Source organism: Ailuropoda melanoleuca, chromosome 8 (assembly GCF_002007445.2).
Source record: "Ailuropoda melanoleuca isolate Jingjing chromosome 8, ASM200744v2, whole genome shotgun sequence".
Classification (NCBI taxonomy): domain Eukaryota; kingdom Metazoa; phylum Chordata; class Mammalia; order Carnivora; family Ursidae; genus Ailuropoda; species Ailuropoda melanoleuca.
This window is the reverse complement of record NC_048225.1, coordinates 96,920,187-96,989,439: the sequence shown is the minus strand read 5'-3', so window position 1 is coordinate 96,989,439 and position 69,253 is coordinate 96,920,187. Positions and strand designations below refer to the sequence as shown.

Here is a 69,253-nt window from a genome sequence, read left to right as displayed (position 1 = left end):
CCCACCTGCCAAAGCTTTAGCTAATGGTAAAAAGGATGGCTAATATTGAGGTCAGAGGGGGCAGCTGGTGAAACGTGACTGAGAATTTCCCTGGGTCCTGAAGGTGACCCAGTACTCACACTGGCAAATGCACTCCTTAAACAACGATTCAGATTTGGGCAGAAAGAGGGAGCTTAGTGAGGTGGCCTGTGGGAGGGGAGAGTGCTGGACTGGGGACAGGACACCTAAGTGTGATCTTAACCTTGAAACCAGGCACAAAACCCTTCCCCCATCAGTTTCCTTGTTTTCACATTGAGGAGGTGGGAAAATGAGCTCTAAAGGTCATGAATGCTTTGACGATAAACTGAGAATTGGAGGATATGGCTGGTTGCAGGGGAAGCTCCAAAGGCAAGAGGCAGCTCAGGGGTGCAGCCCCCACCCCACGCCAACCCCCATGGAATATGGAGGCAAAACCCTGCCCTGAGTCGTTCTTAAACCAAATAGGCTTATTTCCTCCTGACCAAAGGAACCAAACAGGTCCCACATCAGGGCTCTCAGAGCTCCTGGGATTCCATCTGCCTCTGGTCGTTAAGCTTAGTGATTTCTGTGGCTGGAAACTTGTACCCTCACCCCAGGGGCTACCTCAGCTCGGCCCTTCCTGGGTCCTCCCTTGGTTCTTCTGGCTTCTGAGATCTCAGACTGGATAGATTTGGGGGCCAGCATGTATTTGCAGGGTTGGTTTCTGTACTGCCCCTCAAGCTGGACACATCTTTCTTTCTATTCCCAAAGCAAGCCAAGGATAACATCACGAGTGTCCGGCTGCTACGGAAGGAGGTTGTGCAGAACGTCTCGGTAATCAGACTTTGGGGAAGGACTATGCCTCTCTCCGGTGGCTTGGTTTCTACGGGGGGTCTAGGGGAGGCTGATAGAGACCACTTCTACCCAGACTGAGCCTACACAGGAGAGCGCTGGGCAGTGAGCCAGAGAAGTCAACGTCTGGGTCATTACCCCAGTGTCTGGGTGACATGGGTATGTATGTATGGGGGCATGGAGGGTGGCGCGGATTGAGGCTTGTAAGCATCTTTCTCCATTTAGCCAGAGTTTCTAGGATTCAACATCTCCTTAGGTCTCATTTGTTCCCATTCTTCTTTTTCACTCATTACTGTTGTCCCCTCACCCAACTAGGCAGTCGGCAAGCACATGTACTGAGCCCTGATCCCTGCAAGGCACTGAGCTTCACTCTGGCGCTCAACGGGGGCTCAAGTGCAACCCCTGTGTTTCAGGGTGTTAGTTTCTTTTCTCTTTTCTCTTTCCAGTTCTTTCCCTGGACTCTCAACTCTGAACCACCTAGTGTCGGGTGCTTCCCAGGGTCCATCACCCCCCACACACACCCGCACAGCTATTAGAGAGGCCAGGTAGTGTAGACGAAAGAACATTAAACAGGTGGGGAATCAGGACTCCTGGGACCTAGGTCTGTGTCTGCCATTGACTGGCTGTGTGTCTCTGCTCTCCGGGTCTGTGGTTCCTCCAGGAACCCAAAGGTGCCACTCTGCGTGCCCCTGAAGGCTCCTTCAGAGCTAATTTTTATCAACATCTTCTAGAAGATCTCTTTCTCTGTGTTCTTATCTTGCCTCACGTGGCATGTGGGTTGTTCATCTGGAGCCAGGGTGGGCAGAGGGCTTGGCTCTGCAGTAACCCAGGTCCTCCCCAGGGCGCCGAGAGCTGTTACCTCATCCATGCCCTGCTGAAGTTCTACTTGAATACCGTTTTCAAAAACTATCTGGATAAGGCAGCTGACTCCAGGATCCGGAAGTCATTCTCTACTCTGGCCAACAACTTTTTTGTCATCGTGTCAAAACTACAACCCAGTGTGAGTAGAACAACGCTGTGACCAGCGGACCACCGGAAATGACGTATTTTGAGAAGATGTCCTTCCTCCCCTTATCCAGTTCTGGCTTTTATTCCATGACAGGGATTCAGTGCTGTCATGGGAAAGAGCACAGGCTCTGGACACTAGCAGTTCCGGATTCAAGTTTAGCTCTGCTTCTAACCAGAGTGATCACCCTTTGCAAAGCAACCTGAGCTTCATTTTTCTTATCTATAAAATGTAGATAATCACCCCTACGTGGCCAGATTGCTGTGAAAATGAAAGGAGTCAGCCCCCATCACTGGTGGGAGTTCAGCAGCGGCTACCTTGAGAATGTGGGATTCAGAGCTGGCCTGGGGAACCCCTCCGGCATCACTAGGAAGGAGTGGGAGGGGGCTTGCCTCTGCTGCTACCCAACACCTGGCACAATTTTTTTTTCTGTTATCCAGAAGGAAAATGAGATGCTTTCTATCAGTGAGAGTGCACGCAGGCGGTTTCTGCTGTTCCAGAGAGCATTTAAACAGGTAATCAAGGCCAGGATTCAAGAGCTTGCCTATCCACCAGTAGACTAGCCTGAACTGTCACACGAGGGGGCCTCAGACGCCTCATGCAGAACTCTCTGCAGGTGACTCCACCAGGCGTGCCCCAAAGCCACCAAATTTTGCACAAGCACAGGTATATTTGCATCAATTATCATCTACTTTGCACAAGCTCCACAAACTACACATTTTTGTGCCAGTTTTCATATTAAAATGCTTCTCTATTTCCCTACAAGATGATTTCATTATTAAGGACTTTCCCTGTGGAAGTTTTATGAATACTTGAGCTGGGCAGTTGGAGTCTGAGGTGGGCCCCCTACCCCAAACACGCACTATCTATCTGCAGTAATTTTCATAATGCTGAAATGGTCTATTTTATGAGAAAAAAAAAGCATGGGAAAATATATTACTGTCTACCAAGTAAAGACAACAAAGAAAATCCAAATTTCATCCACGTATATATCAAAAATATATGATTTTGATCACTTTTTTGAGGAACAGATACATCAGCCTAAAAATAAATGGTGAAGAGTATACAGAGGAAGGAGGCCAGCTGGACCTCAGTTTCTTCATCTGCATAATAGACTCAGGAGGTGGCAAAATCCACCCCACACAGGGATTCTATAGTTCTTGCTATCAGGAACTCCAGATGTTTTTCCCTTGTTCCTTTACCCACTGCTACTCACTGTCCTTTTGTCCTCACTTCCTCCCCCGCCCCTGTGAAGCAACAAGTGATGGGTGGGTACGCTCATCAGAGGCCATCCCAGAGGTGATACAGCCAGCTCCAGGAGTGGTAGGTGGCAAGGAAACCTATTCTCGCGGCTAATATGGTAGATCTTCAACACTCCTTTCTCTTTAGTTGGACATACAAGCAGCCCAGACCAAAGCCTTTGGAGAAGTGGACATTCTCTTGACCTGGATGGAGAAATTCTACCAGTTCTGAATGCTGAGACCAGGATACCCTCCTTGTTCTCCATGTCATTTCAAATGTTCCATATCCTTTCCTGTGATGTTCTCACCCTTAACAATGGATTTCATTCTTGGCCAGGCTTATCCTCAAAGACTTCATTGTTTAAGTGGCCCCACAGACAGTCATGGAAAGTTCTCTTGGATGCTGTGAATAATCTACAAAGTAGATTTCTAAATTTATTACAACTCTATTTAATTCCTGTCAGTGTTTTAACTGATGCCATATTTATTTGTCAGACTGTCAGTTCTGTGTAGGCAGCAGGGACAGTGCCCCATGCTTCTTTTTTATCCTCCACAATGCTTGACACCATGTGAGGCAGTGGATGAGTGCTCAGTAAATGCTTAATAAACTGGATTTTTTTTGTCTGTCTTTGAATTATTGAGGAACAATGAGGGGTGCTGGGATATGAAGTTGCACTTCAGAGCATAGAAACCATATTGCCATGAGATCTGCAGGAACACAGCACTGGGTGCAGGCAAGGGGCATGAGTTTGGAATGTAAATGATGGAAGATACAATGCAAGATAAGTGCCCAGCACAAAGCAGGCTCACTGAACATTTCATTTCTCCCCACCCCATTCTTATCATCCCTTCTGCTTGGGGGCCCTCCTTTCTTATACTACTCATTCTTATCTGCGGCTCGAGAGGAGCCATTGTCAAGCTGACATTTCTAATGGTGTCATCATACTACTGTCCAATCTTGATGATACTCCCTGCTGATAAGAAGCAGGGAACTCAGTCTGGCAGCCTCTTCTTCCTAAGTGTGGGGAAGTGCCCAGTAAGGCTGAGTTAATGCATCCAGGAAAGGTCTTCTTTTTAATAGCAAGACTGGATGTTCTCCATTCTCAAGCTCTGGCTGGACTTTGTAGTTGACTTCAGTCCAAAGATGTAATGTCTGCCTATGCCCTTGCCCAGAAAACTTAAGAGAAGGTATATGTAGGGGGCGGGGGGTATCTCTCCTTCCATGACATAAGTGCTATTGCAGATCACCTGGCCCTCCCAGAAGCCACTTTCCTCCCCTACCTTGCCAGAAGTTACCTGGCAAAGAGATGAAGGGGCATTTCTGAACGCAGAGAGATGTAACGGTTTGGGATGGCCAGTACAGACCAACATTAAGTGCACAAATATCACTGCTAAGCCATGGAAGGAGACGAAGAGATGACGCAAACTATCCTATTTTTTAAAAAGGGGAGACACTGGGGTCAAGGGACTTATGTACATCAAGGGAGGGAGACAGTAAGGAGGATTTAGAAATATATATATATATATATATAATCACTAACACTAATAAGCATGGTTCTGAAAATTTACAACGTTTCGTCATATCAAAAAAAAAAATGTCCTTACCATAGGACTCAAGATGAATAGAAGCTCACTAGTAAGAGCCAGCCTCAAGATCAGGGCAAAGAAGTTGCCAGGGGCATTTCATTCCTGGTTCCTTCCTAACTCACAGGACTGAGGCATGCCTTCACTATGAGGTCCAGGGGCTTTCTATCGGTGTGACGCCCAAGCCTGAGGGAGTCTCCCAAAGCAACACTATACCTACGCCCTAGCCTGATGCCGTGAGTCTAGAGCCAGGGCAGCGGAGACCCTATGATCAAAGACACTCTGCAAATCCCATGGCTTGGGAAGAAGCAGGCAGCACTGGGACAAATGCTCTGCACGCCCAGAGCCCACTTGAAAACCACAGGGGGCTGCAGAGGTGTGCAAGAAGAGCTGGGAGGGGTTACTGAGCTATTCTCAAGAGAGACAGGAATAAGACTTGAGGTTGGCGTGGGAGGTAATGAGGGCTCTGAAAACAGAGCAAGTATTGGAAACCAGCAGCTAGACAGGATTCATTGGCACCAAGGTCTGGGCCCAGGGGGACAGCTGGATAGGTGAGTCAGGCAGGGAATATTGACATAATCATCTGAATCAGTGTCCTCCGCTTTGGCAGCAGGCTTGTAGTAGAGGCTCACATATTCACAGCTGGTCTTCAGAGATGGGGCATGGAGACAGAGAGCTTCAGACACCTGGGAACAACCAAAGAAGCATCACTGGATCTGGGTAGGGTGATTTTAGTATCTCTCCAGATAAATTTCCACAGTGGGCAATGGCGGGTATGTGCATGGTTGCCGGTTTCTAGAAGGCAAAGACACAGAAGTGGCTCAGCCTCGGGCAGTTTCAGGATGGCGTCTCACCCCAGATAACTGGAAACCACTTAGATCTAACGTGGGCAGGAAATGCCTGAAAGGAGGCTCAGGCTTAAGTCATGTGGCTAAGCATGGGTCTAAAGGAGACTCAGCTGCCAGAGGAGTTTCCCCTCTGGGATTAGATGGTATGACTTGTGGAATAAATATGCATGTTCTTAGGGAGTTATTCAGAAGCAGCGTGAGTCAACCCCTGCACCTCTGTAAGGACTAAGAGAGGCTGTGATGTGGCATAACAGTACATTCCAGGAAGGTGCTGGGTAGGGAAGAGGAGGAAGGTGGTAGGCCACTTGGGCACAGTGGTGTTCCTCTTCCCCGGAAAGTAACCTCAGGATCATCCACCTTCAGAATGGGTCATTTCTTGGGAGGACAGGACTGTGCCATGATTCCAACACTGCACAATTATCATAACATCCACCCAAGAAAGCTTCTGTAGGGAGAGTCACCTATTGAAATACAAGTGCTGAGAGCTACAAGTCCAGCCGCACAAGCACAGTAGGCACTCAGGAAGTGCTCAGTCATGGAAAGGAACTATTACTTTGTGAACTTTAGCAGAGAGGGAATGAGCTGCAATTCGCTGCAAAAATATATCTCCTACTGCTTGTTACAGTTCATCATTTAAGATTAATTTATTCTGCTTGAAAAATCAAGAGGCTCCCTATGAAAGCTAGAATATTGAGCCATTAACAATACACCCCTTGTGGTGGACTGGTTCGGTCAAGATTTTTGTCTCTAATGGTGGGAATAAGAATTTCAAGCAGGGACGAAGAGTAAGATTTGAGCAAGGTACAGGCTCAGGTGAGGGTGTGAGTGGCAGCAGCGAAGTTCAAGAGGAAAGGGCTGCTGTAAAGGTAGATGGTGCCGCTGGACCGTACCTACACAACTATGAACCTTCTCTAACAGACGCGGGTAACAGCAAGGTCAAGAAGCTGGAGGTGACTGTGGCAGAGCTGTCACTTGTTACTGGGTATCACCATCCCTGTTTAGCAAGGCACACAATTATCCAGTTAGGGGCTCCATTTCTCAGTCTCCCTTGAAGACAGGTGTGGTTACATGACTAAGTTATGGCCAGTGGGATGTGACTGGGAGGTATGTGTGAAACCCCAGGGTCATGGTCTTAAAGAAGCACCTTTCACTTTCTCTTATGGGCTGGAATGGAGACATGGTGCTGGTGATCGAGCATTGGCGGTGGACCAGGCGAGACTCCAGAGACTCCAAAACAGGTGTCTGAGTCCCTGGATGACCAGATGGCTTTGGCCACCGCTTCCTGGCCCCCTGCCTTAACTTGGGAGGAAAACAGGCTTCCATCTTGTGAGCCCTATGGTTTGGGGTCTGTTGCGTTAGCTTTGTCTATACCCTAATTAAAACAAGAGCATTCACCACACTTAGTTTTTTCCTGGTTCCTGAGGCAATAGTAGTAGTAGTTTTTAACTACTGTGGGCTACTTTAGAGAATAAAATAGTTTCTCTTCTTAATTTGGATAAACAAAAATGAATGGACAGTTTAAATACTTTTAACCCATCTGCCAATGGCCATCCATAGACACAGGAGCTCCCTATGTCCATTCATAGATTTCCAGGGGAATCCTCCTCACCCAAGCGTTGAATCCTATCTACATCTTGACATCTGTCTGCCAAGTCATCCTCTAGGCCAGGCTTACTACCTCCAGCGATGGGCAAGTACCTCCTCTCATCCTACAGAGTTTACTAGAAAGTTCTTCCTCATATTAAGGTGAAGCCGGGTAGCTTCCAATCCCTTAACACCTCCTGGAAATCGCCTTTCTTTCACAAGAAAGTCCTTCTCTGTTTGTAGAGTTGCCATCCATCGCCTCTGCTGAGCGCCTATTTATCCCACGGTAATGCTTGGCTAGAAGCCAGGTAACGAAGTCTACCACAATTGTTGGGCACTCAGTCTACCGACACCCTCAAAGGAGGAAACTGACACAACCTCTTCCCAGACTCGGGGCCCAGGAGCTGCTGGGAAAGCCTTGCCCTCCGGCTAATGGGCAGCTCCAGGAACCGCCCCCGGGCCCAGCCCAGGTCTAGGGCCGCCCTTCAGGCCGCGGCTGCCAATCAGGGACGGGGCGGAGCTTACCTGGGGAGCGGCAGGGGGTGCCGACGCTCTGAGGCCTGGGAGAGGTACCTCCGCCTGACCTAAGGGGACAGGGAGACGGAGGTGAGGGCGTGGCCGCGGCCTGGCCCGCCCCCGGCCCGCCCCTGGGCCCTCCCCCGGCCCGCCGGAAGCCTTGGGGAGGCGGAGCGGGAGCCGAGGCGCGGGGCGTTCCTGGAGGCGCGGAGCTTGGGTGCAGCCTCGGCGTCCGCGCAGTTTCTGCGGCTGCTTCGCGCTCACGGGCCCCGCCCCCTCCGGCCCGGCCCGCAGTCCCTGGCTCGCCCAGCCTCCGGCTCACCCTCAGCGTCCGCCGCCCGTGCCCGCCGCGGGCAGGCGCTGTAGACGTTCTGGATGCGCGGCGGCTGCGACGCGCGGGGCCGATGCAGCGGAGGCCGCTGGGATGCCTCCAGGGCGCGCATCCTCACGGCCACTCTGCGGACCCGCCTGGAGAGGGCTGCCCGGCAAAGCCGCGGGGAAAGAGGAGAAAGGCGTCGGGGGCCCGTGGCCACCGTCGCTGCCCTCGGGTCCCAGGAAACTACAGGCTGTCTCCCTCCCCGGGCCTTGGCCGGGTCTGCAGTGGAGATGCTCTGAATGTATGAGGCACAGCCTCGCCCTCCACCGAAGACCAAAGGGTTCAGGCCGCCCTCCTCGTCCCCATTTCCAGACGGTTGACCCCCTCCCACGTTTCTAGTGCCCCAGTCTGCTCATCTGGAGCTCCTGAGTTTCCCTTGGGAGGGTTGACGGGGTAGGGGTAGGAGGGAGGTTCCAGTGGAGTCTGAATGTTCTTGGCCCTTCTCACAGCTCACCTCACCCTGAGCCCACAGCCGCTCACCTTTCCTCCTTTGAATGACCCTTTTCATCAACAGCCCCAGCAGCGCCAGCAGGATGAGGGCCAGGGTGGTGGGGACCAGGATGTGAAATCCTTGGTCTTCCAACCCAGGCACGGGGTCCTGGTGGAAGGCTCTGAGGAAGGAAGGAGAGGGAGAGGGAAGGAAGAGATCTGTGAGGAAGGGAGGGGGAGGTTTAAGGTAGCACTCCCAGGAGCCAACTTTTTTGGAGATGGCTCAGAGGTTTGTCCATTTGTTAACAAAATCCTCCCCCACCACCCCCGCCCCCAAGGAGCCTTGTCTATGGAGTCCTGAAAACTGGATCCGAATTCAGGTTCAGCTTTCTACTGGCTGTGTGATCTTGAATCAGTCTCCAAACCTTGCTATGCCTCATTTCTGGGGAAATGGGTTTAGTAATGCCTATTTCACAGAACTGTTCAAGAATGAAACAAAATTGTAGGTATAAAGAAGTGAAAGTACCTGGTCCAAGCAGCAATCAGTAAAGGTCAGTTCCCCTTCTGTTTGCAGCTCATTTCTTTACAAGATTAGTGCAAATACTAAACAAGTTAAGTTTCTTATAACTGTGGGAAAGATGTTTCTCTCATGGGGTTGCCCTCTGCTTAGAAGGTCTTCCCTCCATTTTCTCTACAGATGAAATTTTACTTTCCTTAAAGGGTCAATACATCAGTTCTCTTTTCTTCTGCAATCACGGCAAACTAGAATCAATTTTTTCTCACTGTCGTCAGTTCTTGTGTTTATACAGGTTACAACCCTTATCACAGTCAGACTTGCATTAGTAAAATAAGACCCGAATATTGCATGTTTTCATCTTTCTTACATTTTCAGGACAGAGCACAATGCCTGGCAGATAGTAGAAACTAAGAAAATGTTGGTCGAGGGACACCTGGGTGGCGCAGTCGGTTAAGCTTCTGACTCTTGGTTTTGGCTCAGGTCATGATCTCAGGGACGTGAGAGTGAGCCCCCAGATGGCTCAGTGCTAAGCACAGAGTCTGCTTGCAATTTTCTCTCCCTCTCTCTTTGCTGCTCCCATTTGTGCTCTCTCTCTCTCTCTCTCAAATAAATAAATATTTTAAAAGAAAAAGAAAATGTTGGTTGAATTGACCTGAATTCTTCTCCACTGGGAGGCTGGTGTAGTCTATTGAGCGAGGAATCGGGAGTCCTGGTTCTATTTGAAAGCACATAGTTTTCATGACCCAGTTCCTCATCTATAAACCCAAATGATGTTGGAGGTCCTTTTCCTCACTAACATGCTTCCTTTGCTTAGGTAAAAATAATTCCAATTCTTGCAGGTTTTCTTTAGAGACTGCTCTAATGCTGCCCCCTAGTGGTCTATTGCACCACTTTCCTGGGTGTGCCCCAGCCTCTAGGCCAGCGCGGTCTAGTAGAAATGCAATGTCACAGTAATTTTAAATTTCCTAGTGGCCACATTGAAAAAGTAAGAAAAAACAGATGAAACTAATTTTAATAGTTAATAGTTTCATAGTTATTTTATTCTTATTTAGTTCCCCATCAAAGCAGATCTGAATGAATGCTGAGTGACTTAAAGATTTGGGTCTCATTTCTACAGGATCTCCTGCTGTGACATGGACAAGTGCATTCTTGTCATTGGACTAACGAGCTAATGTGCTACACTCACAGGTAGTATAGTCCACAGCGGCCTAGAGACAAGAAGGGTCTCCGTTGGCAGATATTGCTGGAAGAGTTCAGCGGATCTCCTAACTCTAGACTACTTTGCCTGACCTCTAGCCCATCCTGGATGGTGGAGACCTCTTACCTCTGCCTGTGAAGCCTGGTGTGATAGTTGTAGCTGGCTGTCTGGGGCCTAAGCAGCCCCTCCGGAGCTGAGGTCTTTGAGGCTGTGGTGGATGGCAGCAAGGTTGGGGACTTGGCAGCTGCTACTGAAGACGCTCTGGAAACTCGAAGGTGGTGAGGGGCTGGGGTGGTGGGGGAGGAGTGGATTTCTGGAGGGGCCTTAGTCCTTTCAGCTGGCGTGGTAACTGCAGGAGATAGCAGAAAAAAGTGACCTTCCCTATGCATACTGTAGTCTCCAGCAGGAATGGATCACCCTCTCTTTCCTGAACACACTCTTTCCCTTTATCTAGACTCTGCATTTGCAGTCCTCATGGCCTGAAATGCCTTCTTAGCATGTCCTCTACACCTAGAAAATTCGATGTATATTTGCTTCAAAATGCCATTTCCTCCAGGAAGCCTTCTCTGACTTCCCAGGCACAAGAGCTTGCCCTCTTCTGAGCATGGAGAAAACCCTGTTCATAATTCCATCCCCACTCTGCTTTATGCTTGCCTGTTCTCCTGCACCCCACATCCATCAGTCACAACCTTGAGCATATGGTACACTGAGTTACACTATCCCTCTTGGCACCCAGCAAAGTCCTCTAGTGTAACAATTGTTCGATTAATGTATCTACCTCACAAGATAGATGTGAGGATGTGATGGAAATATTGCACGTCAAAATGCATTTAAAACAGGAAAAAGATATAGGAATGTAAAGGTACCATTAGTATAATCATCAGTCTTTTCATTGCAAAATAGAATTGTTAAAATCGCTGTATTCCAGCAAACGTAGACAGCCCTATCGGGAACAGGAGGCCTGAGGACCTCTGACTGGAAAAGGTCTGCCCAGTCTTGGTTTCCACAAGTCATTCATAAAAGAGCTAAGATTTTGTGAATGGAGCACAAACTCCATTACTTGTGGTGCCACCTGGTGGTGATGTGTAAGTCCCGCAACTAGTTCCAAGCGACAAGACTTCAGGATGGGCTTGAAGGACATAGGACGCTAATCTCAGGGAGGTACCCTCTCCCAAGACAGGGAAATACCCATCTGAGACTCAGCTGTGTTTCGCCAACCATTCGATGAACTGAACACATCCCCCCTCCTCCACTGTCACAATGCCACATCATCTCTCCCACTTTCTCTCCTACCCTAGCTTTGGTGAACTGACCTTTAGGTATGAATTCAAAAGAACTGTCATGCACAGGCATCTGGAGCCAAGGGGGCACCGGCATGTGCAGAAATTTATGAAGCCAACGTGGAGGCTCAGGCATTGGCTCCTCTTCCCAGAATAGCTCATACTCTATGGAGGCAAGGGGAATACATTAGTGGGCTCTGAGAGCAGCCTGAGAATGGGGGAAGGGATGCTGGTAGGAGTTGAAGCTGACCCAAGTAGGGTGGATATGGCAATGAGGGGATGAGGGCAGAGTCTACCAGGAAGAGCAGAAAAAGAAATGGGCTGGAGACTTCCCTGAAAGAAATGCATTTTCACCTTCACTCAACCAGCCTTTGCACTAACCACCACTGGGATTCTAGGCTGTGGAATTAGTGCTGCATTTGAGTTAGGAAGTCAGTGGAGGCATGGAGAAAGGTGGGATTCGGGAGAAGACATACAGAAAGGATTAGATTATAAAGTACCAAGTTTGGCCTACAAATGTGGCTTGAAAAATGACTGTCTTTCCTTTATAGTTATCCCTGATATTTCTCATGGGACAACTATGTAGGACAATAATGTCCTTTTGCTTCTAATTTCCACCTGTCTCAGAGCCTCTCCTCAATGTTAAACCCCCACTCCCCTCAGGCCTTGGGTAGGATGGATACAGTACAACACAAGAAGGGTGCTTATCTTGTTCCTTTCATACGGTTTGGACAGGAAATTTGGGGGACTGTGAGATTTCAACTATACAAATCCCAATTATCTTTGGACTGGCTAACATCGTAATAGCACGAGAGTCTGGTGGACTGCTATAGTTCGATGGTTGTCCCAGCCTTCCTGGGTGGAGACATTTGCTAGGTGCACTGAGCTGGGGGCACCTACCGCTGTAGACAGTCAGGGTGACTAGTTGGGTCTTGCCTCGGTCTGTCTTCATGCCTGTCCCACAAGCATAGACTCCACTGTCACTCTTGGTCAGCTCTGTCACCTCTACTAGGAACAGATTCTTATCTGGACAAGGCTTCAGGGTGACTCGGTGCTTGTATTCTTCCTTGACAAAGTTCTTGTTGGACACCACGGTGGCACATCCTCCAGACTCGGCCATTTCCCGGCACAGATAGAGCCTCACATGCATTTGAGGAAGCGGACACTCAATGGTAATGGATCCACCCAGCATTCCCTCCAACTTTACTTCTGGGAGGATCCTCAGAGCCCCAGCCACTGCAGGGAGAGGGAGTTAATGTAGAGGAAGCCTCATTCCCAAGCACATCCCCAACTCCAGCCCTATTTCCAACCCAGGCCCCAGCCCAGCCTCACAATCATCCCTAGCTCCAGCCCCATTTCCATCATCAGACCAAGCCTCAGCCAGCACTTAGCCTTGACCCTCTCCTGATCTCTATTGCCTTGGCCTCATCCTCCACCTCCTCTCATCCCTAACCCTATGTATGTCCTCAGCCCAGCTCTACGCCCTGGTGCCTTTGGCCCAAGCCTGGCCCCCACCCAGACCTCTCCCAGCCTAAGCCTTAACATAACCCTCAACCTCATTCAAACCCAAACCCATAAGATCCCAGACACCAACCCCCTAAGAATATAGTCAAACTACCGCCCCACACCAAGGAAAGATGCTATGCCATGGTGACCTCAAACAGCACATAGTGCCTAAATGACTTTAGTGTGGTGTTGGGAGGCACAGTGTGATTTTGCTGCCAGAGGTTTTCTGTCTAGTTTTGTTTTGCTCAGATCCATTCAGCCAAAACGACTGTTCACCCTTGGTTTCATTTGTTAAATCATTAAAAAACACACACACAAAAACCCAAGCATTTATCAAATGCCTTTCATGTGGCAGGAAGGTAGCTGGCATCCCTCCACGCACAGAATGACTCATTTAGTGGGTGATACAAATGGCCAGTCACTATGGCCCCAGCACAGTGTAATCAATCCCATGGCGGAGATTCACAGCATTCCTCAGAGGCAATGAGCTGAGACACCAGACCCAGGTTGTTGTAGAGGGATGGTGTTGTTGGAGGAAGGGCTTCTAGAAGAAGTGATGTCTCAGTTGTGACCTGAGAGGCTGGGTGTAGAGGGCAGCTTAGAGAATGATGATCATCTTCCCTGAAGTAGGGAACACAAATGGAACCCAAGGGTGTGTGTGTGCGTGCATCTGTGCACAGGTGTACGCACATTGTATGTGTGGAGGGGAGGGTGTGAAGCAGGGAGGAATACATGGTTCATGAGTCCCTGAAATCAAAAAGCTTATGCTTTGGCTGAGAGAAGACAGGTCTAATGCATTTGAGTCAGCTGGAGAAGAGGGTAAGTCCAAGTACGATTAAGTATCAACTAAGTGGGTCCCAATAAGTGTCCACATGTTTCTGGGAAGAGGGGCATAGGGTGAAATGTGTGTGTTGGAGTGGGGCCAGGGGACTGGGTGGAGGAGGAAAGACTCTTCCAGGCAGTGTGTACGACCCTCAAAGAGGCTGGGATAGGAGAGAGAACATGACATGTTCGTGGGGCAGAGAGGAGTTGACAAATTTCTTGAAATTCATCCACTGACCATACATTAAGAAGAGCTCCAACGAGTTTAGTAACATGAGGAGAGTCAAGGAAAGAAGCAGGGCTTGAGGTTTCTGGATGAGCAGAGAATGCTGAGGAGGACGTTCTGGAGAGAGGAGAGAGTGTGGATAACAGTGAAGAGGTAGAAACAACCATGGGAGTGTGAGGTGTGGAAGAGGGGCTGGGAGGGGAGCATTTACAGGAGCACGTTCAAATGTAGGAACATAGCTGGTGCTAATGTGGTGAGGAGAAGCAGGGGCCTAGCCAGACCCATAATAGCTGCCATGGGAACACTCACACAGTAATCCAATGCTGCTTCCAATCTGCTGGAAACTGAGGTGTGTGAGGCAGTCTCATGACTGGAACATGGCAATGGAAGGGTGACCCATTCAAAAGACAAAGACCCAATCACGGGGGTGGGGGAATTACCCAGTGTGACTAGACAGCCCGCACCTGTGTGTGAGGCCCAGCACCTGCCAGTGAACAAGTATTTTTGGACCAACCCAGCCAGAAAGGAGAGTGAATGCTGCTTTCCCAAGAGCAAGATGCTACAATGTGGGCAGAGGCAAGATAGAGCAAAGGGGGGCCATCACCTATGCAGACACCTCCAGTGACCTCACTCTGCTCAGGGATGAGCTTCTGGTAAAGGCTTGGCTTACCCAGATCCTCTGTTATGGGCTGCATGTTTGTGTCCTGCTAGAATTCATGGTTTGAAGCCTTAACCTTCAATGTGATGGTAGTAGGAGGTGGGGTCTTTGGGAAGTAATCAGCGTTAGATGATGTTAGTGGAGCCCTCATAATGGGATTAGTGTCCTCATTCCCTCCATGGACACAAGAGGAAGCCATCTGAACACCCAGGGAGACAGTGGCTGTCTGTAAGGCAGGAAGAGGGCTCCCACCAAGGGCAATATTTGCCAGCACTTTGATCTTGGGCTTCTAGTTTCCAGGACTGTGAGAAATGAGTATCTATTGTTTAAGTCACATTGTCTGTGGTATTTTTTTGAGGCAACCAGAACAGACTAAGGCATCCTTACTGTGCAAACTCTGAACGATGAAACACAAGAAAAGCTTCTGGGTACATCAAACTCTGGTCCCGAGGGAGCACGAGTTGGTGAAATGTGAAATGACCAGACCCCAGCTCTCCTTGGAGTTCATAGTAGCTTCTAACCTGCACTCAAGGCTTAGAAAAGCAGATTTCCCAAAGAGAGAAAAGACCGATATAACCTCCTGGTTTAGAACTTATGCACAAGGGCACCTGGGTGGCTCAGCCGGTTAAGCGTTTGCCTTTAGCTTGGGTCATCATCTTAGGGTCCTGGGATTGAGTCCCGCATCGAGCTCCCTGCTCAGTGGGGAGTCTGCTTCTCCCTCTGCCTCTACCCACCCCCTGCTCGTTCTCTCTCTCTCTAATAAATAAATAAAATCTTTTAAAAAAATCGGGGCACCTGGGTGGCACAGCGGTTGAGCGTCTGCCTTCGGCTCAGGGCGTGATCCTGGTGTTATGGGATCGAGCCCCACATCAGGCTCTTCCTCTATGAGCCTGCTTCTTCCTCTCCCACTCCCCCTGCTTGTGTTCCCTCTCTCGCTGGCTGTCTCTATCTCTGTCAAATAAATCAATAAAATCTTTAAAAAAAAATAGAACTTACGCACAGTGTGTGTAAGATTCATGTTGGAGGAACTTACTAGGTTGATGATGATCTGATCTTCCCTTTTGGCATGGTGGTTACATCTATTGGGGGTGGGGGAGCTGTGGACCTCCATTTTAAAATAAGCATCCTAAGTGCCCTTGACTTTTTGCAATTCTGAACTATATAGCTATATTTCCAAATGATTCTGGGGACTAAAGGGAGGGGTGGAAGAGGTGCCTAAAGGACCCACCCTGCTTAATATCAGTATATTATAGAGGCTGAGATTTTTATGTTTGTCAGATGGAGTGTGAATTTTTTCGTTTCAATGAGAAACGTCCAACTCAACTTCCCATCTCCACATATGCCAACATGTGTGTCCGGGCTGGACATCATCTGCTCTTTGTCCTGTCACAAGGAATGGAGTGTCCGCTCTCCTCCCAAAAGCCAGTCCCTCATCCTGTGTCCTGACTTTGTCCTTCTCACCTTCTTTAGAACATCTCTGGTGCAGCTGTCCCTTTCTCCTCCCTGGACCATTGGTCTCTTTGCTGCCATTGTCATGGCTTACACACTTGTTCTGATATTGCCCGTGTTGAAAAAGCCCTCCATTTACTTTTTGCCTCCCCTTAAGGGGCCATCCCTCTTCTGTTCTCTTTCTCAAACGAGAAGTCATGGAATCCACTTCCACGCCTCCCACTTCCTCTTCCACCTACACCTGTCAGAATTTTGTCTCCAACTTTCCACTAGAACATCTGGTCGAGGTCAGCAAAAATTTTCTTTTTTCCCAAATTTCCTTTTTTCTCCAAATTTTCCTTACATTTGGTGTCTTTGTCTTCAATTACTTGCCTCTTGGGAGCATTTGAGGGAACTGAGCCTTCCCACCTTAAAATGCTTATGTCCTGTGGCTTCTCTGACACCACTCTCTCAATGATGGCTCCTTTTCAATTCCCTTACTTTCTTCTCCTTCTCTATCCACCTCTCAATGCTGGACTGCCCCAGAACCTGGAACTTGGGCTGGTTTTCTTCTCGGTCTTTTCTTACTATCCCCACTCTAGCTCATTTACTCCCATGGCTCATAATGCCAACTTGATGTAGATTTCAGCAGAACAGTTATCTCCAGGCTTGTCCATACCTCTGAGCACTAGAATCGCCTTTCTGATAGCTCCACTTGGACTCTACTTGAATATCTAAGATGTATTTCAAACTTACAATGGCAAAACAAATAGACAAACAACAACAAAAAGAGAATTCTTGATTTCTCTTCCAAAACTTATTCCTTCTAAGCTCTTCCTGTTTCAGAAGATGGCACCAACATCCATCCAACCACTGAAGTCCAAAACTCATTCCCATATTATGTTAAAAAATCAAGGATAAATTTTAGGAGTGCATGTGTGCATGTGTGTGTGTGTGCATTGGGTCACGACATCAAGTGTATGTATTATTATTTTGGGGGTCAAGGTAAAAAAAGATTTGAAAGCTTACACCATGTAATACTGCCTTACTTTATTATGGAACTTCATCTAGGGCTCCAGGCAATGTGGCCTATGGCTTGGGCCCCATGCACTGGTTCCTGGGAACCAGGACCACCCCAACATTTGTACAACCTGGGGTGGAAATAAAGGTCCAAATATTTCATATGTCTAGGTATTTTAAATTTATAAATCAAGCTAATGAACTGTTGAATAAAGTGTGTTCTATACCCCATCTTGGCAAATTCACATACTCTTTAGATGTCCACTCCAAATCATTTCAATGTGAGAAGAATGTTCCCCACATTCCTAGCCTCTGCCCCATCTCCCTTCTTTTCTCATCCCTGGCTCCTGCCCATACCATAAGTGTCCTGGTATGTACATGACAGATAACCCAGCTTATAAGTATTAGCTCCACCCATGTCATTCTGAACTGTCACCTGTGGCTACTCTTTTATAGAATTAGAGCACTAGGATAGAAGACCCAGGATAGAGGCTCACACAGTCATTAAAAGTGGGACCCAAGTTATTTGGACTGGGAACTTGAGGTCTAAAAGAGGGGACATGGGTGGGGGCTTGAGGTGGCCAATCTCCTTGGTTCTGTGAACTCCTCACATAGTGGGGAAGGGCACAAATGGAGAAGGACCAGACCCAGAGCAAGGATCCCTCTGGCCCAGGCTAGAATGGTGGTATTGCTCAGGACAGACTACAGTGGTACAATTTAAGTAACCTTCACTCCTAGAGATCTTCTATCCTGACCCAACCCCTCTCTCCTCTCAGGCCTAAGTCTAGTTAACCATCCACTGGGTTCACACAAACCCGACTACCTCTCACGGAGTCTGACATTTCATTAAGTTGCATTTCCTTAGACTTCTAGGGCTTTTTAATCTTCAACTCAATAAATATTTGACTTTCTTCCATATTCAAGCTATTAGGAAGAAAGCAAATATGAATAAAAAAATAATTTTGACCCTCAAGAGCTTATCATTTAATAAACAAAATGAAGTGAGTATATGCCAAGTCACAATATAAAGCAGAATGAGGTCAGTTATGGGGATTCAGAAGATGGGCTCTGGAAAGTGTTGTATGAAGGGGGTGGGGGCTGCGGTGGACTTTGATGGATAAAAGGTAGAGATGAGAGGAAGGATGTTCCTAGAAGAAGAAATGGCATGAGCAAGAACATGGTGGCAAGAATGTCTAGCACATGTTCAAGGAGGAGTACTCTTTGGCTGGAGGTTAGGGAAGCGCAGGGGAGTGTGGTAAGCTCAGAGGGTAAAAGGGGAGCCCAGGGGATGAGTTTGTAGGTAGTGGGAGTGTTGAAGGTTGCTGGGAAGGGCGATCCTATGATTAGAGTCAAGCATTAGAAATAGTAATCTGGAGCTGCAGGAGGGTCAAGTTGGAGGAAGTGGGAAAGATAGTTATGTGATGACTGTGCATTCTTTTCCTTTCCATTCCCTCTGTTACCTCTCTAGTAGAGACTGCCACTGCTGCTCATTCTGGTAATACTAGTCCAGAAACTATATGAATTGGCCATTGATTGGGTCAAAGTCTGAGTGGGGATAAATGGGAAGAGGTGGTTGAAAAACCATTTGCATTTTGAAGCTAATATCAGAGAAAGTTAGATGGATAGAGTAGCTACCTGGTTTGATGGGGACCAATGAGGAACCTGAAGTAAGGTATTAGGCATGTTTAATTTCAGATCTTCATGGGATATTGAAACAGGAGTTCCCAGAAGCAGCTGTAAATTGAGATGTGGAACTTGGGGAATGGATTAGGGTTACTGAATGGATGAGGGAGTCATCATTTAAAGCTGAAGTTGAAAATTAGCAGTGAAAGAGACCCAAAGAAAGAGAATGCAGAGGTAGGAAGAAAGGAATTTGGAGGCACTTGTTTTAAGATCCCGCATTATCAGGCTAAAATGTCTAGGAGAGGTGACACCTTCAGCCCTCATGAGTCAACACCTGAGCCCCACAAGAGATGTATCTGGAGTGGAGAGACGGGCACAAGCAGAGTGTGGGGAGGGTTTCCCAATCTTCACATGGTTTCCATCCTTATCCTGCCCTAGGCACTGGTCTGCATCTAAATCCATCCAGAAACAGCAGAGCTAGAGATGGCCCGCAACTCCCCTACCTGTGGCCAGTTCAAACCTCATAATATGTGCGGGGTGCTTTCCCGTGGCACTTACCTGGCAGGAAGCAAAGTGACCAAAGCCAGAGGTCCATGGCTCCTTCTAGAGCAAGGTCCCATCCAAGAGGCCCTGGAGACTGGAGCAGGGACCCACTGCTCACCAGGAAACCTTTACAGTCTGGAGCTTGAAAGAGATTTCTGGCCCCACGAGGAGCAAGGCTTTAAAATGAGGAAATGGCAACTCATCTTGTTTGCTAACTAGTTTTAGACTAAAAAAGAAAATACCAGCAAACCACAGCGGAAGTTAGGAATTAAGAAAACATGTTATGTTGAGTGCGAATGGGTCACCAGGGTTCAAAGGGCTTTTAGGCAGCACCTAAAAACTATTAGAAACAGGCATGATATTTCTCTGCCTTAGGCACTTTTTCTTGAAGGGTCCTCCATGCTTTATGTATATTCTTTCTGAGTCAGAGGCACTTGCTTTATCCCTGTCTTCAGGACAAAAGAGACTTATCACCAATTTTCTCTATCTGGAGAAGACCGTGTGGTTAGAAGCTTAGGCCTGAAGTCAGAAGATGCTGGTTTTAGCCCTTGAATTTATTTGATAAGTATTTTGAGCACTACTATATGGGACTGCTAACCATAGGTTTTGAGGAATTCACTCCCTTTCTCTAAACCTAGATCTCTTTATCTAGAAAATGAAGGTGGAACTAGATGAGCCTGGCACCTCCCCCCACCAGCAGGTCATTGTTTCTGGAGTCTTAATTAGCCCCACTTGATATGAGCACCTCATATCAACCACCCCTCATCTCTCCCAGCTATGCCCCTAAAGGTGTTGCCTTCTGGCAGGGGCCCAGGTCACCTCTCAGTGACCACAGGTGCAAGCCAGAAGACGATGTCACGCAGCCTGGCAGAGCTAGCCATCAAGCCCCTGAAGGACCATGGGGGGAGGTCCAGTGACTGATGGAGAAGAAAGAAATGCTGAGGCCCTCAGTCATAAGGTATCACAGAAAAAGCTTTGGGCTCCAGTCAGAAGATGTGGGTTTTGGTCCCGGCTTGGTGCTTGCTAGCTTTGGGCCTCAGTTTTCTCATTAACAAATAAGGATAGTTCCTGCTCTGTGTACATCACAGGGCTTTCATGAGACCCAGGAGAAGCCATGGTCATAGAGATGGTTGAAGAGCCTTTTATTGTGGAGATGTATGGAGCTGTTCCTTAGGAGGGGATCCCCAGGGCTTCATTCCTGAGGGTTACATGGAGGACTGAGGCCATTTCTACCCCCTTCCTGGGAAGGCTTCTCAGTGGTCCTATGCACACTGCTCCCCACTGGCCCCCACACACCAGATTTTTCACATGCTCTCCAAAACGCAAAACGACAACATCCGCAGTAGAAGTCGCATGTGAGGCTCAGAGCAGGTGCAGAGGAAATGGGTGTGGGGGCGGGCAGCCTGCTGCTATTCTGATTTCCTCCAACCACGAACTGGGCCAAGGTGCCAGAGGGCAGGCCTGAGGCCTCTGGTTAGAGTGAGCGACCACCAGAGATCTTGGTTCTGGTCAGCCTCCACCCTTCCCTACTTGGAGGGCTCTTCCCAATTCCCCACAGCTGTCCCACGGCTGGGGCTCTGCCATTTGGTGGGCTCGGGGTGTGGGACTGCCTTGGAGAGACAGAGAATAAGTGAGTGAATGTGACATGCGTGTGACGGTGGGTGTCAGAGTGTGTGTGTGTGAATGTGTAGTGTGCGAGTATGTGTTGTGTGGTTGTCAGTGTGGAAATATGGGTGTGCAGTGTGTGTGATGAGCAATATATGACCATGATATGTGACTGTGTGTGAAATACGCACCATGTGGGACAGTGTGAGGAATGGCATGGGAACATGTCATGTGTGACATGTTAGTGTGTGATGTGTGGCATAACAATGTGTGTGTGACATGTGAGGTGTGGTTATGTGATGTGTGGCTGATGGGTGAATGTGTGAGTTGTGATGTGTGAATGTGTGGCAACACATGTTCACACATGCAGCATGTTCACAACCACACACCACACACCCTGCACACATTTGCACACTCACAACCATAAGCCCACATGCCACGCACACACCATACANGAGTTGTGATGTGTGAATGTGTGGCAACACATGTTCACACATGCAGCATGTTCACAACCACACACCACACACTCACACACCCTGCACACATTTGCACACTCACAACCATAAGCCCACATGCCACGCACACACCATACACATTCACACACTCACAGCCATATGCCATACAGTCAGCTCTTCTCTGCTCTTCTCTTCTCTGTCCTGCTATATACTGTTCTTAGGAGACATGTTCTGTCCCGACTCTTGGGAAAGTCTTCGATAAATAAGATAGATNCCATATGCCATACAGTCAGCTCTTCTCTGCTCTTCTCTTCTCTGTCCTGCTATATACTGTTCTTAGGAGACATGTTCTGTCCTGACTCTTGGGAAAGTCTTCGATAAATAAGATAGATTATCTATCTATCTATCATCTATCTATCTATCTATCTATCTATCTATCTATCTATCTATCATCTATCTATCTATCATCTATCATCTATTTATCTTTACACACCAAAATGAACTGCTATAAGCAGATTCTCAGCCACAACTGGGCCTTAGTAATATGTAATCATTATTACAGAATAGATTTTTTAAAAATAAAAAAATCAAGATAATTCAAGGACTTGAGGAAGANATCTATCTATCATCTATCATCTATTTATCTTTACACACCAAAATGAACTGCTATAAGCAGATTCTCAGCCACTACTGGGCCTTAGTAATATGTAATCATTATTACAGAACAGATTTTTTAAAAATAAAAAAATCAAGATAATTCAAGGACTTGAGGAAGATTTTTTTGTCATCAGAAATATTGAAGTAGTTCTCTGAGTGATTGCTGGACACTGGTCATTGCCATTTGGTCTATCATTAACCCCACTGTTGATTGTTACTCCCTAGTACTGGGCTGAATGGTGTCCTTCCAAAATTCATGTCCTCCTGGAACTTCAGAATATGACCTTATTTAGAAACGGGCACTTTGCTGATGTAATTCAATAAGATGAGGCCAAACTGGGTCAGGGCGGGCCCTAAATCCAATGACAAGTGTCCTTGTAGGAAAGCTATGTGAAGACACAGAGCGACACAGCGGGAGAAGATCAAGGGAAGATGGGGCATAGGTTAGAGCAGTGCGGTGCGAGCCAAGGATCCCTGAAGATTGCTGGCAGCCCCTGACAGTGAGGAGAGAGGCCCAACGCCCTCACAGATTCCCCCTTAAAACCCTCGAAGGAACCACCCTTGTGGATACCTTGATTCCAGACTTCAAGCCTCCAAAACGGTGAGAGACTAAATTATGGTTATTTTAAACCACCCAGTTTATGGTACTTTGTTACAACAGCCCTAGGAAATTAATATACTCTCCCAAACTGGTGAGTTTTTAACTTATTAGATATCCCCTTTCGCCTACAGAGCAACTTCCTTATTCATGAAAGATTTAAGGTGGACTTGGGTAGTACATTATTTTGNTATTTTAAACCACCCAGTTTATGGTACTTTGTTACAACAGCCCTAGGAAATTAATATACTCTCCCAAACTGGTGAGTTTTTAACTTATTAGATATCCCCTTTCGCCTACAGAGCAACTTCCTTATTCATGAAAGATTTAAGGTGGACTTTGGGTAGTACATTATTTTTTTTTAAAGATTTTATTTATTTATTTGACAGAGACAGAGACAGCCAGCGAGAGAGGGAACACAAGCAGGGGGAGTGGGAGAGGAAGAAGCAGGCTCATAGTGGAGGAGCCTGATGTGGGGCTCGATCCCATAACACCAGGATCACGCCCTGAGCCGAAGGCAGATGCTTAACTGCTGTGCCACCCAGGTGCCCCTGGGTAGTACATTATTATACCTGCTATCACTTATCTATAATATCGATTAAGAATAATGTAAGACTGTCTACAACTTTAGTGGCATTTCTTGGCCTTTGATTCTAGGGACCAGGATAGGCTGTTTGAGATCAGGATTGGCTTGTGGGTTATTGGCATTAATATAGAAGCTGCATTTTAATCCTTCTCACCTAGGAATGATGCTTTGGAGGGCAGAGAGCAGTTGCAGGGGGAAAACAGTGATAGGTTCTGATGGACCTTGTAGTTTTTGTTCTTCTGGAATGACGGTCCATCATTCCAGAAGAAGCTAGATATTCATCCCCATTATAGAGGACAGAGAAATAAACATTCCTGATGACCACCTCTCCGGACCAGGGTGAAGCCCAAGGCTCTGACCTAGGTCATGGTCAGGAAATCAAGCCTGGGCACTGCAATTGGTAGAGCAAGAGAGGAGACCAAGGAGGACTGAAATCTGAGTCTTGTTAAGGGCAGGCTTAGAAGCTTGAAGTATCAGAAATAGTATGTTCAAGGTGCATGTGGAAGCAAAGGTTCTGCCCCACATTAGACAGGATAGAACTTTCTCCCAGAGAAAACTCTCATACACAGAGTCCCTGAGGATGAGTCTGGCATAGACTGGGGGCTTATAGGACATGACAAGGTTTAGTGCCAAAACCTAGGAATGGCCTTGGCAGACAAGGGGGTCCTTTATCTAATTACCATACCCCAAGACACTTTGGGTCAACTGTTCTAAAAGCTAAGTTATCATTTAACTAGCTTCTGGTTGATATTTCTATGGAGAGAGTTTACTCATTTGGTTACTTGATTTTTGATTAATAGCCTCTCCATCTGGGAGGATACACCAGGAAGGTATGAGATTCAGGGTCAAGTATTCCATGGATGCTTAATCAAGATTTTTTTTTAATGCCAAAGAGGAGTGCAGTTATACTTGCTTTCAGTTTATTCCATTATAAATAGTNATAGCCTCTCCATCTGGGAGGATACACCAGGAAGGTATGAGATTCAGGGTCAAGTATTCCATGGATGCTTAACCAAGATTTTTTTTAATGCCAAAGAGGAGTGCAGTTATACTTGCTTTCAGTTTATTCCATTATAAATAGTCTTAATTACATTCAGTAACACAGAGCTTTGGGGACCATTGGTGTAGACCCTAAACTATTCTTTTGCTGAAGATCATCTTGGTCCCACTTGCAGGCAGTCTCCTAGCCCCCTCTCAGCCCAGCATTGGAGGTGGGGGGAACCTTGGCTTGGGCCCACAGCCTGGAGTGCCTGAAAGTGGGACTAAAGCAAAACATTCTGAAAGGGCTGGCTGGGAAATAGAAGGTATGGGGACAAACGCAGTCTGAGCCTCCTTGGTGGCAATCATGGTCTTTAATTATTAATGAAGTCACATTTTTGATTTGTAAGCAAGTGTCAGCTGGTAGGTACTGGTTGAAGTACAGAGCTCAGAGGGAAAAAGACCTTAAATCTTAGCTCTTTGGAGATTGGCTCCTCCCTNTTGATTTGTAAGCAAGTGTCAGCTGGTAGGTACTGGTTGAAGTACAGAGCTCAGAGGGAAAAAGACCTTAAACCTTAGCTCTTTGGAGATTGGCTCCTCCCTGGCATCATCAAACACCTTCTTCCCATCCCTTTAGTTGGGAACTCTTCACGTAAGTGGCTTATGAGAGTTTGACCACTCTTTTATCCCCTTGGGTCCATCTGAGCGACAGAAAGGGAAGGAGTCCTCTTCCCCTTAGGTGGGGCTTGTGAAAGACGAGTCTCCATTATGTTTTTCTCTTCCTCCACCTCCTCCTTATTCTAGAACTGTGCTTCCATCAGGAGTGCAGGGGCTCTTGTAGAGAGATTCCTGGCCAAGAGGAGAGGAGATGCCACCCCTGGTCTTGACACTAGTTTATGCTATGTGGTACCCTTGAGCAAACTTCTTCACCTCTCAGGACCTCAATTTTCTCTCCTGTGAAATGGTTAGCATGTGTGTTTATGATTTCTTGTATGTATGCCCATGTTACATGATCCCTCAGGCCTTAGGACTCCAGACAGTTTATGATTTCTCCCACTATGGATGGAAGTGAGTGTCCCTGATGAGGATTTCAGGTCTTGGTGAATATAACTATACTGAGAGGAGCTGCAGCTTCCAAGGATTCGGGGATGTTTACCAAAAGGCTGCTGGCTGGGTCTGCGGCCTCTCTGTCCCAGTGTCTAGAAGAGCACCTTGATTCCAGTGAGTACCCAAATATGTATTTTCAAAGAAGGAAAAGAAGAGGAGAAGATGGAAGGGAGGGGATATGCAGAGAAGGAAGGGTGGAGTGGAGAGGAGAATCCCATTGAGGATCCTATTAGAAGAGTAGGGAAATGCCTTCAGTCTGAAATTATCTTCCCACCCATGTGATCTCTCTTCTTTCTGAGAGGTGCCTCTAAGATCTTAATTCTCCTTCCACATCTTGGGTTCTCTCATTAAAATAAGCGGCAGAGGGAACACCTCCTGGCCCCTCAACCCCACCAGGAACAGTAAGGCCAGGCTTGGATACCACTGAGGAGGGACCAGCAAACCCTCTGAGCACAGATAAGAAAGTAGGGTGTGAGTGCATGCAGTGAAGCCCCCTGGAGCCGAGGTCCCCTGAGGATCAACATGATTCTGAAGGTGATTGTCATGAGTGGTGGGAGAGGAGAGAGCAGCTGGTGCCTAGGCTTCCGCAGGGCCCTCCTGGGCTTCGGCAGCCATGTTGTTGGTCTGGAGCAAGAAGGCGGTGTAGGCCATGTCAGCTTCCTCCTTGGAGGACTAAGGGGACAACAGGACAGGAGTTAGTGTTTGGGGCACTGGTTCAGCGGTGGGGGTTGGAAGGGGGTTAGGCACTAAATATCTTGAATTCATAATCTTGGCCTAAGCAACCCAGGCCTGTGTTGACCTGCTGCTCTTATTCTAGCCCCCCAAGCTCACTAAGGACTAATTTTGAGAAGCGGAAAGTTGCAGTTTCTAAAAATATCTCCCTCTGTCTCACTACCGCCTTTCGACATGTGGAGTGGAACCACCTCTGTTGCTTGGGCCTGTCCCCAGAAGCTCTGCCCACACAGTCCTCAGGCAAGGTGGTCTCAACTGGTGTCAGCCACAGTGGTTCACCTTTTTCTTTCACTACCTGCTCAGAGATGGAGCTCAGCAACAACACAGAGCTAGAGGGGAAGGCCGTCTCCACGACAAGCTTACTCCCCTACTTGTTCCAGATTCGGGGGTTCTGCTGTTTCCAGGGAAAGTAGATAAGATAGCAAGCATTAAAACCCTGGATTAAGGAAGCACAGGGGATGGGAGGAGGGTAATATGTGACCCAGAGTTAGGAGTCACCTGTGGTAAGATTTTAAGTAATATGGCACTTGGTTGGGGTTGGGAAGGACTTCTGGTGACTACCAAATTGCCCACTGTCGGCAAATGTCTTTCCGACCCAAGCAGAAGGCTGGTCCTAAGCAAACTCTCAAGGGAGCTTGGGTGGCCTGAAGTCCACAGGTTCCACAGTCCAGGAAGAGGATCACTGGCATTTGACATTTGACCTTCCCCACCCTGCAGCTTCTGTGCACTTCCTTCTTATCCCTCGGTTTCCCTCCCTCCGGCATGCTCACAGCCTGTCAGCTTACCTCCTGCCTCTGCCTCAGCCACATCAACACCACAACCAGTAAAACATGTCTTGCCTTCAAAAAGTTCTACTATTTTCACTACCTTCCCTATTCTGACATCAGCCCCCTCACTGCGGTGCTTTCTCCTGAGGTCTAACTGCAGTCCCTCTTGCTACACTTCCTTGTCACACAAGTGAGGCCTCCCTCTCCCTCCTCACTCTTACCCGTTTTGCCTTCTTGGGTTCTTCGGTCTCCACGGTATTCTCGGTGGTGGTGCTGCACTCTGTGTGAGGAGCAAGGTGGGGGGATCAGCCTTCCCTGGCCTTATAGTCCCGCCCCAGAGCCAGAGTCAGGTCTAATTCTTGCTCTCCCCGGGGGGTCGGGGATTCCCTTGAGTGAGGGACATACCATCTTTTCCTCCGAGAGTTGTCTCCTGAGTGACTGGTGAGGCTCCCATGTTGTCATTGGCACCAAAATCCCTGGAGTTCTCAAAGTCTGACATGCTAATGTCTGTCCTGTAGCTTCTAATTGAAACCCGGTCTGTCCAGGAGAAAGAGGAGTTGGTGTAGGGACAGAGGACATAGGTGAGCAGGACGTGCTGCCTCTGAGGGAGCCCCACAAGGTAGCTGGAGGGGGCAGCGTGACACGTCCCTCATCTCTGACTCTGACCCAGAGCAGAATGGAAATGATCAGAGTCTCCTACCCCATCCCTTCTCATGGAGAAGCAAGACTCAATGACCCCGATCTTTCTTTCTTTCTTTTTTAAGATTTACTTATTTATTTGAGAGAGAGCAGGGGAAGAGACACAGGGAGAGGGAGAGAGAGGGAGAGAAGCATATTCACCCCTGAGAGCGGAACCTGAGGCGGGGCTCAATCTCACAACCCTGAGATCATGACCTGAGCCAAAACCAAGAGTCAGATGCTCAACCAACTGGGCCAGCCAGGCACTCCAACAACCTCTGACCTTTCAAGGCACAGTGCCTCATCCTGTCCTCACATCAGCCCTGTGAGGCATTTATTATTATCCCCGCCTTGAGCCCTGAGGAAACTGAGGCATGAAATGGAATCACCCAAAATCACACAGCCAGCCAGTTCTCAAAGCAGGCTGGGAGTGTAACTCTCCCTGCATACTGAGGTCCTCGTCCTGGCAGTCCTCCCTCTGAAATTGGACCCTGAGCCATTAGAGGTGGCCTTTAAGAGATAGCAGTACTTAATGTGAGTTTTGAGTATGAGGCTATCTTTCCCCACCCTGCTTTCCCAGAACCCGTTCTCAGAGCCTGTGAAAGAGAAGGGAACACAGCAGCCCCACACTAGGGGCAGCTAAGCCCACCACTGACGTCCAAGGGCTCAGGGTTGGAGATGGGGGGCAGGGGCATTCCTGGGACTCACCAACGTTCTTCCTGTGCCGCGCTCTGAGCACTGCCACAACCACGGCCCCCACTGCCAGCACCAGGCCCAGGGGCACCAGGGTAGAGACAAGCACTTTGGAGCTCCCGCTTTGTCCCACAGGGCTGGAAGAAGGACTGAGTTAGTCACCAGAAGGGAAGCCTGGGGTCCCAGCATGGGCCAGCATGTTGGGTCCCACTAGCTCTTTCTTTTCCTCCTCTTGATACATCCCCCTGGCTCTACTCTTCTAAGGAGACTTCCCAGACATGGCAGAGGCAAGGACTGGGACTTCTCTGCATCCCAGGACTGGGAAATTGAACTGAAGGGTGGACACCACCCCAGCCGCAGGAGAAGGCCAAAGAGCTCCACTGGCCCCTCCCAAACACAAGCCAAGGCAATGAGGGCTGCCCCGCTAGTGAGAGGAGAATAGGCTCTCCTCTGTGCTCCCCCACGGTCCAAGCTCAGGTCCTCATCCTCTAGGATATTCTCCCTCACCTGCTGGTGTCTGCGGATGCTCTGCTCCCATCTGCAGCGTCTCCAGTATCCTTCACTGTTTTGTCACCCACGTCCACAAAAAGCCTGGGATTCTGATTGACTTTGCTCTCAACCTCCTTGACGCTTGACTCTACCACCTCTTCACCAGCAGCAGCCACTTGGCTGACATCTTGGGACCCTGGAGAAAGACAGGTGGAGCTGGATTATTGTTCTTCCTCTGTTTTCACTCCTGGAGATTAGGGAATCCGAGAAGCGGGACTTCATTGGCAATCACAGGGTCAGGGTGAGATCTGAAGGCTGTTAGAGTCGAGTCCAGGATAACACTAGACATAGATGATCTCTGTCCCGTTCAGACCGAGTTCATTTCCATCTACAAGGCTCCATGGCATAGATCCAGCTCTGCATAGGGGCTGACCCATCAGTTGGAGACGGAGATGTTTCGCAGTTTTTGAAATCCTACCCCAGGTCTCCTGACATAAGGTCTGGGTGCAGTCGTGCTGCCCCCTGGTGGTACCTTGGCAATAGGTCCCTCAGTGAACCAGACCATTGGTACCCAGGCATAGTAAGATTTCTAGAGGGACTAATACCCTCATTAGGAATAAAACTTTTCATGTGATATTTTCCAAAGAGTCCTAAAATGCAAGCATTCTAGAAGAATTTGCTTTAATTTTCTTTATCGGATCTTATACATGAAGATATCTGGCCCTCTTTTGATAGCGGACTTTGGTAGAGTGTACTGCAGGTGATAGTGACTTTGAAATTTCACTATGTAGAAGATTTATAGAAAGGGCTTCAAAAGAGCCTGAAGGGGCAACTATAGGACTTGTCTTGAAGCTGCGGTTAAATGGCAAATCCACTTTTTTTTTTCGATTTGTATGTTTATTTCAGATGCTCCTTGTAGAGGGTTAAATGAGACCGGATAGAGGCTAAATCTCCTGCCTCCAGTCTCTTATAGCCAAACCGGGGGGCCACCTCTGATGGAGGAGCTGGTAGGCAGGAACCTTCTCTGGTGTCCCCAGGGGACATAGACCTTGTCCTCAGAGACTTACCTTTTACCCTCTCCTCGACTGCCACATAGACAGCCACGGTCTCTCCGTATCGGAGGCCATCCTTCACCCCACACCAGTACCAGCCTTCGTCGGCCTTGGAGACTGGGTTCAGGGTCACAGAAATGATTTGGCTCTTCTGGTCGCAGTCCACAAGGGCCTGGCTGTGCCCTTCATCTTGGCTGGGCAGAGTTTTGCAACCTTTGTTACTCCACTTGCACCAGTATTTCTCATAGGAGTAATATTTGCATGGGAAGTGGCAGGAGAGCTTGAAGTTCTCTCCCACCTGAACAGTGGCAGTCTTGGGTGCCTTGAGGCCTGGTTCTCCTGGAACAGGGAAGGAGGGAGAGATAGGCACACAAGTTGGCATTGGTGACACTGCAGGGAAGTGACTGTGGTGGGAACATTTGTCCACGGCACATTTCCTCTCTGGATAGCATTATAAATAAATACATTATACTGAATACATAAAGAAAGTAATTATGAACCTATGTAATAATTATTATTGATGACCTTCATGCATTAATCTAGTCTATCATTAAACATAGACTCTTACATATTGACCTCAATTTGCTTTCCTTGATCTTCTCTTCTAGACTCAATACAAAGAGCTGCAGTCTACTTCAGCTGATGGCATATGTACTGTAAAAGAGGCCAATGTTCTTGATAAGAAAAGGTGCTACATGTAGTAGTTTGGAGAGTGTGGGGTATCCACAGGAAAGGGTGCTTGTTACAGTTATGAAAATATGATGTCTTGATAGGTGGGCTCTCTCCTGAGGTCTGTCCCAGCAGCGTGGGATAAGATAAGAGGAAGAGTGGTTGAGAGGGATGTCACTGCTGACTGATGGATCCTGGGGCTGCTTCCCCTCCCTCTAGTCCCAGTTCAGCTCTTACCATCGACAATCTTGAGCTCCACTGTGGACCTCCAGCGATTATCGCCATTGGTTAGACACCAGTAGAAGCCAGCATCTTCGGTGGTGAGCTGGTTGAGTATGACCGTGTAGGTGCCATTGCCTGGCTCTTCGTGCAGTGTGAGCCTGCCCTCGTACTGCTCCTTAACCAGCCCATCACTCTCCACCAGCGGTTGGCAGCGGCCATTTTGAGTGTCTTCCCAGAGACACCAGTACTTCAGGCTGTTTGCTTCCTTACGGTTGTAGGGGCACAACACCGCCACAGAGCCTCCAACCACACCTTTCACCACAGAGGACCTCTGGGGAATTACGGTCTCTAGAAGTGCAGAGAAGGAATGGAACATCAGCGAATGATCTGGGCAGCCTCTTCCCCATGGTGTCAGCTAGGGCAGAGAGTGAGGTTTGGACTATTTACCTCATTCTCCTTAGAAAATGAGAAAGACTCTCCTAATGTCACAGAGCCTGTAGCTGGAGATGTCCAGTCAGGCTCCAGGGACCTTCACCACTAGTCTGGACATCTGGTTTCCTTTCCCCCACCTTATTCTGGGCAGAGAATGGAAGGAGTTTAAGGAGAGACTATCAGTTCTTCTCCTTGGGCTTCTTATAAAGTCTCTCTCTATATAAGTTTTGTCTGTTTATTAGCTCATCCCCTAAAAATGGCTAGATTGTTTTTCTCCAAATTAAGAAAACATATTTAGGATGGTATGATTTAAAATATAAACTATATAGCACAGAAGGTTTGCTTTTTGGCGACCCTGAAGGCTATCTCAGAAAAAACAAAAGATGGCCATTCTCCAAAAACTAAAGCTGACATCCAGTGGCAACACTGGATGACTGAAGATGCTGAGGAATGTGGTGAGGACTGAGCTGGATATAAAAGTGATGCCCAGGGAATGTCAGCCCCTTAAGGAAAAGTCCATGTGACACTGAACTGCAAGTACTGGCTTGCTGTTTCTCATGAGGGCAACTCTCTTCAGGGTGCTTCCAGGTGAGGGGGAGCAGGAATTTAATGATTTCACCACCTTGCGGGCATGCCAAACTAGAGCTGAGTAGGCCAGCTGCTGGATTAACAAATACCCCTATGAGACGTTGAGAGGGAAATTTAGAGGCTGGGGAATTGTTTTCCTGGGAGAGCACCGAGACCAAGATAAGCCAAAACCTCTCCCATTCCAGTGTGGGGGATGAGGTGCCATCCTGCTCAAAAGACAGGGAGTAGGGACAGGTGGCCCTGCAAGCCCTGCCATGGCACTGGGATTCCATGCTAAGTCCTCTGTGGCTCTCTGAGACCCAAACAATCTGCGGGTCTTGCCTCAGTGAGGAGCTTCGCTCTCCTTGTTAATCAGGGACAGTCATTAAAAGGCCTTTGACAGAGAAGAATTAGTAGATAAGGCAAGGTTGAGGCTGTGTTTTCTAGCTCTTCTATCCAGGGGCCCACATAGCATGCAGTTCAGGGCTCAATGGGGAGCAGACGATGTTGACTGACTGATGGATATTGGATGGACTCACAGGGTATGAGCCAAGGGCCCACCTGCTGGGCTGACACACCACTTCCCCTCCCCATCTCAGGTCTCACCTTCATTGACAAAGAGTTGCCAGGCCTGGACGGGCGAGTCTTTGTGAGGCTGGCCGTCTGAGTGGGCTCCACACAGGTAGTTCCCTGCATCCTCTTTCCTCAGGCTGGTGATATGCACACTGAAGAAGCCCTTAGTCTTGGGAGTAAGCAGGACCCTGCCCTCAAAAGCCTGAGACTTGTTCCCCAGGGTGTTGATGACCACGTCGCAGTCTTCCCCATTGCTTATCCGGCACAGAAATTTTGCCGTGTCTTCCACCTTGGGGCCCAGGGCACACTCGAAGGTCACGGAGCCCCTCAGATCTCCATAAAGTAGTTCAGACTCAGGCTTCAGCACTTGGAGGTCAACATTGCTCTTCTCCCCACTGTCATCATGCCCGGTCTGGCAGACGTACAACCCAGCATCGTTGAGCTGGAGTCGCTTGATAATGAAACTGAACTTTAATTGGTTGGTACCATCAATAACGAGCTCTACTCTGTCTTTATAGTTGGGGTTCACGTACTTATTAGAGTCAGTGACTAGAACACAGGACTGTCCTGTCTTCTTGCACACGGACTTCCTCTTCTCAGAATTCTCAAGTGTGAAAGGGCAGTCGATGGTCACTGTTCCACCCAAGTCCGCTACGTAGACTTCAGTGTCATTTAGGAGACCAGGACCTGCAGGATGAGGGGCGGGTGGCAAGTTGTGATTTCACTTTCTTGCAACATAGGGCTGCTCAGTATTCCCAGTGAGGGTCTGGGTGTGACTATCACCTTCATTGCCCTCCTTCCAAGAAGGACACCATCAGAATATGTCTTCCAAGACCCAGCCTTACTGCTGTCTCCTCCATGAAGCCCTCCTAAAGCTGGCACTAATCTCTTCCTCCTCTGCTCTCTTGACACTTACATCTGTATCTCTTATTACATCTGGTCTTGCCTATAGTTAGTTATGTTCCCCACAGCCCAGAAGGCCTTTGAGAGCAAAGACATGCTTTACACATGTTTGACTCCCCTGCAGTGCTTAGCGTGGTGCCTATACACAGTGGGCGCCCAAATTAACATGTGTGGAAATAAACAAAATAAATATAAATATAGGGTGATGGATTTCAGTGTGTTGTGATAGAAGTTTCTAAAAGTTACAATAGTCCAAATATGGAATGATCTGCTTTGTAAAGTAATGAATTTCTGCCATTTAAAGTGTTTAATCAGAGGCTATACACTCATCGTCTCCAGTGTTCTTTCAGACATCCTGTATAGGGTCAACTACAAGTTCTCCTGGGCTTTTAAAATTCTTCCATTTTATGACTCTCCATGACCACCTGAATGAACTCTTTATTCAGTCCATAAATAACACCCAGGCACATCCCAGGGGAATGTCTTTGAGACATATCTTTAAGAATCCCTCTAATTTTCCTCCCTTAAGACCTTTTTCTTTCTTAATTTCCCTTGATTATCTAAAATGCCCTTTGTTGTTGAAACTTTGTCAGAAAGAGCTTTCCTATTTTTTCTCTTCTCTTAACTAGAACAGCCTTATTCAGTGGCCCACTCCTCCAGGGCCCTGGTCTTTGGGCAAGAACTGATCATTTCATTTATGCTGAGGGCGTTGATGGAATAATGGATCCCAGGTCAAAAATGCATTTTGAAAGAAGCCTTCTGGTGACCTTAAGGTCTTGATCTGAAGGGTGCACTAGTGGCAGGAATGTAAGGATCCCAATAAATCTCTCCCTGCCTTTTCTGTGTCCCTCAACTCAAAGACCTCTTGCCCCACCTGCAACAAACACAGTCAGAGAACTTGCTCTCCTGATGCCCTTCTAAGCTACAGCCTTAGTAAAACCCTCAAATGTTATAGGCCCTGAAGACCTAGAAAGTGTACCCACCACCCCCAAGAGGGTCCCATCAGTCTCATTTCCATGTTCTATTATGAAAAGTCCTTGCCTCCGGAAAGAAAAGTCAGAGCCTTCCCTACCCCATGCCAGACACTCTTCCCTCTCAGGAAATTCTTCTTCAAGCCAAGCCCTCCAATTGCAACTGAGATGAGTCCCTCCCACTTTTCCAAAGGAGCCCAAGGAGGCTGGGTGCTTACCCGGGCTGACCTCCAGGCTCACATCAAAGGACAGGCCTCGGCTACTAATGCCCAGACCACACTTGTAGCGCCCAGAGTCACCCCGGGTGAGATGGCCAATGTTCACCACAAACGTGTTGCTCTCTGGGAAGTTGGTGAGGTTGGCTCTGCCCTCATAGTCCTTGGCGACATAGCCCTCCGAAGAGATGAGGGTTGTGCAGCGGCCCTTGGCTCCCTGCCGGCACCAGTACTTCCGGGTATGCCGGTTGACGGAGGAGTCTGGGTAGTAGCATGTGATGGATACTGAGCCACCTTCCACACTGCTCACTTCCTGGGGACCGAATATGGGACTCTTCATGGAGGCCACTGTGGGGACAAAAGACAGAGGTTTTCTGAGGCCTTGGCAGGTAAAGCCTGCTCAAAGAATCCCAATAGCCTCTCCCGAGGAGATGACATTTCCCCCCTGACACATGTGCCTTCTGTGGATTATTCGCTGCGTACTACAGCGGGACAATTGCTGCTGGAGAATGCTACAGGATTTGCTGCGATTGGGTAAAATGATTGATTAATCATTATTACATTCTAACTGTGACTCATTGAAGATCATCATTTTAAGGACAATGGAATGACAAACTTATGTCATGAAATCCTTGTCCATTCAAAAAAAAAAGCCATTTTGTGGGGTGCTACACCATTGCATTTGCTATCTATTATTTTCTTATATTTCTTTTTATTTTCTTATATTTTTAAAAGCACTTTGAAGATTCTCTTCTTTTTTTTTTCCAGATAAAAATATTGAGAGCCAAGAAGGATAAGTCATTTCCCCAAAACCACCCCTTAGCAACTCATAGGGATGTCTGGCTTGAGGTCAAGTTCTTTTTTTGTTGTTGTTGTTGTTCTCCTGGTAAAGACCTTTAACCAAACTCCTGGCCTTGAAATGAGGAATTGCCATTCCTGTTCCTGACCCCTAACACTTGGTCACTGTGTTGTTGTTTTCAGACATGACCTTTCAGCATCATCTGTGTGACTCCTCCTTGAGGCAGTGCAGGTTTTGAGAGGGGCATCCCTGGGGATAGGCCTGATTTTCAGTGTTCCCAGGGCACTGGGTCCTGGAGGGGGAGGACTGGAGCCTGTCAGACATACCTGGGAAGACAGCCAGCAGGCAGGCAAGGAAGAGGAGCCCCATTGCTAGTGGCTCTCGAGGGCTGTGCCACCCAGGCCAACTTCTTTGTGGGAGGCTGAAAGACAATAGCAGAAAGGATGAAGCTCTTGTTTTCCAAGGCTAGTTGGCTTAGAGTTCCTGTAACACCTGTTTGGTTTTGTAGCTCCAGTAACTGACATAAAGCCTGTTGAAAGAATGAATGGTTCCGCCTTTCCCATTACAGTTCAAAGTCCCATTATTCTGCAGTGCTTTTTATTCCTTAATAGTTATAAGTAGATATTTATCTTCTCAACTAAGCTGCATGTTCCTTTGGACATGGGTGCCATTTTTCCTGTGTTCCCGTCTGGGAGACATGGTCCCAGGCAAGATCTGTAAGATCTCAGGAACAGCTCACTGGATGATGGGTTATACCAACAAGTGACCCCATCTCTCTGTTTCAGCAGCCCTTCCTATATCCCTGATATACTTTATGGTGTGTTCCTATAAGCAACCTGAGACCCATAAAGAAGGCCTGATAAGGATTCAAGTTGTAAATGTCACTATGATAGTCTCTCACCATGATCTCCTTCCAGGCACTGTGTTAAATAATGTACATGTGTTATCACATTTAAACTTAATATCATCCTCTGAACTGGTTGTTCTTACCCACATTTTACACAGAAAGAAATGAAAGCTTAAAGCTAAGTGCTTTCCTCAAGGTCATACAGCAATTAAGTGTGTGGGTGGGCAGGGTGAGGGTGGGAGAGATGGGCAAGATTTGAACCCAAACTTGTCTGACTCCACAGTCCAAGCTCTTCGCCTTCTCCCAGTGCCCTGGGTGCACAGGCTTACCCCTATGCTCATTCTTGTCACTTGTAGAGCCCTCATTGCTTATCAAAGCATTGTCATTTATGCTTTACTGGAGCTTTATAACTTCCCTTTAACTAAGACAGAATGGATATAATTACAACCACTTCATGGATAAGAAAATCAAGGTCTTGAGATGCTGAATGATAGGCCGAAGATTTTCCAGGGACTTGGTTATGGGGTCAGGGTTTAAAATGTAGGTATTGTGGCTTATTATCCTGCCTTGTGATTCAGGGCAGAGGGAGCTGGACAATCCAAAATAGGGCCCCTTGGAGGGTCTGGTGCAGGAAAACTTTGTCACGTCTGTGCATATAGCCTTGGGGTGGGGCTGGGTGGGGCAGGGGGTGCAGTTTGAGGGTCCCAGGGCTCAGCCTTACCACCACTGTCCTTACGACCCAACCTGCAGCCCAGAGGAGGAAAGAGGTGGACAGAGGAGCCCTACTTTCCCACGAGCTTCGGCAGGCTTTAACCTTTGGAGTGGATTTGACAATGGGAACATTTAGGGAGAAAGCCATGTCAATAAGCACAGGGCAGTAATGAGCACCTATAAAGATAAGGAAGCTTTAAGCACTAGGGAGCCCAGGGAGTGATCTCCCAGGCTCCCCTTACCACCTTGGCCCCTGTTTCCGCTCCCAGAGACTCCCTTCATTAGCTTGAGCCAAAGGCAATAGAGCTGTTTATCTTGGTTATTTCTTTTCCGGGGGGAATTCCCCAGCAAGGAACCTTTTTATTTCCTTGTACAGATAAAGGTATTCTGTTTCTCCAGTTCTTTGGAAGAGTAAGGGGAGTGGGTTAGGGAAGGAGGGGACAGATATGGGTGTCAGGTGGCAGCCTGAGGTTCTTTTGATTCCAGTTAATTTCCCCAGACCTTTCACACCAGGCCAATGATTAACTTCCGGGGTAGGTTCTTAGCCAAATGCCAGTGTCAGCCCCAAACTGGATGCACTCAGGATATGCTGGCTACAGGAACCATCTGAGTGGTCACTACAAGTCACCATGAGAGAGACTTCCAGGTGGGACCAGGTGTCAGAAGGCTGGGAAGTCTGTCTTCTCTGGAAGACTGGGGATGGGCTGGCTGCAGAGTCCCAAAGAAATTACCTTGGGTAAATTGGGCCTTGGGTGCAGTGACAAAATGCCACATGCTTTTAAGAGCCATGCCAGCAGTATTTTCCTTGATTCTGGTTCCTATTCTTACCTTTAGATACGCAAGCTCCCTAATATTTCTGTGACACAGGAATGGGTACCTCCTCTGGACTGATAGAAGTAATTTGCTCTGGGTTACAGAGAGGCAGATGCCTGACTTTCCCTAGGGGGGTCCTAACTTCTGGCCCGGGCTTCCTCTCATTTGTGACAGCATACATGGCCGCGAATGTCCACCTAGGGAGAGGATGTGCACATGGACCCATTAGCCTCTGCACAGCCTCGGGCCAGGGATGAGAGCATCAGGCATGCTCAGCTGGAAAGGCAAACCTGGCAGAGAGTGACCTTGGTGAGGACCACACAGTCTACCTACAGGGGAGAGGACAGGAGGGCAAGGACACCCCCACTCTTGGAAGCAGGAAATCTTCTTTGTCCAAAGCTAAATTTGAAGCATAATTTCTTTGCTAGCGGCTGAAAGGATCCTGGGCTTTGAAAATCACTAGTGATCCCTTCCTTGCAAAACCAAACTTTTCTCCCAAATTCAGGTCTCACGGAGGTCGCAGTCCATGGTGGCTGGAGCTGGTTACATGATTCACTTAAGGAAAGACCATAATAGTTATTGGGCAGCTACTAGGGCACCAGCTGATTTGCTAACTGCTTTTCTTTCTTTTTTTTTTTTTTAAGATTTTATTTATTTATTTGACAGAGATAGAGACAGCCAGCGAGAGAGGGAACACACGCAGGGGGAGAGGGAGAGGAAGAAGCAGGCTTGTAGCGGAGGAGTCTGATGTGGGGCCCGATTCCGTAACGCGGGGATCACGCCCTGAGCCGAAGGCAGATGCTTAACCGCTGTGCCACCCAGGCGCCCCTGCTAACTGCTTTTCTTATATGACTTCATCCATCCTCACAGCAACCCGAGACGTAGATATAATTATCTTCATGTTGTAAATGAGAGAGCTAAAGGTTAGAGAGATTCTTGGCCCAAAGACCCACAGCAGAATTAGATCACCACTCTATTTTCACACCTTAGATGAGCAGAAGGACCTGTCCTTTTAGAATCTACGTAGGCTGGGATATCATGCATGAAGGCACCTTTTCTTGTCCTTAAAACAGGAGTTGTTCTTTTTCCCAGCTAGGCTGGGATATTCTAAATCACTCTCATGTTACCAGGGCTATTTCTGACACATTTATAATATGTCTACACAATTGTGGATTGGGGCAGTGTTGTAGGTTTTGTGCTGGAGAATAGAGTGTATTACCTTATAAAAGTAATCTACCCTTCGGTTAGAGTGACTGAACTTCAGCTCTACTAGGTTGGGATCCAAACCCTTGTCCATCGGATCTCTAGTTTCCTTTTTAATTCAGAGGGAGAGGGATCTCCTGAACCAGGTCCTAGCATGACTGCTGTTGAACCATATGGGCTTCAGCCACTCTGAGCTCTTTATCTGTTTGGTACACAGCAGAGGGTCAGTTAGGGCTCTCACAGCCCCAAGGGCTTCAAAAAGGACAGAGTATGCACTACAGGGACGTGAAGACAAGTTGGCAGTTTCTGACATCTTCCTGTGAGTGCGAACTCGGAAGAGCAAGAAACTTGGAGCTCAGAGGAGTGGGACATGGCTGGCCTGGCTGGGGTTGGGTCTTTCCTTGGTTTGGACTGAGCGGCGCCTTCCCCTACTTCTAGGAGAGGCACCACCTGAGTCCATTTGGGACTATCCCTTCTATCTCCCTCGGGTGCAGGAGCAGAGCACATACTAGAGTGATCCCGGAAACTGCATTATCACTAAGGCAGGGAGAGCAGTCTGTGTGGTTTGGAAGGGCCTCAGACTTGAAATGACGGGTGGGAGCTTAGGAGAGTTTATGTAGTTTATGTAAGTCCTAGAGTGTGGGAGTGTCTCCAAGTAAAGGCAATGCTGGGGGAAGGGAGTAAGAATTCTAGAGGGCAAGAAGATGGAGAGAGAATGGTCAAGGGGTCTGAAGAATGTATGACCTAGAAAGATCCAAGACTTTCTAATCCTATCCCTGTCAAAAGTGGACTGCATTAATGCAAAATTTAAGCAGAAATTAAGCATTTGAAATAACCAGCTCCATGAAGCTCTGGGAATAAGCTTCGTGGATTTCCAGATGACCTTTCTGCAAAAACTTAGAACCTTGTTATTGATTTTATCCCATTCTACCTTGATCTGTAGATACTTATCTCATCCACTCAACCAAATGGATAGCTCCTAGAAGGCAGGGGCCAACTGAGATCGGTTTCTACAACCCAGAGGGGCTTACATGAGAGCATCTGGCAAGGACCAGCTACTCACCGAAGTCAAATGGGATTGGAAACGGTTGCATTTCCTTTCCCTCTCTGGGAAGGACAGTCAGAGCTGATTTCTTTTCACTTTACCAAATGCCTTCTCAGTTTTGGGCATTCAAGGGGCAATTGCATGAAGAGAAGCCCAGAAGATAGAAGAGAACCCAGAGGTCCCGAGTCCTTCTCTGTCACAGGCTAAAGGAAGAGCTCTATCACTTGGGCAAAATATGCTGGCTCAACTCCTTCATCTGTAAAATGATAATCATAGATCCTTGAGTCCTCTAGAGAGAAGGGCTTCTGTGGATGGGAAAATATGGAGGGGATAATGGAATATGCATATGGAAGTACTTTAAATAGTATATAGTGCCTTTCCAATGTAGGAGGCTACAATCCCTCTTAAGCACAAGGGAGTGGGGGTCTGTGCACTTGACTTTCATGGTTGTTGTGCACTTGGAGAATGGCACAGAGTATGGGCTCTGCTGCTTGGTTATCAGCTCTCTCACCTGGGAGCTGTGTGATTTGGGGGCCGGATTTGTAAACTCTTTGAGCCTCAAGTCCTCATTTGTAAACTGGAGACAATTGTACCTACTTTGGAGAATCACTATAAGGATTAAATGAAACACCATATGTAAAGTCCTTAGTATGGTGTCGTCTTAAAAAATATTAGTTCCTTTCCCATCTCCTCTCTAAAATCAGCACAGTCTTCTCTTTTTCCTGTCCTAGAGTGAGAAGAGAATAGAAATCTGTTTACTGGGCATCCTTTGAAGACTGGGGGTGAGCTACTCAGATTGGACCAGCCTGACCTGAAAGAGGAGAGTAGATTAGAAGTGGGAGATATAATTATAGTTAGCACATATGGAGTTATTTTCAAGTGCTTTATGTGTATTTACCTCACTTAATCTTCACAGCCACCCTAGGAGGGAGAATAAAATGGGCAAACCCATTTCACTGATAGGACAATTGAGGCACAGAGGAGTAAGAAATCCGCCCAGGGTTACAAAGCTGATCGGTGACTGCCATGGGATTCAAACTCAGGTATTCTGAACCAAGAGCAGAGGATAAGCTGTACTAGGCGGGTCTTGAAATCGAAAGGAAGTGGTCAGGAAAGGAGGGAGCAGGAAAGCCACTCTTAGAGAAGATAGTCCAGTTTTCTCCTCTTCACTTTTCACAGGAAAGATAGTTCCTGTAAAGAGACACCTGAACCCAGAGGTAGGTGCCAACAGAGAAATTTCTTCCTGAAAAATAATAATAGCTGCTCTTTATGTAGCCCCTACCACGTGGAAGGCATGTTATGTATGTTTCCTGTAACTGGACACAATGCTTCCAAAGCTTCTCTCTACATGGTCAATGCCAGGGACTTTGGGATCCCAGCCCCAGCCCACCCAGAGAGAGGGCAAGACTTAGTTGAGGAGGGTCTCTGCCGAGCACAGGCATGGATAATATTACTTTTTTTTTAAGTTGGGTATTTTGTTTTTTAGGTGATGTCAAAAGGTCCCCGTGACCCTGTCAAAATGGCTGTACCAAAAATGTCATCGTCCATACTTGCTGAGTGACCTTACACCACTCACAGGAACCCATGGAGGATTAGCTTCCTCACCCACAGATGGGATTGTGACACCTACCTTGCCTACCTCCTAGATTCAGTTCAGGCGGGAATGAGATGATGCTGTGAAAGCCTGGGGTAAGTGAGTTCACAACATGGAATTTGCTGTCTTCACACTATTGATAAAATAAAGCCACAGAGGTCTAGAGACTCTAAGAGACAGGCAATGACTACAGAGATAGTGGCTCTCCTGATTCCTGCTTCATTGTTCTTCCTGCTACATCACCACATCCAGGGCCAAGGAGAAGGACGAATGGATGAAGAATTCCAGAGCTGGCTCTGGGTGGGCAGATAGCTGCCTTCTACCCTAACCCATGAGCGGGCGCATCCCCTCTCCAGATGTTCAAGAACCTGTAATTCCCCTCATGAAGGGGGAGAGCAATAGTGGAGGCTTTGGTCCAAAACCACCAGCAGCTCAGTTGGCCCCAGGCCTGGGACAGTTGCACAAGCGAGGGAGCCCTGGGAATGGAGCTTGTGCAGCCGCTGCACTTTTGGGCGAGGGTCCTGTGGCTGGATGGGGATACTGTCAGGATGGGCAAGGGGAGAGCATGGAGGGAAGGGGGCCTCCTGGCTGCAGAGGCAGGGGGAGCATCAGGACTCAGAATGTTGTCTGTGCCTGGGAGGGGGCTCTACCCACCTGACTCATCCCCGGGAGGATCTCATGTTTCCCTCCTTAGCGAGGGCAGGTGGTATGATGGTACCTCTCTATGCCTCTCTATGGCAGGAATCAACTGGATCAAAACTAGGTTCAAACAGGAAAGGATCCCAGAGCCTCCCTGAAGCCCTTAAAAGGGGCTGCGGGTGCCCTCCCCAGAAAGCTGGAGGTGGAAAGCTTCCAAGACTAGAGGACTTGGTGTGCATTATCTTATCCAGGTCTATCTGATGCTCAGTTAAGTCCTTGAGTAACTGAACTAGATTGAAAAACACCAAACAATTGTTATTTTGCTCTGGAGGTTGCAAAGCAACTTCACACATATTTTCTCATTTGAACCCCACATACCTGAGTGATAGGTATTATTTGGATCCTCATCTTACAGATCAAGAAACAGAGGCTCAGAGAGCAATGAGGTGACTCGCCCATGATCACACAGTTAAACTATGGGGGAGTTAGTTGAGAATTCAGGGGGCGAACTTAGAGAAAAACTACACATGCTGACCACAGACATTCCTTCTTCCCACCGGCTGATATTTCACAGAAAAGGAGTGGGGGCTTCCACACACACGTGCGCCCTTGCTCATCTCTCTGGGCCATGGACCTCTGCTCCCCAACTACATTCTCAGCCACGCAGGTTGAGGCCCTTGTCCTCCTCACCCCACTGTCTGCAGGCTGGGAGCTGCGAATGTGGAAGGTTGCCTGAGCCACCATCCCAGGTCCTTCCCAGACGGCATCCCGTTGCAGATCCCAAAGCAGCCACACTTACTTTAAGCCACTTTCTTCTCTCCCAGCAACTCAGATTCGGGGGCACAGCCTGCTGGCCGGTCCACAGCCTGGGGCTTTCCAAAAGTTGCCAGCAGGACACTGGATGGTGCTGCCAAAACTGAAACTGTGTGCAGTGCTTGACCCACACCTGGGCTCTTAAAGGGACACTCTCCCGTAGGCCTGGCAGCTGGCCAGGGGCACGTGACTCTCACAGATCCCTTGCTTTCCTTTCCTTTTCTTTCCTTTCAGCTTTTCTGACTGGTTCCATTCGCTCCCCTTGACCTTGGAGAGACTGTTACCAGGGAACTCTCCATCATTGCAGCTGCAGGATGAGAGAAGGGTATGAAGCATGAAGAGCCTATTCTGCCTTTTTCTAGCTGCAAGATCCTAGGCAAGTCATCTTTATATTTCTTTTCATCTGACGAGTAGGGATAGTAATCCCAAACCTACAGGCTGAGGGAATAACTGGTTATTAGATGTAAAACCCCGGTCCAGGTATGGTATGAAGTTTGTAGGCATTTGATGGAACACAGGTGGCAGGAACGGCTTGCAGTCCTTGGCCTCATCTCCCCACTCACTTGGGAATCCCCCACTTTCTAGGATACTTAGCCTGGATGAAGTCTGCCCTTTACATGTCTTCTGAAGAACCCCCTTTTACCAGCCCCAGTGCTTCCAGGAACTTGGGGGACCGTGGCTTGTCCCATTTCACTCCCTACAGGGATTAAAAACGGGCTGCTTCTGGGCTCCGCTGAAAATGGCGGACCTCGGAGCCATGTTGGGACCCAGGCTCTGCGCCATAGCAAAGCCGGCACTTATCTGTCGAGCTGGGTGGGGAACCTCCTTCCCTGCCTCAGTTAGTCCTTGGTGGTCTCCCGGAGATGATCCAGTTAGGACTCCCAGAGGTGCCCCAAATGACCTTACCAGTCCCGTGTCACACAAGTGAAGCCCATTCCCCCCACACACTCATATGTCCCCCCACCCCACACCCCACACCTGCTCCCACAGAATCCTGTCCCATCCTACCGTGCAGGACCGACCCAGGCTCTCCCTACAACGTCCTGCAGGCCAAGCCCAGAAGGGGAAGGAGGAAAGGAGAAATAGAGTCCCAGAAAACACAAGGCGGTCAGAGCCCCAAGTCTTATTTGGCTCACCACTCACTCAGGAGTGGATATCAACCTGCAACTATTGGTGTGGATGGCAAGAAAAGAAAATGCATTTTCTCACGTGGTACTTAATTTCAGACCCTAAATGCACAATCTGACTAATGTTAGAAAATAAAATTACCTAGTCACTTCCGGGCAAGCTCGGTGCAATTCAACTAGCTCTCCGTCACTTCACTCCCGATTTAAAACTCAGTCTCATTCAGGACTTACTTTCTTGTTTGTCTCCTTTCTCTCCTCCGGTTTTATGTTAAGTCTGGGGGAAGTGGAGCACGGACAAGGGGGTGGCTTATGTCAACGTTACTGTCGAGGCAGTAAGAAGGAATGTCCTATTATTTTGACCTTGCTTTGTTGTGGCTCTGTGTTGGCTTCAGCCTAGGGCAGGAAATGGCCTTGTCTTCTGAGATGTGACTTGTCCTGCTGGTCAGTGGCCCTTGTCTCTGCTCATCCTGAGACTATCTATGGTCCACTCTATGCTCTCCTTGTCCTTACCTCTGGGCTCCTCCGGGTAGGACTTTTGCAATCTCTCAGCCTTTCGTTGCCTTTCTTATGGATACAGGGTCAGTCGGGCTCATCAGCATCTTCCTAACACCTTTGGGAGATCCTCTGCAGCCGAGCCTCATTCTCCCCCAAAGCCCCTTGTAGCCTTCTGGGCCCCATTGTTCCCGTGTAACTGGAGCTGCGGTGAATGTCGACAAGCCTGTAGACCACTGAAGTGCTATACAGGACAAGCAAGGTGCAGTTCCCCTGGGTCTGGCACCTCCAAACCGTTCTGGATAGTTCCACCATTGTCCGTCTCCTCGCCCCAGCTGCAACCCTGGAATAAGCCCCCCGAGGGGAGCGGGAGGTCACACAGGAGCATCCAGAGCTAAGCAGTCTTTCTCCTGCCTGGATTCAGGGTGGCTCTCAGTGGGAGGATGGGATGGGAGATGGAGATGGTGTGGGGGTGGGGGTAGGACAAGCCCGGTTCTGCCAGGTTACAGCTCCTTTCAAAGGTTTTCCTTCTTACACTTCCCTCCTTTCAAAAGAAATCGTCAGATATCTGTAGGTTTTGTTCTCTTGTTTCGTGTTAACTCATTTTCCCCACGGCAGGGGTTAACCTGTGTCTAGTTGTCTGGGCTGGGGTAGGGTTTAAGGGAGGCCCACTGAGTACTAGGACAGAAACTTAATAAATGTTTGCAGGGAGGGAGGGAAGCACCCCCATGAAATGGTTGCTTCTCAGGCTGCCTCCGGGGCCCGAGATCTCCCACTCCATTTCCTTCTTCTGCACTGAGAATTTCCTAGATTCCATCCTGGTGTGGGCTCCCAGGAGTCCCCAAAACTATCTTAGCAGACACGCACATGTGCACAGCCCACCGGGCCTACGACCCAGCTTAGGGGCAAGGGAAAACAAGAAGTAGAGCGTAGGGAGGAGTCGGGAAGTCAAAACCCTGCATCTTATTTTGGGCTCAGCCACACGCTAGTGGTGTGATTGGAGACACCCAACTTCCCCTCTCTCACTGTGGCTTCCCCATCGGGAACTCAGTGGCCCTAAAGCATAGACCCTGCCTTCCAGTCCCGAGAGGGGAGGGACTGGTCAAGAAGATCCAGCTGCCCAACTCAGCAATAATGATGATGAGAGCAGTAATCATACCTTCTGAAACTTATGTCACATCATGTACTTTAAACTCCCTCCCCTTGAAATAATAATATGAGAAGAATATACTAATAATAAGAACTAGGGCTTCTCATTTGACTTTCATGACCCTGGGACTCAACATGGGCTCGGAACACGTGTCCTGGTCCTGGCTCTGCCTCTAACTTGCTGAGTGACCTTTGCCAAATCGATTCCTTCTTTAGGGCTGCGGTTGTTTCTTCTGTTAAATGGGAGGACTGGGCCACGAGGTCGCCAAGGCTTTTCTGGTGTTAGGGTTCCGTGTTTTTGAGTGAGCGTTATGCTTGATCCCTATGCTGCTGTAATGCATTACTGTAATTTTGCTGGCTTGAAACAAGAGAAATGGGTTCTCAGTTCTGGAGGCCCAGAGTCTGAATCAGGAGTGGACATAGCTGTGCTCCTGCTGGAGGCTCTGGGGGGGGGGGGGCTCTGTTCCNCAGTTTCCAGCAGCTGCTGGATCCCTGGGCATTCTTTGGCTTGTGGTTGCATCACTCCTATCTTGTCCCTGTGCTCTTATTGCCTTCCGTGTGTGCCTCAAATGTTTCTCTGCTCTCTCTTACAAATTCGCTTATGATGGCATTTGGGGTCCATTTGGATAATCCAGGATGATCACTTCCTCTCAAGTGCCTGGACTGAATCACATCCGCTATAACCCTTTTCCCAAATAAGGTAACATTTACAGATTCCAGGGATCAGGAGGTGAACATGTCTTTGGGGGGCCACTTCGTAGCCCACCGCAAGCATCCACTATGCCCATGATCAGTTTGAGTGAGGTCCCAGGAGATTCCAGATCAGCAGTGTGCTTCCCTGTTTCCCAAGGGCATATGGTCCAATTGAAGAGCCATCACCCCACACACCACTGCCAAGGAACAGCAGCAGCTGGGCAGTAGTCAGCGTGGTGAGGCAGTGCAGTCTTGGGAAAAGCTCACAGACTCCAGACCCAGAATGCCCAGGTTCACATCCAAGCCCGGCCCCCTGCTGGCCCAGGGGACCCTTGATAAGTTTCTTAGGGTCTCTGGACCTTAGCTTTCTCATTTATAAAATGGGGCTAATTGTACTTACCTTGTGTGTTTGTTACAAATATTAAGTATAATATGTGCAGTGGCTGGCATCTTACAGGTGCTTATGATTCAGTTTCAAATGAATGGGACAGCATAGACTTTCAGAACAAAGAGTGATTCCCACTGATCGATGAGGAGCCAAGGGCGGAGAAGTGGAATGACTTGTTCTAGTTCACATGATGAGGTTAATGACAGAGATGGGTCAAGAACCAAGGTCTTCCAGCATTAGGAAGTTTCTTCCACTTCCCAGAGACTTTACTCTCCAAATGAATTTTTTAAATTGTGTTTCCATGGGCAGCAATGGACTTCAATTTGTATCTTCAATTGATTCAGGGAAGATTGGAGAGGACCAAGCATTCAGGCCTACTCAGGTCCGACCCTACAGGCTGGCATCATCAGCTGGGTGCTCCAAGACCCTGGGTTGGCCCAGCCACCCACAGAGAAGGGAAGGCCTGAGATATAGGGTCCTTCCCCGGCCCTTCCCTGCCCTTCTGGCATTCTGGCAGCCCTCCCTGCAGATGGCGCTTATGAATGCGGCTTTTGCCAGCTGAGTGAGATAAGAGCGGACAGATGAAACAGCCTATTACTGCTGTTGACCGCCAGGTCTCTGCTCCCATGTGCAGATCTCTGGCTGAGTCAATGTTTAACCCCATCCAGAGTCAATGTTTAATCCCAGGCCAGCCAGCCCCGGAATTCAGCATTCCTCAGCAAACCAATCATACAGTCATGTCAGTGTCAATCCCTGGAAAATAGAAGAGTGACCGGGAATCTACCAAAGCTAAATATCAAGCCCCCCTCTCCCCTTTTTAAAGATATTGACTCTGTGGGATTATCATGTCCAAGCAGCCCTTCCCTTGCCATCAGCGGCTAATAGTCTAGTAATTCCTGCCCCTAGCTGTCTTCCACTGGCAGGAACACAGCGTGTACTCTTCTTGTCCTGGGCTGGAGAGAGCCACGGGATGGGGACTGTTGCCGTGGGTGCTCAGCTGAGTGCTGGGGCTGGGAAGGTGGTCCCTCAGGTGGCCACTGCCTGGAATCCCACCGTGAAAGTGGGCACTACAACCGTCTAGTTGGCTGAGCTCGGGTAGGCTTTTGGGGAGTTCCTGAGCCCAGACGTATGATCAGAGGCCTGAGCCTTTTCCCAGGTGAGCCTTCCTGTTACAGAGTAGGAGGGGGGAGAATTAGCTATAAATACTCTGTATTTGCCTGGCTATTGAGTGATTTCGTAGAGGCTCCCCAGGCCCTTCTTAAGGAGCTGGGAGCCTGACACCTGGGACTGGGACTGGCAGTATCACGTTGATGTCAAGAACAACCTGAACGAGGGAGAAGCCGGGGGATGACCAGCTGGGTGGTGGATGCGTGGAGGGTGGGGAAGAAGGTGGTTCTGGTCACTGGAGAGTGTCGGGGAGGGCAGCTTACCAGAGCCTGAGGGCTCTTCTTCCTTCCACATGAACTCACCAAGCCACCTCCTTCTCCTTGATGACCTGTGTCTTTGCCCACACGTCCCACCCCCCACCTGTTTTCCTAGTTCTGCTCACTCCCAATCAGGGAGTGAAAACAACACTTCCTCGGGGGCTACTGGGGTGGGGGGGTTCGTTTGTCATTTGGGAGGCGAAGCAGTGATGGCAGAGACTTCGGGGGGAGCCCCCCAAGACTGGCGGTGTCTAGCCCCAAGGAGCTTTTGTGAAGAGCAAGGAGTAGTGAAGCTGGACTGGAAAATTGGCCTTGGTCCAAAGGTTCTCTCAATTGCCCCAGGGCCAATCCCAGAGCCCCAGAGACTTTTAGAGGCAGGAACAAACGAACTAGCCTTTTCTGAGGTTACCAAACTGCTCTCTTGCCCTCTCCTACCTCCATACCTGGCCAGGGAGGAGCGGAAGGAGGAAGATTTTTAGAGTGGACATCCAAAGTCAATAGGCAGGGTGTCAGGTAACAGGGCCCAGCCCCTCTCATAAGCCACTGGGGTCCTTCTGCAGACGTGCCGTTTCCTTGTTCCTGGTCTGGGCCTGGACTTCAGCCCACGGTTTGTCTGTCAGATGGCCACTGGAACAATATCCTCTGTGATCCAATGCAGCCCATGCCGCTCTGAGCCTCAACATTCCCATCTGTGCAATGGTGTACAATCTGCTTTTTTTCGGGTGATGTAAACTGTCATTAATTTTTAGTTGTCTGCACAACACAGGTGGAGTTGTGCGCTGGCAAAATGAAAGAGTTAGGCCAGTTATATTCATTAACCGGTCTGCCCTTTACCATCCCAGGCTCTATGGAAGCAGAACTCCCTGATGCCCTTTTCCTGAACTTGTCCCAAGTGCAACATCGGCACTTGCGGGGCAACGTGGAAAACGCCTTTGGTCGTGGTAGTCCTGGCTCTCCTCCTCTTAGCTAAGATCCTCAGGGGAGTCAGGAATTTGTAACGTTAGGGAAAGAAGTGGCCCTTCTTTGACCTTCTACGCTCAGAGCAGAACTGGTAGATCTAGACCAAGTCAGCAAATAAGCAAAGGCTGGGAACTCGGCCAGAGGTTGGAAAAGGCAGAACAGAGAAGACTCCGGATGCTAACGAGGGAATGTGCGTCTTCAACAGAATGGGATCAAGGGACAAATAGTGGCTTATTGGCCTAGTGCCCCAGTGTGGATGATTTCTACGTGCCTCCGGAAGTGTGGCATAGTGTCCTCCCTTGCCTCCCTGCTGCCCTTCTGGGTTTCCGCTGACCCCTTGGGGAGCAGGCCGGGGGGTGACAATTCGTCCTTCTGCTGAGAGTGAAGGGAGCAGGCTGGCCCAGGGGTGGGGGTGGGGGCAGTGCCCGCGAGCCAAGTGGCGTCCCTTCACGGGAAGTGGAGAGCTTGGCGGTGCTGGACCCTGCCAGAGGGTCCGTTGGCTTTTGTGTAGACTGTCCATCTCCACTCAACATTCGTCAAGCTCTTAGCCCTGGAGTATCTGTACCCGTGGGAAATAACCACACAATTCCTGTCTCCTGGCTTAAGAGCATGACAGATCGTTCCGTGGAAACACCTTCCCTTTTGTCTGACTGAAGCTGTGTTGAAGCTGATTCCATATTTCCCAGACTGCACTGGCTGCTGGAGGAGAGGAGCAGAACCCCCAGCTCTTAGTGGAGAACAATCACAAGTTGCCGGGGGTGGGGGTGTCAAGCATTTGCCCTGGGTTACCTGAGATGGACAGAATAAAAGATCTGAGCTCGCTAATGCCAGTAGGGACCTGGGGGTGAGACTTAAATTTTTAGCTCTCCGTGAACCTTTTCTACTTCACTTAGCCAGGTTAGGAATCAGCCCACTAGGTGACCAAAGAAAACAAATTACTGGAAATGATTATAAAAGCTTCTGCGCATGGGCCTAACAGAGGAAAACAAAGAAGGACCTGATCGGACGCCAGGGCATAAGCCCAAGTGCGGAGGAAGGCAGCGTGGGGCACTGGTAAGGGTTTAACCACGGAGGTACACGGCTTCATGTTCAAGTCTCTGCTTGCCCTTTCCCTAGGAGTCTACTGCGTTTCTCGGACCTCGGCTTCTGTGTCTGGGAAGCGAGAATTCTCCGGTCTGCCTTACAGAACGGTTGCATCCAATGCAGTGTGAAGACCGCGGGCAGCGCCTGCTGCGTAGAGATACTGCAGCGAGGAGCAGCCGTATCAAGAGCTGCGCCCTCACGGGGAGGACCTGCTCGGTCATGGGAAAGCCAGGGCTCCCTGCATCTTGGATTCACAGTCTCCACGGAGACTTCCCCGATTCCAGCCTAGCGATGGTTGTTTCCCCTGCCCCTCGTCTCAGGAATGTGACTACCATGCTAGCTGGGGATGGAAGACAAAAAAACCAATCCCTGATCATCCCAAGTGATGGAGTTGGCCTACTTTGTCTGTTTGACTCCCGCCCTACTCTGGGCATCGGTTAGCCCATAAAGGAGGGAGCTGTAAAGACTTGGGGCTGCCCCATTTCCTTCCAGACCTTCCCTCAGATCTTATCTCTGCCCAACTCCAAATTATAGGCCCCGAGACTCTAATCTTGACTCTGCTCTGACCCTTTGAACTTGTACTGGCCCCTCCCCCTGGCAGACGTCAGCTTCCCCTAACGCACCCTGATGTGGCAGCCGGCTCTACTTCCGATGTCACCCCTGACTCCAGCCACTTGGCCAACACCCTTGCCAGGCTGGTCCCTTTTTTCCCCAAGATGGGGTCATCAGGCTGGGCATCCTTCCTGCTGAACCCCAAGCAGAAAGTGTTACAGGAGTTCCGAGGAAGGAGAGGTCCCTGAGAGGGGTAGTTGGGGGAGGCAGGGGGAGGCAGGGAAGTTTATGAGGAAGAGTGGGGTCCAATCCTTGACATCAGAGTGGGAACAGGACAGTCTTGTATGCTTTCATGGCTTAGCTCAGGGATTGGCAAATCACAGCTCTAGAGCCAGATCCAGCTAACGCCTGCTTCTGTAAATAAAATTGTGTTGGCTCACAGCCAGCATCATTCGTTTACGTATTGTCCTTGGTCGCTTTGGTGCTACAACGGCAGGGCTGTATAGTTGTGACAGAGGCTACGTGTCCTACAAAGTCTAAAACATTTACTGTCAGGCCTTTGACAGAACAGGTTTGCAGCCCCCTGCTGTAGTGGTACCAGCTTTCCCAGACAAAGAGCCACCCAGTCCAGTGAGATTGCTTCACCAAGACGCCACAGTCCAAAATGCTGGGGAAACACTCATAGAGTCCCCACACCCCAGAGCTAGTCACAGGGAACCTTCGTGTATTAAAGGTTCCAAAATATCGTACGCTTAAGAACCCGTTTATTGTTTAACCAGCATTTCCCAAACTTGTTTGATCTACCGAAATTTTTTCTTCCCCTTAGAACACCTCTTAACAATCTTGAGAAGCTCGCATTCTGTGGACACCCCCGGTAAACACTACGTGGGTGGAATGATCCTGTACTGACAGTCCTCGGCCTGACCCTGCTCTTATGGGCCAAGTGACCTTGGTGGTGTGACATCCACCCCCGGGCCCGCTTCCTCATTGGTTGAGGGGGTAATGTGGTTGTCCTAGCTCCTCTATCTCTCTTACAGGCTTTTCAGGCCAGTCACTGAGGTGATGTTCACGAAAATGGTCTGGAGCAAGATGGCTGCGGTGTCGTTGATTTTTTTTATTAGTTTTGATTTGATACATTGTTCAGCAATGGCGGAGTGGAGAAAGCACTAGATCAAGGTTAAGAGTTCCCTTTTCTGATCCTTACTCTATTAATAACTGGGCTTAACCAAATTACTTCTCCCCACAGGGCCTCAGTTACTTCACCCTAGACTCTAAGGATCTATTAGCTCTGAAAGTCTATGATTCCATTTGGCTAGATACATTCAACTTCACTACGTATCCAAAACAATGGGGTCTCCCTCACCAACTTTGAAGACTAAATCTCCGTGATTTTCTGGGAACACTGTCTGTGCCCTAGCACCAGCTGGAGGGTTTCTAGTGTTTCTGACAACAGAGGACCCAAGGCTGATCCTTCTGGAAATGTCGACCCGATAATTCTCAACTTGATATCGAAGTCTTTCCTTTCTTTCTCTCCCATTGCTCAAATGCTGCTTTGCCCAAACATGAAGTTCAGACAGCTGGTGAATAGATTTGGCAAAACAAAAGAGCAGATGTGACCCCTGAAAAGACAGTGGGACCAAGGGTGGAGTGAAAGTTCCCCGATAGGCATGGAATGAAGTGTTTATAAAGCAGAATCCACATAAAATTCCCTCTGGCCACCTTCTCTGTTAACACTGCCCTCCCCTTAAAATGACCATTTCCCAGCTTCATCAACAGTCCTTGATATCAAGGATTTATAAGCAGTTGAACAACGGGAGCTTTATGAAGAAGGTGAGAATCTACTGAAAAATACCCCCCTCATCCACAAGTTTAGGAAAATCCCGGAAAATCTTGCCTGGGTCAAAAGGTCTACGGCATAACAAGTATAGGCTCAAATGGGGGGGATAATTTGAGGAATGGGGGTTGTTCTTTTTGGTTTCTATGGAGAAAGCACCTGCCGGTGGAGTCAACCAGGGGAACTCCCAAATGAAGGTGACTCAGAGCATCTCAGAGGCCACTGAGCCCATGCCCTCCAGGCAGCCTTTTAATATTTATTGAGGACCCCACTGAGTTGGAAGTTTTCTGGGAACTTAGTGAGGTGGATCCAACATGATTACTGCCCTAAAGGAGCTTAGAATATACTTGAGAAGGCAAGCCTTGTATATGTGATTATGATTAAATGTGTGCAGCAAGCTGAGTGCTAACAGATTTCAGGAAAGGGGGCAGCAAGGGCTAAGCACGATGGCTAAGAAGTTATAGTAATTGGAAGCCTCTTATAGTTTCCTACCCCCAGGAAGGGCAATTCCACACTTTCCTAGGTGACCTCCATCAGGGTTCAATCAATCCTTTCTTGAAGCCTTCTTTGAGTCATGCATCACCTGTGGCTGTGGGAAATGCTTAACCTTCCTGGGCCCAAGGATGGCCGGCCTCTGCTTCCCCAGATGGAGCCCCACTCCATTAGCTCCTCTTCATACAGGTGGAGGAAGGATGAGAAAAGGCTGAAGTTATGGTGTTTTGGTCCTGCTTCTCTTTCCATGGTGACTGAGCGGCTTATGCTTCCATTCCTTGGGGTCCAGGGCATGTCTCCGGGACAGTCAGACTGGCCTGGGGAGGACGGTCATCCTGGAGCATACTCCTTCCCACGTGGGCCAGCTGGTCTGGTGGGTGGCTCGGTTCTAGGAAATATGTCATCTGAATCAAGGTGACCTCTGCCGTCCTTTCTGTCTCCTGAGCTGCACAGACACAGAGCATGTTGTGAAGGGACCGGGAACTGAATTTGATTCCCTGAGAATCCCAACCCTCAACCCCCACAAGACGTTGGGAACTTCCTGTCACAGAAGAATTGCCATGGAGCCCTTCGACTGAAACAGATTGGGCCAGGCTTTTGGGGTCCTGGGTGTGATCATCTTAGCCTCTTCCACCTGCTCCCACAAATCTCACCCTCTCTTCATCAGAGCTAACCACCACAGGGCACTCATTTTAGGAGAAGAGGCTTTCAGCCGGGCCATGTAGAGGGCACAAGCGTAGTTTGCTCCCACCTCTGGTCCCAGCACTCCTGCAATCCAAGGCTGGGATTGCTCACGTGGTTCACACGCCTACAGTTAGCATCTCGCCATCCTCTCAAGGGCTTCTCCTTCAGCTCTGGGATGTCACTGAGGCCTAAGTACAGAGATGATTCTCCCATTTCATTGATAAACCAAGGCCAGGAGCGATTACACGGCTCAGACTAGAGTAGCATTTCTCTATCCAGAGGTCCTGGCACCAACTCTGACCCCACCTAGTCCTGAGGGTGTCAGATCGGAACAAACACTCCCTCCCCAGCCTTGGGGGGACTTCAACTCAACTCACTCATCTTCTTGGTCCGGAGCTTCTTTTGCAATAGGCCAAGAGCCGCAAGTGTAAGGGGGCACAGCACCGTAGAGACGGGAATCAGGATCCAAGAGATGTTCTTCTCTCCTGGAAAAGCGCTGGAGTGGAAGCAGCCAGTGAGGAGGAGGGAAAGAGCACAGGGGAGGGAGGGTTGGAGCTGGACAGGAGGCTGAAGGGCATTTGGCCCTCGCCCCTCACTCTACAGGTGAGAAGCTGATGTGAGGGAAATCGGCTGCCTTCATTCCCACAGCGGGTTAGTAGCAGAGCTGGGACCAGAACCCCTGTCTTCAGGTTCCCACGCCCCGAATCCTGGTCCCTACTGCAGGGCCCGTGTGTGGCCCCACTGTGTGCCACAGTGGGAAAGAGGACTGAGTAGGTCCAGGAATCTACCCTGGGCATTTGGCTCTGCCACAGTTTTTCCTTGTGGCTTCAGTAAGTACCTCCCCTCCCTAGAGCTTTTGTTCCTCATCTTTTAAAAAAAGTCCCAAAGGTTCCACTTTAATATTTCTGTTTTCTTAATGTTTAGATTTTTACTTGAATACTACATGAAAATACTCAGGGTTTCTTAGCAAGGACCCTTGAACAAGGGAGGATCTGTGATTTTTATGGTCCTTGCCCTTTGCTGTCCTGGGGTCACAAAGAGAGAAATGAGTAGATGAGTGGGGTACAGAGGTCAGCCCATGGGGGAATGTGCCCAGAGTGGGGCAGATATGGAGCCCCGGCCAAAACAGGTCTGGAAGTTTACCTCATCATGGAGGACCCCTTGCCCAAGGGCCTCATAGATCCAGCAGCTGGGGCCTGGCCTGGTGTGGCTTGGGGATCGCTGTCTCCAGCAGGCATGTCTAGGTCCCCTTTGGTGGCTCCCTCCTCAGACGCCGTCTCTATGCTGGTCTGCCTCAGGGTCCACACACTTGCAGCTGGGGTAGTTCCTTCAGTGGAGCTCAGGACTTGGGGCTTAGAAACAGTGGTCGCTTCTTGCAGGATTTCCAGCACCCATTTTTCTGAGACCAGAGTTGATGGCCTACTGGTCCCTCTGAACTTCCCAGTGACATCCGGAGCTGTTCTGACTCTCTCTGTGTCTTCTGGTAGCCCATCGGCCTCTGTAGTTGTCTCCCTTCCTTCCTCGCTGGGCCTAACCCTATTCGCTGCTGAGCCTCTGGTGTCCCACACCCAAACACCTGCTGTCGTATTGGACTCGCCTCCAGTTGTTGAAGCTGGACTCTCTGGAATGGGGACTGTTGCCCAGACAGAACCCTCTACCTGGCTGCTCGTCACTTGAGCGACTGCCTCAGTTGTTCCTGGGGTCTGCCCTCCCTCAGCTGACACTGTTGTTTCGTTGGTTCCTGGAGTCAGAGCAACTCTATCCCACCCTGTCCCCTGTCTTTCTATAGTCTGGGTGGTTCTTGAGGTCTGTCTGTTGGCTGCTTGTGATACTGTTCCAAAGGATCCCATGACGAGCTCACCGGCAGCTGGAGTGGGCATGGGGATGTTGCTGGAAGTATCTGTGAATGGAGAGGAAGACCACATGGGAAGGCTCCCCCGGTGCCTACAGGATTTAGCAAAGGATGCCAGACTCAAGGTGCTTGCTCCCAGGAATGCGACCTCACTAAGCAACACAGTCTTTGGTCAATACGTTGGATAAAATAAAAATTAGTGAAAATCAGGTGTATTTTCTAGCCTGTTGCAAGTATTGACATTCCACAGTCCTTTCTCCTCGTTTTATGCCCACATACTCTCTACTGGGCCGTCCTGCCCTCCGCGGCTGGCCCCTTTTCCACAGCCCAGCACATACTGCCCCTCAGACAGAGCAGGAGGTCCCAGCAGATGGCTAGAGCAACATCTAACCAGACAAATGCAACGCCAGGCTCTGACCGCTCCCTGACACGCCACCTTGCCTGGCTGGCCACTGCCTGAGCACCCTTCTGTGGACTCTGAGTGCCCAACTCCAGGTCACATCTCTGGAACCCGCCACGCAGAACATGGGCCTGGTAGCTGTCAGATGTCTGCTGAGGGGCTGGGTCTCAGGAAGAGCCTCTTCTGTCCTGTGTATCTTACCTGCTCTGCTTCTCTGAACAAAGAGATGTCATGAGCTGAAGTGGCCACATTTTTCAATTCACTCCCTTCTTGGAGTCCTCTCCAAACATACACAGAACAAAATTTGGGGAATGTGGGTGGGACAGCTTGCATGCATTCATTTAGGCAGTTTTTCCGAATATCCACCTTCCTTCTGAAGGTAATTTCTTTCCGAAATGCAAGCCTCCTACTTCCTAAAGTCCTTGCTTTACTCCAGCTTTTCCTCGCCACCCCTCCCCCCGCCTCAGGCTTAAAGTTCTCTTGGACCTGTCACTCTGTTCCAGCACCTTCTCCTTCCCAGCATTCACTTCACCAAACTTGACCCACCGACCTTCAGCCCGTACCTGCAGCGACGGTCAGATTCATGCTGAAGAAGAACATGTTGTTTCTGTTTCCGATGCCACAGCGATAGCGCCCCCCGTCATCCGGGGACAGCTGGGACAGCCGCACCACAAACAAACCTCTCCGCGGGAAGTCTGCCAGGGCCACGCGGCCACGGTAGCCAAGGTGAGTGTAGTTGGTGGTGGACACGATGGTGTGGCAGATCCACGTCACAGGGCTTAGGCGGCACCAGTACTTCCTCACGTGCTTGTTGATGGACAAGGGGGTGTAATGGCACTGGATGGTGACAGCTCCCCCAGTTTCCCCTGACACCAGCCTCGGGCCCTTCAGTGCATTTGCAGCTACAGGCAGAGGAGGGGGGAGAAGAGTCAAAGGAGAAGGACCTTTGGGTATAGTCACTGTTTGGGGAGTTACAAGCTCCAAACTCTGCCAGAATTAGGGAACAGGTTGAAAAATGCCTCCATGAAAGTGAAGTCAAGAAGAATCAATACGGATATGTTGGAACTTAGCCCACTGGGTCAGGAGTACCCCAAATATGGAGGGGAGCTCTATCTAAGGCTCCATGTGAGAGACAGAAATGCAGGAATACTCTTACCAACTATTTAACTACTGCCTATCACGTGCCAGATGTTCCCATACAAGCGCGTCCAGAGCCTGGGTCAACGTCTGACGGAAGGGCTATGGGTGGTTTGATGGAATACGCAAGAGAGATGGTAAGTAGGTGAGGACAGATGAATGTGCTTTCCCCAGAGAGGGAAGGGCGCCCCAAACACAAGAATCCTGGTCCACTTAGTGGGTCCACCCCCAGACAGGTGGCTGAAAAATGCTCACACCGGGCACTTTTTATGTAGAACTATAAACAGCCGCATACCACCATCCAAGCACAGACGAACGATAGCCTGAATACGTCTACTTTGGCAATAGGCGCAAATCACACTTCAACGTGTCTACGGCCTGTTTACTAAATGACATGAACTTGACCTGGTGCAGGCGGAAACAAAGCTTGTTCTCGCATTGCCTCTCCATACTGGCTCTGCTCCTTGATAAATCTCAGGCATAATTTCAGGTACAGTAACTTTCATAGTCTCACTTGGATAGGAAAATGTCCGGTCTGGTCGAAAACTCTATATCCAGTCCAGTCCGGTGACTGGTTGCAACTCCAGTTTCTTTGCTCTACTCCTTCCTCAATTCAGAACTGCTGCTCACACCCCTCGGGGAGTGCACATGGAGGGGCAGAGGGGAAGGTGAGAGGGAGAGTTGCGGTCTGTTCATCATACTTTCCGGGCACAAGGGATGTCCAGAGCTCTTCCTAGAACTTTGGCCTCCCAGACTCTTCCAGGCCCCCTGGCTACATTTCCTTCCTTGAAAGAACTGCCTCTCTTGCTGGCCTCTTGTGCCTCCTCCACCACCACCATGCCTATGACATCGCGCCACCTGCCCTTCTTTTTGTGGTCACAGTCCTTTCTGGATGGCCTTTGTGGTGGAGTCCCCAGGCCAGGTCCTTCCTGTAGGTCCCACATTTGGTCACGGGAAGCACACTTTGGTCCTGTTGTCAGGAGAAGCTGGGACATGGGGCAGCTTGGTGAGTGACTTTCTACAAGTTCCTCTCTTACTTGACTGAACATGAGGGGGAAGTGATCCCTCCTGTCCCCCAGGGCAGGTGGAGGCGAGCACAACACAGTGACATCTCTCTCCAGAACAGCTCTTCCAGCGAGCTCGGCTACCCTCTCATGATTCATCAGATGGCTACGTGGGGGGCTGTTGCTGGCACAACCCACTCTCCAGGCTCTCTCCACAGTCCTGGACAGGAGCTTAAACATCTTGCTGTAGGATGTGGGTGCCTGGCATCTATCAATTTATTCTATGTCTTTAGGACCCTCTGAAGCCAAGAAGGCTCAGGGTTTTTTGCTTGTTTGTTTTTAAAGATTTTATTTATTTATTTATTTGACAGAGAGAGAGAGAGTACACAAGCAGGGGGAGCTGCAGAGGGAGAGGGAGAAGCAGGCTCCCGCAGAGCAGGAAGCTTCATGCGGGGCTCCATCCCAGAAGGCCAAGATCATGACCTGAGCCGAAGCAGATGCTCAGAAGGCAGACGGTCAGCCGACTAAGCCACCCAGATGCCCCAAGAAGTTTCAGTTTAAATCCAAATTTAATATCCTGTTGCCAAAACTGGCTACAGAATTGCAAAGCCCAGTGCAAAATGAAAACGCAGAGCCCCTTGTTCGGAGGTTACTAACCCCTGTTCACTATGGTAATAGCAGACCATTAAACCAAGCACCTTCAGGGTATGGGCCCCTGTGACTGCTCAGAGCACGTGCTCATGAAGCTGGCCTGCCTGTTGCATACGTCTTGAGGTCTAACAAAGGAAGACTCAAGGCCATAGGTGCTAGGACTGTAGCAGTACTCACCATAAGTTTAATTAGATGACATGCCACCAATTATGCCACCATTAATAGAGCTAAATGGCCACTTGTCTTAAAAGTCAAGAATATTCATGGTTACAAACAAGGACCATCTCAGGACAACAGTGATGGTGCCCTGATAAAGTGTTCATACCCCGGATCTCAGGAATTCGTGCAATCTACACGTGGCACATACGAGAGGATCTCTGCTGCATTAATCAGCCGGATGGGACAGTCTGACCTCGAGGGAGAAGGCTGATTAAGAATCCTAAATGAGGGGGCGCCTGGGTGGCACAGCGGTTAAGCATCTGCCTTCGGCTCAGGGCGTGATCTTGGCATTATGGGATCGAGCCCCCTTCAGGCTCTTCTGCTATGAGCCTGCTTTTTCCTCTCCCACTCCCCCTGCTTGTGTTCCCTCTCTCGCTGGCTGTCTCTATCTCTGTCGAATAAATAAAATAAAATCTTTAAAAAAAAAAAAAGAATCCTAAATGAGGGGCACCTGGGTGGCTCAGTCGTTAAGCGTCTGCCTTCGGCTCAGGGCCTGATCCTAGGGTCCTGGGATCGAGCCCCACATCGGGTCCCTGCTCCACTGGGAGCCAGCTTCTTCCTCTCCCACTCCCCCTCCTTGTGTTCCCTCTCTCGCTGGCTGTCTCTGTCAAATAAATAAATAAAATCTTTAAAAAAAATTCCTTAATGAGCTCTTGCCATGAACATTTTTTCTTTTATTAATACCAGATTTTACTTGCCCTTGAGAACTCATTTGGTGAATTACTGATCAGTAGCCCTTAGTTATATATAATTAAGGTGTATATATATTATATTACATGTAATTTGGAATATATTTTGTATGTGTTATATATAATTTGGACTGTTTTATTAGTCATCTGTGGGAATTAAAGAAAGGGCTGGCATTTTACAATCAATGTGGAGCCCACCTGGGTTCCCTGATGCAGATTCTCAGCACTTCAGTGGAGGTGGGGGCCCTGCACTCATTCCCCCATCATTTCCCTGCAGCTGTCTGAGGCTCTGGCTTCCCCCGGGAAAGAAGCGAGGGGGGCCTGCAGATGGAGGGAGCCCAGGGACTGGAGACTGACTCGGTGTGAGAGAGCAGGGGAAGCCTGGGGCAAGACAGAGGGAGAGCGGTTGCACCTGAAGTGGCTGCCTCCTTCATTCAGCAGAGGGGCGAGAAAGGAGTGAGTGTTTCCTGGGCCAAGAGGTGGGGCCCGGAGGGGAGAGGGCCATTCCACTGGCATCTGAGATGGGGTCTTCTGTGTAAAGGGGTCAGAGCAGAACCTAGGCAAAGGGAGGAGATGGACCATCAGGGGACCCTCTAAGTTCACAAATGCAGCCACAAGAGGAAGAGCCAGCTCTAAACTCCTTGCCACCCCATCAAGTAAGAGTTCCCTGCCTTCTGCCTCGCCTCCCTTTGGCTCCTGGGACCCTGCTGGGGTCCCCAGTGCCAGCTGCTGACATGGAGAGGAGAAGGAAGAGAGGAACAGAGGAGAGGGCCACCCTGTCCCCGGTGCTGCCTTCCTGACCACAGGCCTGGGGTGGACATGAGGGCGTATCTTTGAAGGAAGACTGGAGTGCTGACCAGAGTATTTTACGGCACCCTCGAAAGTGTCCGATTCAGCATTTGAGATTCAAGGAATTGAGTCAGGACCCTTACCTACATTCATATGTTAGCAGAAAAATCATGGGCCTGCCTGAGTTTTCCCTTGGGGTCAGGGGATGCCTGCTTCTACTGAAAAATTTTAAAAGGGGCTAGTGGGAGACTCAAATAAAGAGATGGTGTGATTATATGACAGAGCGGTCCCGCTCAAAATGAACGTTTGATTCATTAAAATTCTGATTTGTTTATAAGCCAAACACAATTATTCATCCTTTTTTGGTATTACCAGAGCATTTTCATTCATTCGTTCGATGGTTATCTGTTCCGGGTCTACTCAGGACTAGGTTCTAGGTACCAGGCACTCTGGGCACATACTCACCACATTTCTCAATGGTTCCCCGTTACCATCAAAATAAAATCTGGACTCCACAGCACGGACACAGGGCCATGCGTCATTTGAGCCTGGTCTATAACTGGCCGGCCTCACCATACCAGCCTGCCAGCACCTATGGTGCAAGGACTCTGTCCTCCACCCACCTGTCCCTTGTGACTGGCACGTGGCTGGCCCTCCCTAAATGTGTGTTGACTAAATCAGTAGATGCCGAAGTGTAAATTTTATTTATTCCCCTAGTTATTTGTAGAGTCTGAACGTTTCGAGGAGGGCCATTCTGCATCTTTAAGCCCCTCGTCCTGGGCCTGGCACTGAGTGTTTTTGTAATGGGTGGGCATGAGCAGTGCCCCTTCTGTCTTGCACGTGCATGCCCTGGAACCCTCATCCTGCAAATGCAGCCGACTTGCAGCCATCAACTTGAAGGGAAGAGAGCAGAGATATTGGGAATATCGTAACAGCGAATATTCTAGAAATGAGCAAAGCAGGCACTGGCCCTCTCTTGTGAGCTCTTGCCTCGCTCATTCCCCCCTGGACCCAGACCTGACCACTCTCTGGATGCACTGCATGGCCTGGGATCCCGGGAGAGAAAGCCAAGGGTATGCTTAAAGTGCCGAGGCAGTGCCGAACGCCGCTGAGCGGCCCGCCAGGAATCTCTGCAGCCTGGAAGGCACGGGGCTGGTTTTGCAAGCTCCGAATCTGAGCCGTGCTTGGGACTCACCTTGCAATAGGCACAACATGAGGAGGATGGGCGTTTTCCATCCTGCCCTCTGGTTGGCGACCTGCAAAAAACACTGTAGTTGAAGAGGTCTGAGGGGGGGCAGTGAGAAGCTGGGGTGAGCAGCAGGGAGACCCGGGGCAAGCCCTTTCTCATTCGAGGCCCTCAGTGTGCCCAGTGTTGTGGCTGGGTGGGCTATATCTCACCAGAAGCAGGACGGGGACTGCCCTCCCTAAGAGAAGCATGACTCCATCTCCCCCTCCCAAGCATGTGTGTATGGCCCGGGTCCCCACCACCAAGGCTAAGATGGCCCTACCCTTGGGGTTTCTGTGTTCAGAAGAGTTGGAACACCCTCTGTAGGATCCCAGCCCCCGTACCCACTTGCCAGAGCGGAGCTTTGAATCTGGGGGAAACCTTGTGTCCTGGAAAGACGACACGCTTGAGGTTTAAACGTAGGCGGGGGTTGTGAGGCTTTGGGGGGGGGTCAGTTTCCTCCCCGGGGGAATGAGCACATGCGTCAGGGGATTGTTGCACAACTGAAACTAGATTGTGTTAGGAGTGCTGGCAGTGTGCTGGGTACAGAGTAGCTCCCTCCCCCTTCCCTCCTCACCCCTTCTTTCTTGCAGAAAGAGAACTGATGCCTTCAAAGGAAGCTTTCTGTTTTGCTGGTGGGGTGCCTCCAGGCAGTAACAAGGACTTAGAAATCAGCTCTCAGGACAAATAGTTGTTGGGACAAGGGTCCTATTCTCTTTCTTCTCCACAATTTCTAGGAAGCCCTCCCTGCTCTCCAGTCCATGCTGATGTCCCTCTACTCTGGTCTCTCCTGCTGGCCTGGTGGGACGTTGTGCATCATCTCTCTATCCCCAGGCTCTGGGACAGAACGCAGCATGGTGCAGAAGCAAGACCACTCTCGGAATAGATGCCACACTGATCCCCACTCAGTAGTCTTTTATTGCCTGCTGCTGATGAAGACAGAGATCGTGCCTTGTACTTCATTTGTATCCCCCTAGTGTTCTCATGGATGCTTCTTGGTTGATTAAAAATCTGTGCTTTAAATCTACCTACTGCCTGCAGTCCTTAGGACCTATAAATTTAGGAAGAAAGAAGGAAGGAAGGAAAGAAAGAAAAAAGAAAGAAAGAAAGAAAGAAAGAAAGAAAGAAAGAAAGAAAGAAAGAAAGAAAGAAAGAAAGAAGGAAAGAAGGAAAGGAAGGAAGGAAAAAGAAAGGAAGGAAGAAAACGAGGGGAAACTAAAGTGAGCCATCATAGTCTCCTTCCCCCTCTAATCCCTACCTCACTAATGTTGAGAACAGGTGCAGACAGTCAATGGTCTGGCCCAGGGGCAGGAGACCCTCACCTCTGACCCTTGCCCAACTAGACTAAGTCACACTAAGGCCACTGGCCAGGCTGGGACATAGGCAAAAGGAGAGGAAAGGGGAATGGGGGAGGCGAGAAGAAGAAGAGGGAGAGGAAAGGAAGGACCAAGGAAGAGAACGTAGAGGACGGGAGAAAGGTCGAATCCATGGATTGGCCCCATAGCTGCAAACTGTCACCTCAGCTTGGCTCCACCCGGCTGTCTCCCCTAAAACCTTGGCCCGCTCTACCCAGGTAGCGCCCCAAGAGTGGAGGAAGTTGGAAGAGTCCTTGGGCTCCTCACGCCTCCTTCGTGCCCTCTTAGCGATGCCCCTGCCTTGGGCACCAGCATGGCAGCCGAGGCCCTCCCCGCCGTCCAGAGCTTCTGGCTGCCCGCCGTCACCTGCAGGCTCTGCCAGGTGTGCCTAATCTGTTGTTTGATTAACGTCCGCCAAGCCCAGGCTCCTCGGGGCTTGTTTTCCTAGCGCACTAGGTGCTGACACGGCGCACGTTGAGGTCAAAGTCTCAGCACCACACCACCCAGTTCCTCTGAAGTCCCCTGGTGGAGCAATCTCCAGGCTTGGGAGCAAAAGCCACCTCGCCTCCGAGGGGCAATGAGGAAGCACAGAGTGTGAGATAAAGCTCTCCAGGGAGTTACCAGCCTTGACTGGAAGCTGAAAGGACAATATTGGAGGAAATGGTCTCCAAGCCATCCACCCGACCTTCAGAAAACCTTTCCCCAGGACATAGGGAGCCCCAGCTCAGCAGCCTGGGCTACAGGCCTCTGTAATAATGCATAGCATTTTAGGGACTGAGGGCCACGGGGGCAGCAGGCTCTCGTCCCTCTGTCCTGCTGGGAAGGGCATCGACTGCATCTCCAGCGCAGGCTGGCGTATGACTCACCAAGTCCCTATTGCCCCCGTAAGGCCCACTTCCCTTCTATTCCCTAGCCAGGGCTCAGGAGCCTTCGCTTTGCCCGGGGCCGATGGAATGACCTAGAGCGAATGCACCCCCGTCTTCACTAGAGCAGAGCTTTGACCCTGTGACCCCCAAGTCTCCTCTTTCTGACATTTCTTGGTTCTACATGAGTCAGGGCCTCAAAGGCATCATGCACTCTGGTGGGAGGGAGAGCCAGGGTGAGCAGGAGAATGGGGAGGCAGGAGGGCGATGCTGTGGCCGAACCCCAGGGTCCTTCCCTGGCCTCCTGGGTGTGAGCGCAGCCTGCTCGGGGAAGGGCCCCTGAATGCCCGCCGGAGAGTTGCTGCTGCAAATCACCACCACCGCCACCACCCCCAGGGGGACAAGACCCCAGCCGCTGGGGGGAAAGCCGAGTCTCACCTGTCCTTCTCCTGGCTTAGCTGAGGCTTCTCCAGCCATCTCAGTCCAGAGATAAAATCCACCCGGACTTTTCTCTTTACTCACTCTCTTTCTGAGATGCTGGTTTTTGAACACCTTCTAGCTTCTTTTCTTTAACCTTGAGACTGCGAAGGCAGCCCTGGTGTGCTGGAAAGCAGCTGGAGCCACAGGAGAAGCTCCAAGGGCAAGATGGAGTTGGCCCCTCAGCTCTCCACACTGGCGGCAAGCCACTGCACCCTGCGCCCTGCCTGCCTGTTCTAGGAAGGAGCCGGTCCCGGTTCCTTGTGGTCTTCACTGTCACTTAACTCCTGCAGAACTTTTCCAGGGGTGGTCACAGTGACGTCAAGGATCCACATTCTTCCATCTCTCATTTCCCCTCCAGTCCAGGGCCCCAGATTTTTCAGGATGCCCCAGTTTAGCTGGCCCCTTCAGGATGAGTGATGCAGCAGTCTGGGGAAGCGAGACAATTCAGGAGAGGAATTCCCCTGTAGTCTGGCCGGGCAGCTGGTGTCTTCTGCTGGCCTGGCCCCTTCAGCACCCAGAGAGAGTCAGTTTGGGTCACAGACCTCAGTTCACCTGCATGCCTGGTAGTCCCTAATTCATGCTCCGGATGAAGCACAAGATAGGAAATGAGATGATTTCCATGGAAAGAGAGCACTGACAATGTGGCTCATCCAGGAGAACAGCATACTTAAAAATATTCCATTTTGCTTTGGAAAATATGGTACGGGTGGGTTCTCTTCTTCATAAAAGATGCCATGCCTATCTCCGTTGCTTTTAAACTGACATCAAAATGACAACTAAGGAGCCCGAGGGATGGAGGTACTGCAGACTCTAGTGAAGGACACTCACCAGAGCCCCTGATGGACACTGTAGCATCCTTGGGCCAATTAGAAAGGGCACTTCTTCTTTAGAAAAATCAAGGCAGTCAATATATTGCTGTACTATAACCATAGATAGTAACACATACTGTCTACACATTCCCACTTCCAGGTTTGAAGACAGATTGTGGGTAGGAACTGTGTCAATGAAAGCAATAAGAAAGGAAAAGAAATAATAGCATAGGTGGTCCCAGTGGGGCTGGGACAAGGTGGTCTTTTGTGTGTCTGCCAGTTTCTGAGTGCACAGTGGTGTGTGCCACTATCCCAGGACTTGGTTAGAAGGTCCAGATTTTCACAAACACCTACAGCCTCTCATATAAGTTAGAAGACATCCCCTCAGCTGTGGCATGCTTAAGCAGTGCACAACCTGAAGAACTGTACATGGTGGCCCTGCTTATCCCCAGAATTGAATGGTGGTAGAGAGGGTTAATGCCTGGCTACATTCTCCATTCCCAGCTCCTCTGGGAGCAGTACAGCATTGTGGGTGATCACGTAGACTTTGGAGTTAAGACTCCTTCCAAGTTAATATCCCAGCCCTACTTTTCCTGGAAAAATGATATGGGTCAGATTATTTAACTGCTTTATTCCTTGTTCTCCTCATATGAAAACATGAGATAATAGCACCTACCTCATAAAGTTATTTTGTGGATTAAGTGTGACAATCCATGTAACTTAAAGTTTCCTGCATGTAGCAAATTCTCAGTAAGCGTCAGCTGATAATATTAATAGCTCAGCTTACAGCAACAGAGGGCAGGTGTCTTTTAATGATCAAAGCCTCAAAAAAGAGTCCCTTTTGAAGGTTTTCATCTGTTCAGTGGTCTGCTCCTTTCTTTTTTCCTTCTTTCTTTTTTCTTTTTTCCTTTCTTTCTTTCTTTTTTTGTGCCATTTGATCATTTTAGCATTTGAAATGCTGCAAAGTTTTCTGCTACTCTACCTATGCATGCAAGCTTTTTTCTTTTTTCCTTTTTTAAAAGATTTTGTTTATTTATTTTAGAGAGAGAGAGAAAGAGAGTGGGAGGAGGGGCAGATGGAGAGGGAGAATCTCAAGCAGACTCCATGCTGATCACGGATCCCAACTCAGGGCTGGATCTCACAATGCTGAGATCACGACCTGAGCCAAACCAAGAGTTGGATGCTTAACAGACTGAGTCGCCCAGGCACCCCTGCAAGCTTTATTCTATCCTAGTTATTAGCAAGAGAGACACAGCCCTTCACCCCCTCCGTAACTCAAGTTCTGGTGAGAATACAGGATGCTGAAGAAAGCATTGTTTAAAAACACCTGGATTACCACTACAAGGCCTTGATCACTTAGAAATTCCTAGAGGAACGTGAACTATGAGACTTGTCACTCCTCCAAAGGATAAGAGAAGAGAGTATGTGTATAGAACAAGTAATCATTTTATAATGATGTTTAACAGGCTTTTACAACCTCCACATCATTTAGCTGATAGCAAAGATTGCAATCCAGCAACATTCACAGCCCTCCAAACACAGAAGACTTCCCAAAGGCAGCCAGGCAAGTGCTGAGATGGGTTTAAGTTCATGGACAGACTGCTGGTAAAAGCACAGAGGAAAGAATCCCAGGAGATGATTTCATAGCTCATAGGAGTATCGCCTAAGACCTTGGCATCGATGGCTACAGGAAATCCTGATCAAATAGCTCTCAGCACAATCTTTCTGGAGTGAAAAGTTTGGGGACTGAAACAAATATATATCTTACTGGTTGGAATCATTTCATGATGCTGCTATTTGACATAGACATGGTCCTGTGATACTGAAACATGAGCCCTTGCAGGATGGGAGGGGCCCCCAGTAATTAACTTGCCACCGAGGAACGGTGTTCTGCTCTATTGCTGGCAGGTTGGACGGTCATGAGCAACAAAGCTGAACTCAGCCTGGTTCATAGGAGCTAAGCTGCCTGTGGGAGCCCGTGCACAGCCCTGTCCCTCCGACCGGGGCTGCATCCCTCATGGGTCTCTTGTGCGAGCAACCAGTGCCTGCTGTGGGCTGCTGTCAGATGGCCAAGTCATTCTGTCTGCTTGGTAATCTACTGCTTCTTCCCAATACAGCATCTTTCCCCAACACCTATAACCCTGATATGAAAAGGCAGGGCCACTGACACTGTCAGCCAGGACCTGCGACAGAGCCCTTCCCTGTTCTGGGCCCCACTCAAAGGTAGAAGCTGTGAAATACTCATTTGAAATGGAGCCAGGAAGCCCTGAAGGGGGCGCTGTCATGCACTAACTACATTGCACCCAGCTTCACTAGCTGGGGGAAGGAAGGTAAGAACTATGGACTCTGAGAAACAAACTGAGGGCTTCAGAGGGGAGGGGGGGTGGGGGAATGGGATAGGCTGGTGATGGGTAGTAAGGAGGGTACGTATTGCATGGTGCACTGGGTGTTATACGCAACTAATGAATCATCGAACTTTACATCAAAAACTAGGGATGTACTGTATGGTGACTAACATAATATAATAAAAAAATGTTTAAAAAAAAAGAATTATCTGGACATGGAGGGCAGGCTTCACATAGGAATTTCTCTCCTTCTTTTAAGAAAAAGAAGGAAGATCCCTCCCCGCCCCAGCAACAATGCACCAACCACCCTGTACGGCAATGAGAACCTGCCACAACCTCCAACACTTCTTCTCCAATGAACTTTTGTTTAAAACAGCCCTCCCCAATTTCCTCCTAAAAGCTAATGAGAGCTGACCTTCCCTTTGTCTCTTTGAACTTGCCTATGGTTTACCAGAGTTTGCTTGTCCTGAATTGCAATTTCTCTCCTATTCCTGAATAAACTCATTTTGCTGGAAAAATAACTTGCCATTTTATTTTTAAGGTTGACCAAGCATGTCATGGCTCTCGTTGTGTGGGCCAGAGCAGTATTTCTGGGTGTGGGATATGCTCCTCCGGAGCCAAAGATGCCCACCAAGTATGTGCTTCCTTCCTTGGGGTGGGAGGTGCAAGATGGAATCTTGTCTTTTCCTTGGGATGAGGTTTCCTGGCGGGCCCTGATCATTGGACCCCTAAAAATACTACTGATGTGACACTCGCCTGATCTTTGGAAGTTTTACCTCCCATCCCCTGAGGCATGCACACCTTACTAAGGCCTCCGACATGCCAGCCACTTCTTGCTCACAGGGCCTGATTAGCATAATATCATCCACAGATCGAGGTAACATTCTTCAGGATGCCCGGATGGTCCAGATCCCCTTGGACTATAGTATGACCGAGGGCAGGGGAGTTAACATAGCCTTGGGAAATTGTAAATATATGTGTTATTTACCCATATAAATGCAAATGGTCTCTCATTCTCTTCTCTGAAGGAAATAGCAAAGGATGCCTTCACCAAATCAAGGCTACACACTATGGCCCCAAGGCCATGTCAGTTCTGCTGTAAGAGATAAATAGACTCAGTAGCTGGAATTGGGGCCAATATTTGATTGGGTTTGCAGTAATTTATAGTCATCCTCCAGGGTCCACTAGGTTTCTGCAGAGGCCAATTGTTGAATTGAATGAGGCATCACGGGAACTACTACTCTGCATCCTTTAGACCCTTAAATGTGATACTAATATCAACAATCCCCCCACCATGTGATATGGTTTCGTATTTATTATCTTGCCTGGGGGGTGGGGCCTTGACCTTCCTCATTACCACAGTTCTTAACTGCACAAGCCGAAGACCCGATGATCCAACTAACAAGAATGTCAACCCAGTTACTCATTTAAGGACTGCGGAGATTACCGTTAGACATTAGATGAATCTGCAGACCCAGTGGGCACACTGTAAACCAGACCTTGGCCAGAATTTTATTTCTGACCTGGCCCCCATATACCCCACTAGTTAGAATAGGGGGCCGTGATGATGCTTTGGTTCTCTGGGTATCATGTCAGCTTGCACTCCGTGTTCTAACATCAAACATTTGGGAGTCCCTCTTCCCCAGTATACGCTTCCCCAAATAAATGCTTGTGGGTTCCTTTAGAAAGGACTTGTGGAATCATTACTGTGTCTGTTTGTTGTGGTGTTGCAGGGTTTTGTCTCCTGGGAATCTGGCTGAGTCTGAGTCTGAAAACTGGCTCAAGTCCAGAAAATAAGCAAGAGATCATGACATGTTATTGGGGCCACTGCCTTTAGACTCCTTGTCATCCATCCTTAACTTCTAATGATACAAGCTAAGAAACAGTTTG

General features: G+C 49.1%; 4 protein-coding genes and 1 long non-coding RNA gene across 6 annotated transcripts in view; 2 read left to right on the top strand and 3 right to left on the bottom strand.

Annotated features, from left to right (window-relative positions):
- Window positions 1–3,328, top strand: part of IL24 (interleukin 24) — a 4,146-nt gene extending 818 nt beyond the window's left edge. Inside the window, exons 3-6 of the mRNA XM_011225055.3 lie at window positions 769–831; window positions 1,691–1,849; window positions 2,296–2,370; window positions 3,245–3,328. Coding sequence (XP_011223357.2) covers window positions 769–831; window positions 1,691–1,849; window positions 2,296–2,370; window positions 3,245–3,328 — 381 coding nt within the window. The remainder of the gene's footprint in view (window positions 1–768; window positions 832–1,690; window positions 1,850–2,295; window positions 2,371–3,244) is intronic.
- Window positions 2,827–19,458, bottom strand: FCMR (Fc fragment of IgM receptor). Of its 2 annotated transcripts, none has more exons than XM_034666962.1 (8): window positions 19,270–19,457; window positions 12,329–12,664; window positions 11,462–11,593; window positions 10,275–10,497; window positions 8,485–8,615; window positions 7,951–8,106; window positions 7,638–7,696; window positions 2,827–5,366 (listed from the first exon to the last, which is right to left on the bottom strand). In XM_034666962.1, the coding sequence occupies exons 1-8, from the start codon at window positions 19,304–19,306 to the stop codon at window positions 5,190–5,192; spliced, it is 1,251 nt and encodes a 416-aa protein (XP_034522853.1). In that variant the 5' UTR covers window positions 19,307–19,457; the 3' UTR covers window positions 2,827–5,189. The 2 variants fall into 2 exon arrangements, with proteins under 2 accessions (XP_034522853.1, XP_034522854.1); XM_034666963.1 differs by having other exon boundaries at window positions 5,223–5,475; window positions 19,270–19,458.
- Window positions 19,459–22,330: 2,872 nt separating this feature from the next.
- LOC117803444 lies at window positions 22,331–50,940 on the top strand. The gene is made up of 3 exons (XR_004627316.1): window positions 22,331–22,572; window positions 41,108–41,310; window positions 50,017–50,940. It is a non-coding gene; the product is annotated as an uncharacterized LOC117803444 (long non-coding RNA).
- On the bottom strand, window positions 24,660–42,786 carry PIGR (polymeric immunoglobulin receptor). The gene is made up of 11 exons (XM_034666961.1): window positions 42,654–42,786; window positions 35,329–35,423; window positions 34,207–34,551; window positions 32,148–32,801; window positions 30,558–30,890; window positions 29,667–29,990; window positions 28,618–28,795; window positions 28,126–28,247; window positions 27,145–27,276; window positions 26,961–27,019; window positions 24,660–25,912 (listed from the first exon to the last, which is right to left on the bottom strand). Exons 2-11 carry the CDS (start codon window positions 35,369–35,371, stop codon window positions 25,817–25,819), a joined length of 2,286 nt encoding a protein of 761 aa, XP_034522852.1. The 5' UTR covers window positions 35,372–35,423; window positions 42,654–42,786; the 3' UTR covers window positions 24,660–25,816.
- Window positions 50,941–52,963: 2,023 nt separating the features above from the next.
- Window positions 52,964–64,271, bottom strand: FCAMR (Fc fragment of IgA and IgM receptor). The gene is given in 7 exon segments (XM_019809367.2): window positions 52,964–53,306; window positions 53,923–54,041; window positions 54,689–55,445; window positions 56,361–56,699; window positions 59,910–60,053; window positions 61,482–61,542; window positions 64,168–64,271. Coding segments are annotated over 7 exon segments (1,641 nt in total). The 5' UTR covers window positions 64,207–64,271; the 3' UTR covers window positions 52,964–53,124.
- Between the last annotated feature and the right edge of the window lie 4,982 nt (window positions 64,272–69,253).

What these genes read in the sequence shown, in the direction of transcription:
- FCMR (XM_034666962.1), bottom strand. Translation starts at nt 19,306, where the DNA reads ATGGACCTCTGGCTTTGGTCACTTTGCTTCCTGCCAG. An exon ending in TTTTGAATTCATACCTAAAG is followed by an intron (nt 10,498 to 11,461) that starts GTCAGTTCACCA and finishes TATCTCCTGCAG; the next exon opens with TTACCACGCCAGCTGAAAGG. An exon ending in CACCCCCTGCCGCTCCCCAG is followed by an intron (nt 5,367 to 7,637) that starts GTAAGCTCCGCC and finishes GGTTGTTCCCAG; the next exon opens with GTGTCTGAAGCTCTCTGTCT.
- PIGR (XM_034666961.1), bottom strand. Translation starts at nt 35,371, where the DNA reads ATGGGGCTCCTCTTCCTTGCCTGCCTGCTGGCTGTCTTCCCAG. An exon ending in GCAACTCTTTGTCAATGAAG is followed by an intron (nt 30,891 to 32,147) that starts GTGAGACCTGAG and finishes CTGCACTTCTAG; the next exon opens with AGACCGTAATTCCCCAGAGG. An exon ending in AACTCTCGGAGGAAAAGATG is followed by an intron (nt 27,020 to 27,144) that starts GTATGTCCCTCA and finishes CTCCTCACACAG; the next exon opens with AGTGCAGCACCACCACCGAG.